General features: G+C 41.7%; 2 protein-coding genes across 2 annotated transcripts; one reads left to right on the forward strand and one right to left on the reverse strand.

The window, feature by feature from the left end:
• Positions 1–2,872: 2,872 nt before the first annotated feature.
• Positions 2,873–45,483, reverse strand: slco3a1a (solute carrier organic anion transporter family member 3A1a). The gene is made up of 10 exons (XM_080475537.1): positions 44,736–45,483; positions 36,003–36,459; positions 11,395–11,493; positions 11,054–11,314; positions 9,513–9,677; positions 9,219–9,417; positions 6,364–6,532; positions 4,733–4,905; positions 4,588–4,652; positions 2,873–3,692 (listed from the first exon to the last, which is right to left on the reverse strand). The coding sequence occupies exons 1-10, from the start codon at positions 44,892–44,894 to the stop codon at positions 3,340–3,342; spliced, it is 2,100 nt and encodes a 699-aa protein (XP_080331663.1). The 5' UTR covers positions 44,895–45,483; the 3' UTR covers positions 2,873–3,339.
• Positions 45,484–66,787: 21,304 nt separating this feature from the next.
• LOC308116362 (ras-related and estrogen-regulated growth inhibitor-like protein) lies at positions 66,788–68,831 on the forward strand. Its single transcript, XM_080474513.1, has 4 exons — positions 66,788–66,888; positions 66,971–67,024; positions 67,124–67,200; positions 67,635–68,831. Exons 1-4 carry the CDS (start codon positions 66,840–66,842, stop codon positions 68,058–68,060), a joined length of 606 nt encoding a protein of 201 aa, XP_080330639.1. The 5' UTR covers positions 66,788–66,839; the 3' UTR covers positions 68,061–68,831.
• Positions 68,832–72,089: the final 3,258 nt, after the last annotated feature.

Below are 72,089 nucleotides of genomic sequence, written 5' to 3' on the forward strand. Positions count from 1 at the left end.
GTGGCTCTCTGAAGAAAGATCCTGCTTGTATTTCTCAGATTTTAGCTGTTGCTTCACAGACAAATCTCACACTTCCAATCATAATAAATCAGAAATCCATGTTTGACTTTGGCTGTATTTCTTTTTTAAAGACTATGTTAAGAGTGAAGCAGCTTCTCTTCTTTCAAAGAGCTGCAGTGGATTCAATAAGGCTGCTGCTGGATCCTCACCTGGAGAGAAAACCACATCAGTCCAGCTCTCGCATCTTAACACCTCACCTCCTGTGTTATTCTGTCCATGAACTGACTTTAGAATTCTGCTGCTGGCGCTGGGGGCTGCATCCAGTTTTACTATGGTTTGTACCAGATACACATTTGAAAAAAAAAAATAAAATCTAAATGCAGCTCTAGCTTGCACTGGGTTTATATTCAAGGCCTGAAAGTACCTAATGTATCTCCGTCGTGTTTCTTATTTATATTCATGACTGTGCTTCATGGGTTTCACTCAAATCCAGATAAAAAATAAATAATCCACTCCAATAAAGTTTTTTTTTTTTATCCGGGCATCTTTTTTATATCTCATCTGTTCCTCTTTATTACTTTAACGCTCCGACTTTCATCACTGTTAAAAGCGTCAACATTACAATGACAATCTTGATTTTTATCCTTTATTCAAGTGTGTACATTTTGTGTACTTTTACTCAAAGTTACACCGTAAACGCGTCAGTTTATTGTCATATTTGAAATGAATTATCTTTATTCTGTTTCCTCTTTAAGAATTGTTTTTTTTGTAAAATAAATTTCCTTTGTGTTGTTGGTATAGACGTGTTTTCAACAACAACAATTGTAAGTGAGAAATGACGACAGTTGGGGGAAGGTTATGTTTTTGTCTGCATGTATATATTTATTAGTTTCTTTGTATGTATGTACGTATGTATGTAACCAACCGCAAAAACTATTCACCCTAATTGCAAGACATCTTCAGGGATGACTTGTCATCATCCAAGGACCAATCGATTAGATTTTGGGACGTTAACTATTTCCAAATGAATACCCTTGAAAAAACTGCATAAGAAATGTCCCATAGAAAGCGGATGGGAGAGGTACCTCATACGAGCTAATGGCTAACATGCTCGTGACGCTAACTGGGTTCCGTAAACACGTGATGGTGGCGAAGGTATGCGCTCTACGAGTGCCGATTCTAGTTGAAGTAACGTAGTAGTAGTTATACTCAAGTGCAGATTCTCAGTACTTCCCTTCTTCCGGTCATACAGTATCTATTAAGTGCACATATTGATTTTGTTCACCACACTTAGGACAAATATTTTACAAAAACTAAATAATTTAACATAAAATACATGCTGATATTTGCATTTTAGTTTGCAGATTTAAAAAGGTAAAACCAAATTATTAACAAAGGCGATCATATCAACACTTTCATATCAATGAGCAAATACCTTCATCTCCACATTATGTCTCTCTTACATGAATACATCGAAAATGTTGTTTTCACTCGATTTTAAACTCTGATGTTTTAGTATGCCTTGGTTGCTAGATGGACAGCCTCATGTCAGGGATAGACAACTTCGATTATTGTGAAGGACACAGAGATGTGTGGCCTCTCTCAGAGTTATGCGACTTATTTCTAAGTGTGAATTTTGTTTTTACAATGACAAAATAAAACACAGAGCTTAAGTGTCTCTCCAGAATAAAATTCGTCAAACAACCAGAGGGATCATGTTTTTTTGTTTTTTTCTTCCTGAAAAATAATTTATTTCCAGAGTAAAATAAATGATATGTTGCCATACAAAAAGTGTAAGAAAAGGGACAATGTCAAAACTAGAACTGCAGCGAGAGAGAGAGAGAGAGAGAGAGAGAGAGAGAGAGAGAGAGAGAGAGAGAGAGAGAGAGAGAGAGAGAGAGAGAGAGAGAGAGAGAGAGAGAGAGAGAGAGAGAGAGAGAGAGAGAGAGAGAGAGAGAGGAGAGAGAGAGAGAGGAGAGAGAGAGAGAGAGAGAGAGAGAAGAGAGAGAGAGAGAGAGAGAGAGAGAGAGAGAGAGAGAGAGAGAGAGAGAGAGAGAGAGAGAGAGAGAGAGAGAGAGAGAGACATCCAGGTATAATCCCTGCACACACACAGCTTCCTGAAGCTTTTCTGTAACCTTGTTAGTCAAATATTACAGGCCGAGGTCAAACGACACGGATCGTGTTTCGTGTCGGTTTTTTCTTCGAGACAAATGACGAGAACTGTCCCAAATCTTTAGTGACCTCAGACACACCAACGTCCCCGATAATGAGATTATAAAGAACTTTATAGTTTTCTCCTCAAAACAAGCTAATAGAACAATCTTGGCCTAAAAACAAATATATTACTCCTAATCTCCTGTTCTGCAACACGTAACAGTATTTTTCAATTTTCCCTTCGCGCCTCTCCACTAAGTGCAAAAGCCAAAGGAAAATATAATTATCATTCCTACTCAATTAATCCCTTATTAAGACGTATTAGGCTGAATAAAACTGCAGATGTTGACGAGACGAAGGTGGAAGTGAAAACCAACCTGCAGCCGGACACAAGGCTCCCGGTAACCACAGACGGAGCCGTTGTAAATTGCACGTTTTGCACCTAAGAGACGAGACTTGGCCGTCTCGTCTACTAATATCAAACAGAATCTACGATCCAGCGAGAGAACGAGAACCTCAACAGTTAAAAAAAAAAAAAAAACGTCTAATAGGCCACTAAAATAACCCGGTCGGGGTGTTTCTGTTCTCTTCAAACAAAAAAAAAAAAAAAAAAAGCATTGACCCTTGAACTACTAGTCTGTAAACACTTGGCAACTCTCGAATACAAAGAACTGGAGAATCAATCAAACCTGTTTTTTTTTGTGTGTGTGTTTTTTTTAAACCATACAAACCATTTTTTTTTAATTTTCTTGTGAGTGACAGACGAAACACGCAGTGCTGACTGAGAAGAATTGGTTCCCCCCCCCCCCCCACCCCTACCCACAGACCTAAAACAATATGGCAACTCTACAGTGTAGTAGCATGGCGTCCGCTCGTTAATGAAGAACTGGGACCGAGCTGGACCGGGGGACTGCCGTCGTCCTCTACCAGCTGGTCGACACGGGAAGTTCACTGGCAACACTGGACGACGCCTCGCCGACAACGTAAACGACTACAATGGACCCTTTCGAAAGTTTAGCGAGGACGCGGCGGAAAGCTCCTGAGGCCCGAAGGGCCGTTAAATAGATCGCCTTTATCAAACAAACAAAACAAAAAACTTCTTTTAAGAAAAGAATAAACCCATAAAATATTCCTCTGAGAGAATACAAACCGCCTCGTTGTCCTTGAAATTCTCTGCTCCGCAAACTATAAAACGGATTCCATATTTTCACAAAGCTCGTGGTCCTCGAGGTTGTATATAAACTTTGTCCTGTTCACCAGTTTGGGCCCGTCCGTGAGAGACGGGTAGAACTCGGTGGGCGTCATGTGACCCTCGTGAGTCTTGATGTACTTCTTGTAGTTCCTGCGCAAGCAGTACCACGTGGTGGCGTAGAGGAGGAAGGCCACGCCCTTGAGGATGATGGCGAGGCTCACGTACAGGTGCCTGTACGCCACGTTGTCGTACAGCAGGCAGGCGCCCTTGTCGCCGCAGTTCGAGCTCCAGAAAAGGCAAGTGGAGTCGATCCCGGCGCCGAAGATCAGAGGCGGCGGAATGAATCCTGCAAGATAAGACAGGCAGATTTTCAGAAACGCTCGATCTGCTCGCATCGGAAATCAAGACACTTTACTGGATCTTGGACATGAAGGCAGCGCCGCAGGTGTTTGTTTACAGTTCTTAGGGAGTGACTCAACCAGACATCTTCAGCTCTCGATGCTCAAATTCTGAGTTTTTCGCTGGGATCCGCCATCGTTTCAAACACGACCTGCCGTGTGAACGTGATCGGGCCGGAGCGCAGAAGATGACGCTATTCACGCGTGGCACGCCGGTCAGCACCAGGGTTGCCAGATGTGACTCACTGTTTTCAGCCCAAACAACGTAAAACTCACACACCTCAATAAAAACCAGCACAAATCTCAGCCTGTGTAGGAATGATCTTAAAACTGTGAAACTTTTATATGTGAAATAATGAACACGCCATAAACATACAAATGCAAGTTAAAAGGTAAGCGAGTTTGGCTCCCCAATTGGGGGATATCGCCATATCTGGCAACGCTGGTCTGTGTGTCGATCCAAACGATTGCTGGCTGGACAAACGTCCACTGAAACAGACACTTGTATGTTAAATAAACGACACAAACCGAACTAAATGAGTCCACACAAGAAAACAAATGCTAATTAATGACTCCTTCAATAATATCCGGGTACGCCTCCGTGCTGCCAGATAACTGGATTTAAGCTTTTACAATGTCATTAGATCCCCCCACCTCCTGAATGTGAAACTGTGTGTGAGTACAGCTCATCTCCTACATTGGTTCTCCATGTAAAGACAAACCAACGGTCTGAGGTGGACCAGAGCCGAGCTCTCAGAAAACCTTCCCTCTGTTCCTAACTGTCGTCAGTGAGACGGATTGATGGAGTCTAAAACCAGCAAATCATCTGAAGACAGTTCTTACCGAGGAGTCGGAGCAGGAGGAACAAAACTCCCAGTGCGTAGGATTTCAGCTCGGGGTTCACGGCCCTTCAACAAAAGAAAAGGCTGTTAGGACTTTCGGAGCGGAGTTTAAACTCCTCGCGGTGCCACAAATGAAGACCAGAAACCTGATGAGGATGATGACAGACGGCGTTTGGGCCATGGCTCCGACCAGGCTGCAGGCACAGATCACACACAGGAAGATGAGGAAGGATTCCTGGCAGCCGGGCATCGGACACTTCCCCGGGACCGCTGTGGCCACTTCTCCGTCCCCGGGGATGCAGGAGCAGCTCGTCAGGTTCTGCCGGCAGAAACAAGCAGTGTTGAAAACGTGATGCGTCGCGTTAGTGATCAAGTTAAGTGATCTGGACTTGAAATCTCCAATCAGAGCAGCAGCGAGGCGGCGTGACGGTGATATTTCCTGGTGCTGAGCCGACAGGGATCCTCTTCCACATGTGATTGGAATATAAAAGACAATAATCTGCAGTCAGCATCTGATCTGGAAACAACCACAGAAGCACTCGATTGCCCAGCATGTGCTCGCTGACGACAGAGCTGTGAAATAGTCTCTTCTTTTCCTTTTTTTTTTTTTTTAATCGTTCAGCATCAAACTGTAAAATACACTGTGCGCCGAATGACGAGTTCCATTTGTCAAACCACTTGATGTCTGTGGTTCAGTTACTACATCAGAGGTTTTCAAAGTGCAGGAGGAGGAGCCCCCCTTGTGACGACATGAAAAACACTTCGCTGCCCCTGAATTCTCCCAAATTGAATCAATCCGCGCCTTAAGGAGAGCTTATCGTATCGTACACAGGGACCTGCTCTGGAACCTTCATGTGTTTATAAATATGTGCAGAAGGTGCAACTGAGCACAGCAGTGAAGACCCTGTAATGAGTAACAGTCGGCCTTCTGCAAGTGTTGAGCGGAGCAAGCTTCTGCGCTTTTCAAACTGGACTTTAAGGCCCGGTTAAGAAGGAAATTCTTGGAGTTTACCTCCTTTAAAGAATTGATCCTTCAGCAAGCCGGCAATACTTGGCAGGACTGAGACGCCACGCTTCACTCTCAGACATCTTATGTTGCAAAAGTTTTCACTAATTAATTCACTTGTTTGACAGTTTTAATATCATACGACCGAGCCAGACTCTCCGTACTCACAGCAGGGAACCCCCCCCCACAGAAACCAACTGTGTCCCGAATGGATTTGTAGATAATTGTTGTTTTTGATAAATTTGCACGTCCCAGATTGACTGTGGATGTCAAAATAAACAAGATAATCTAATTCTGTACATAAATAACTAACGTTAATTAAAGTTGTGTGATGTTTGTGGCTCATGTTCGATGGTTGAGGGTTCAGCCCAGGTCGGGTGCTGGCTGCCCCTCAGGCTCCGCCCCTGTGCAGTTACTGGTAAAATAAAAATAGCAGCAGGGGTGAAGTCTGAACAATATCCTGGATTCTAATGTCTGAGACCAATACTTCATTCAAAGTAGAATTTTGGGCACTCTCACTGTGAGTTAGATTTTCTTCATGACCTCTAGTAGCTTTACCCCCACTTTAACTATTACTGTAACTAGACCAGACGCAGGTCCCTTTGTTGTGTCTCCTATCTTAAATCTTCTGATTTATTTTTCTCTGTTCTTGCGTGGCTCCTCGTGCAGTCCTGCACCACTGCGGTGGACAGACACCCCGTGTCTATTACACGGACTGGAACAGTATTACGGTTCCCGATCGCTATCTGAAAGCGTTTGTAATTTGAAGACCTGGGTGAGGGTGGATGTGGTCTGGGCGACTCCTGAGCGGGAGCAGCCGGCGAAGCACGCCGACAGGTAGGTGACGCCGTTGGAGCCGCACACGGGGCTGATGGAGGAGGTGAAGCAGTTGCAGTGACTGATGCACTGAGCCTCGGGTTTCATGCCTGGCTGCAGAGTCCTGTACACACACACAAACACACACAAATCTCAACATCTTTTGCACTCTAAGCACAAACCACCTCTGTCAGGAGGCACAGGCAAAGATCGAAGAAGACCTCTCAGCCTCTTCATCACTGGCTCTCTGGTTCACTTTTGAGCATCGCCATGGAAACTGCTAACCTGCGCTGGAGAAACTTGAGTCCAGGGTACCACATTGAAAGGAAGTCCAGTATTTCTACAGGGCCTCTCTGTACACAAAAAATACAGTCTTCACACTGGAGTAAGAAGAGATGAAAGAGACGATCCCGGGTAATGAACCTGAGTCTTGGTTGTTTTTTTTTTGTGCAGAGCGAAGTGCAATTGGCCACATAAAGAAACAACCTTGGTCGAATGTGGCAGGAAAGTGCATTATGAGTGGCGAGATTGAAGAATATTAAACGGGAACCTCCAAAATCTGCAGTGCAGATGCAAAGTGACGGGAGACATGTATGATGCCGTTTCCATACATATCTGGCCTCTTTACTATTCACTTGTCTGTAATGAAATATAAAGGAACACACAGTTTTGGAGGACCTTAAAAGGTTCTCTGAGCTGCATAAGATAAGTGCAGTTTTTAGTTGATATAATGTGTGTGTGTTCAGTCTCCCTCTTCAAGTAAAGTTAAAATAAAAAAAAAAATAAAAAAAAACACTGTTCAGGCTCAGCTGTAAAATATGGTTGGATACCACTGAGGGCGTGAAACTGACGTGGAAAAAAAGTGTTTGTTTAAATAGGACTTATTTGGTTTGATAACATTTAGAAGATATAAAATGATCCATTTAGTTAACATGAAACCAGTGTGTACACTCTGAACTGACATTGAGTGTTGACAGCCTTATTTAGCAAAGTGCAAACTGTTCAGCCAGAATATAAAACTGCAACAGAGTTCATGAACTACTATAACAGTCTATCCACCCACTTTATCTCTATCAGGGCTGCACAGAGCAGAACTCATCCAGACGCAAACAAGCATGGTTTTTTATTGTAGGATTAAGCTGGAGTTTGATCATTTCAAAATATATATATATATATATTTCAAGCACAGGGAAAACATGAAAACCTTCTTTAATATCACATAAATAATTATTAAACAAGATGTTTCCAATACTGTTTCAACTAACTTATTAAAGACATATTTATGAGCAGATCTGAAGAATTGAAACTGTTCAATAGTAAAATTGACATTTTTTCATTTTCTAAGATTTAAGTGTAACAAGTATTTTGGCCTTCAAGTAATGAGTCGCCCTGTAACCTATAAAAATCTGATGTTATTCTTTCTTTATTGTCTGTGCCAATGTTTTCATTCAGCTTCAGTAAACCACAGTTTGAAATACATAACACAAATAAAGTTGCCTTGACAACTACAGAGACCAATAAAGCTAATCTGAGCATGTGATTGGGATTTATTTTAATCCAGGAAAACATCTTTTATCTTCAATTAATCACAGCTGATCAGTTTATCAGCAGGACAGTCACAAGCTTGTATTTTTATTTATTTCTTTATTTTTCTTTCTTCTCCCAACTTGTTTTGTGATCCAGTGGAGTCATTCGTATTCAGTCTCTGCAGCCTTCAGGAGCACAAGGCCACTTTCTGAATATAAAAATCTTTTTATAGACTCGATGAGATGACACAAAGTTGTTTGAATAAAATGTGAGCCCACTGTGGCCCATTGAACAGCAGTGATAAGATTTTTTTATTTTTTTATTTACACGTTCAGACTCCCTGCAGATCACCTCCCATAAAGTCCTCTAACCTTGGCAGCGGCGTTTTATATCGCTGCTATAATGTTAACTGCTTGTAATCATTCATTAGATTAACCGAGCGTCTCATTCACCACCCCGGGCATAAAAACACACCGAGAAGATCATAACGTATGAACACAAATGATCCTTTTGTCCATTGTTCATCTGTGGCTGAAGCGCTGCTCATTTCATGTAACATCAAACCCCGCGCTGTGATTGGTTGGATGTTACACAATGAAAAGAAAATCTCGAAAAGAGCACGTTTATTAGACTAAATACCCAAGAATGACTGGCAATTAAGAAAAGCCGAGTTTTCTATAACGTCATGGGAGATTACATGAAGCCTGATGAGCCCACTGAGAACTTGAATCAGCAGAGTTGAATGACTGTAAACCTCACCAAATGGAAAACAAGCCACTGTGACCCGTGTGTTCATTCTCATTCAGTGTGTTAATAAATCCTAATTAGTTTTGGGATATTCTTGCGTTTCTTTTATTTCCTTGCAGTAAAGTCTATTTGGCGGGCGTCCTTTATTTTACAGGAGTCAACACAGCAAGACAATTGCAGTGCTGATGTTCCTTCCTGCCCCAGTCGGGGATCAGATTTAAGACTTTGTCTAATATTTCATTCAAACTAACTCTACTTGTCTCATAGTTCTCCAGGCTACCACATACTGCCTCTACTGAACAGTTCTGTGTTTTGTTTTGTGTGTACAGCAGACAATCTATGAAAGGGATTCTTATCTCACATTTTTGACACTTTCATAACAACAAAAGTCTCGTCGTCACGAGGTTAAATGGGTTTTGCAGCTCCAGTGGGATAAGATTTGGTGGAAAGTGGACAAAAACATTTATCATTACAGCGAGAGACTTCCAACCTAACCTGTAAAAAAAAAACCACAAGTACACTTTTTTTTTTCTTACTCGTTTGTGTATTGGACCGTAACTCCCGCGACAGGACCCGTGTCACAACCAAGGAAGAGGAAGGAGACGTAGCAGGCGGTGGAGATCAGGTTGACCAGCATTGCCATGCGGATGGCTCCCAGGGCGGAGAGGTTGAGCTTCTTCACCAGCAGGCCGCCCATGAAGATCCCCAGACAAGCACACGGAATGGCCGTCATACCTGAAACGTACATCGGAGGAACAAAGCAGGTCAGCTCTGCTGGATCGCGTGGAACCGCGCGACTGTGCGTGTGTTTTTCGGGGTCGAACGAGGACCTAGCAGCTGGTTTGCTGAGGTGGTGGTGAGATTGAACTGCTGCTCAAGGTATTTCCCCAGGAAGGCTGCGAATCCAGCGACGACAGCGATCTCCATGCAGGCTGCCAGGATGATGCAGGTGAAGACGGGGTTCGACAGGAGGTGCTTGGTCACCTTCGGGATCACTGAGGGGAAAAAAGAAAGAAGAACAGAGGATTCACACTGATTCTCAAGGCAGCGGGAGCCCGTTTTAATTGTCATCTAATGATAGCTCAATTTTACTGCTTCCCTTTTCCAGGGGGCGCCACATCATAACTTGCTCAATGGATTTGAATAGTTTTCACACTGTTGCCTTTCCTGCCACAAGCCGGGACGCAAACCCAGGACCCCCCCACACTTTCTGTCGGGATTTAAAGCAGTCGGTTCGGGATCTAAGGGTTACAGGTTTTAATCCCAGAGCTGACATTGAGCAAGAGCCTTGACCCCCAGCAGCTCCCTGGGCGCTGCCCTGTGGCAGCCCACTGCTGCCGACTGCGAAGAAATTTTCTCAAGAGCAATCAATAAGTTTACATGTCAAACAGAGAAGATATCTTATCCGAGGTCTGTTTAGGTTCAAGGTTCTGACTGTAGAGTATTCATTCTTATGGCAACTTCTTAATTTTATTCCCTACATTTGCATTCACCATTATCTGTACTTTCTCCTTTATTACATTCTTGAAACTCGCTCAAAGCGTTTTTTTAATCGGTACAGATGAAAAATGACCAAGTACCTTGAAAAGAAGGTGAAAGCAGCTTTTGTCTGCCCTTCTAAAAAATAAATAGGTATGAATACGGTTATTGTTCAATTTTTACTTAAGTAAGTTTCACAAACTCATTTTTTCCCCAACTACTACTTAAGTAAAGAAGTGGAATTTGTATCTGCTGACATATCTATATTTCTACTTTAGTAAAAAAAATCAGATTCTTTTTTCCACCTTCAGTTTTGGGAGTTAAATAATGGTTTTAATAGCGAGTTGAACTTTTTTGTTTTCTCACAAAAGCTTTGGATCATAACAAATTATTTAGCATTAAAGTATGCGTTACAATTCAGTAAATCCTAAGGGTTAGTACAGGAATGTTTTAGCATGAGTCAATTCATTTTCTTGGTTACTGTTTGTTAATTTTATTGCCTATTTCAACAACACATCATCAGTAGGATAACACACTGTCTCATGCTGGTCTAAACCCAGCTTACCTTCCCTTAATCAGGTATGGGGTAACAATCATGAAGAGCCGACATTGAAGTATCAAAAAGCATCGTCACTATGAACGCTTGGCCAGTTTATCTCTGTGGTCATTTTTCTAACATCTCCTGCCTTTATACTATATATATTTATAAATGCATGATTAGATAAATTTTTACAGGTTTCAAACTCCTCGTTTGTGCTCATTTTCTCTGATGAGTGCTACTCATCAAACACAGAACATAAATCAACACAATAATAAATGATTTCTGCTTAGAGTGCCTGTAAATATTGTGTTCAGGAAGCACTGCAGCGCTGCAATGGCCGTCGTGGCTCACCTCTGAGTTGCTGACAGCAGGTGGGGCTGTTGGCAGGCTCGTGGCTGGGAGCAGCACCGTTGCTGCTCTTCGGCATCTCATACTCTGGACTCAGAGAAGGAGGAAGCATAACCTGCTCGCTTTCTGCTTCTTCCTCCCACTCCCTCGGCAGCGACTGAGGGAAGCCGAACATCAGGAGCGCTGAGAAGAAAAGTAAGGCACCGCAGAGCAGGAAGCCTGCCCACCAGGCCCCGATCCACTGCGGGTCGTCTGGAGTGATACCTGGGAGGAGGTACAGCTCGATAAAGCACATGTTCCAAGAAGAAACTGAAATAATAACACAGGAAGGACTTTGGACTCACTGGCATCAATAAAGATGGCGTCCACATAGAATTTAGTGCAGACGGAGCCGAGGATGAAGCCACAGGCCGGTCCGAACACCAGAGTGGAGAAGAGGATTCCTGCAAGAACAAGTTTAATTATATTCATTTGACTCAATCTGAAATAAATAAAGACAAAAATTACGAGAAAAACATCCCCTTCATAAGACCACCAATATCAGGAGTTATCAAAGTGTCAGGAAACAAGGTCAACACTGACTGCAGCCTGTGTCAGTTTAAAGATGAAAAAAAAACACACAAAAAAAACACTTGCAAATAAATACCCTGATAAACATAATATATAACATAATTTGCCATTAAGGAACCACAAAAGACTTTTTCCAAACCATAGTTTATTGTAAAAAAAAACACATCAAAAATGTTTTCAGTCTGTCGGAGTCTGAGTTTGTAACTCGTCCTGAACTGTAAAGCATCAAAAAACTGAACGAAGCTCATCACAAGGTCTTGAAGTTCAAAGTGACATCTTCAAGTGCTTCGCATTTTCAAATCCATTTGGAATTTGAATGTGCGCTCTTTCCTCCATCTCGGCTCCACTTCTGAGTGGCCTTTTCCAGTCGGTGCCATGTGAAAGCAAGGCAGCAAATGAGAAAACATTTCTGCTGTCACCAAAGATCAAATCAGCCAGTTACAACTGCACGCGCACAGCAGACACTATGTTCTTGTGGTCGGGCACTTCTGAAATTCACTGGGGGAAATGTTTTAACACTAAACAAACTGCCACATTGTGAGGAAGACACCTGACAACAGGAAGCAGTTGTTTTGGTCCCGGTCGGCAGCCGGAGATAAAGTGTGGAGCCTGATCCAAATGTCCTCATTAGAGCGCTGTCAGCAGGGTGAGAGTCTGCCGCTGTGACTCAAGACTGCAGGGAGATAATGAAGACTCAAAGCCCAATTTGGGAGACAAATCCCCCCCCCCCCCCGACTCCGTGTCCTGTGATCTGTGGTATTATTAGACTTGTTGGACTGCATCCAGCGCAGAGACAAACCAGATCTAAGTTTACCAGCGAGGACTGCGCTGCTGGTTTTTAAATTACCGCCGAAATTAAATGAAAATATCTGCGCTAACTGGGCTTCCCAGCTCTTGTGCGTCAGAGACGGCCCCTTTACTGACTGCAGGCCACGCTCAGCATCACCGCTATCAGCATGGCATCTCCAGGAAGATGTTGTTGGGATGCCAGGAGCAGCCACTTAATGAACAAGCATGGAAACTGTGACTAAGCTCTGTGTGTCTGTCTCTGCCAGTGCTCGGAGTGAATTCCTGCCATGACCACCCACATAGGAAGGGACGTAGCCTCCATCGCAACAAAGTTTACTCTTCCACATGAAGAAAATGGCTCACAGATTTGATGGGTGGAGTTCAGTACATTGACTGTAATGTGACCAGGCCCATTTAGCTGAGGAAAGGAGGAAACAAAAGTTGGAAACTGCGTTTTTTCTCGTCAGTATGGCAACGGTTTCATTTCTGTACAACTGAAACATTTTTGCGGTTGACAGTCAGACCAGCACAGAAACACTGATGTGTCCACGAGGCGCCAGAGAGTGACAAGTTTTCTCCTCTTCCTTCTGATTGCTTCAAAGGGGTTTGTAGTAAGCCAACAAGGCAGACCGCAGGCTGGTTTCCTCTACAAGAGGTGGCAAAAAACACTCTTCACTACAAGTACAAAAACCTGCGTGAAAAAGATAGAAGTGGAAGTCAACCCCTTCACAAGAAACCAATTTTGAGAATGGAAAGAGTAAAATGCTCGGTCCAATGTATAGTAAACATTCGATAGATAAATAAATACTCCAGTAAAAAACTTCTACCTGAAAAATGAACTCAAACACACTACGGTACTTTTTGTCCTCCTTTACTGAATTAAATGCTGCAAAAATGTGAGGACAAACAGAGTTTCACCTCCTCGAGCACATTGAGTTTTCACAAAGCCACAAATGTATACAGACACAGGAAGGAGATGTTGTAGCACATCAGGGAGTGTTTACTGGAAACTAAAGACAGTGTGCAGTTTAACAGCGCTTCAATAATGAGCAGGAAAAGAAAAAGAGAAAAAAAGCAAAAAGAAGGGCTGCAGTTTCCACCAAATTTGCCTGCGGTGTTACAAACAAGGCCTGCGTTCCGTTTGTGGCGTTTCCTTAGAAACTGAGTGTTGTCTAGTTGTGGCAACATCACAATTGCTTTCACCACAGGAAAGCTCAAAGAGGAAATTCAGTTAGTGAAATCACCTTCCAGGGGACGATGCTGCTGCTGCTCGCCCGCGACAGCTGAGAGGATAAATGTTTGCACCGAGAGCTGCGCCTTGCCCCGGAGGTAGCTTGGAGAAACACTGTCTGCTTGATGATAACACTGAGCCACAGCGCGAGCGCCGCGTGGGGAGAAGATGGGTAATCTACGAGGGAGCACGCCTCCTTATCAATCTGCTGCTCCCGAACACGACACAGGGCAACACACGTTTGAAGTTTAGCGATAATCTTCACATGACAGATTAAGCCAAATATATTTGATATGTATTTTTCTTTTTATTTCTTATTATTATCAGGAGGGACAACGCGTAGTATGTTGAAGTTCTCACAGTGGGATTAAGCCAGTGTGAACATTGAACATATTTTGAGGTGAAGAAAGTTTTCAGTGCAGTTTTTGTCTAAAAAGTTTAAATTACAGGAAGTACTTCATTTTTCCTTTGGCGTGTCGAGCAGAGACATGGTTAGCCCTCTCCTGTGTGTGTGGTTGTTCTGTGATGACGTGAGCTTCGCCTCGACCGAAAGCCCAACACACGCACGCACGCAAGTAATATACAGGGGTAGAAGTGAGAGTACACAAATTATTGTACTTGTAAATGTATTATTCTATTGATAAAACAAAAAGCCATGATGTCATCTAAAAAGAAAAAAAAAACAACTTGCGTTTTGCCTGATAAATGTAATTAGAGGTAAATGAAATCAAAGTAAACAAAAAAAAACATTGAAATAGTAGTACTTTGGAGGGTGCAACTTTTCAGTACTGCTCTGCATACCCACAATGCTATCTGCCATCTATCGTTACACGGGAGACACGCGATGCCACTTGGTTGTGTTTCTAAGTTAAAATCAATACACGTGGCGTGAATATCTGTGAGACTTCAGTCAGTGCATCGCTCAACAAACGCCAGTAAAAAGAAGACCCAAAACACTTTTACAAAACCCCTTTCCCCTACCAGGGTCACGTTACTTTAGTCTTCATTGTTTTGGTCTGGGACTGCAAGGACCGCAATTTTGATTGAAAAAAGTAGCTCACTGGCTGGTTTCCAGATCTTAGGTGCAGCTGTCACGCATCCTGCAACTGCGATCTTCTTCCAGCCGGTACAATGTCGGACCACCGCTGGAACCGGATGATTAAAGATGTCACTTGTCATCATTGCCCACTAACTTCTCAAACTGCTTAAAAAATTACACGGTGTAAGAGGGACTGAAGTGAAGATGTGAAACGGCTCCGTTAGAGCAGATATTACCTGGACGTGGCCACAGAGTCCGTCACCCATGAACACAGATTGCTAAGCTGCTATAAACTCCACTTCCTCCGTGCCGCAGTTATTCTGTTGCAGCCGTAGAGAAGTAAGAGATAAAAAGACAACAGTGTCTGTTTTTTGCAACAGGGTTCGACAGGACGAAAAAAAGACCAACCTAAGCAAAGCACATTAAATCTCCATGAAGGACAATGCACGACCACAGCCGTGAGTAATCTCTGTAATACATTACTTTTCCAAATTGCCTCTAAATCCCTTTTCCCTTTGAGCAGTCCTGTTACAAGATAAGTACAAAACAAACTAATTTGTTCACGTTGTACTTCACTAAAGCCTTTTAGTACCCTGTGAATTATACTCTCAGGGGAGTATGTCAGATGTAATTCAATAACAAACTCAAGTCTGGTATTGTTTTTTTTGTTTTCTTTGTGTCTCGCTCCAATTTATTTCGCGACAAACAGAAAAGGCCGAGAAAGCCACTGCCTATGAGGTTTTATTCTTTCCCAGATATTAATGAACCCTCAGATGACACGTGCCAAGTTAAATCAGAATAAATGTTGAATATAAAAGCATCCATGCAGAGAACACAGGTTAATTCGGATGCATCTCCTTGACGCCATGTAGGTCCAGATAATGTGCACACGTTTATACAAACGCCTGCATGTGACAGACTTGCATAAAGAGCCGAAACTCTACAACTTTAAGCCACGGCGGGAATGCTGCTACCCGTGACAGGCTGGGCTCTTCATATAAGCAATCCTGAGATTAACGTCGCTCCAGGTGAAATTGAGAGAGAGAGACCGATTTAATGCTGTTTGACACGAAAACCTCAAAAGAATAAAAAAAAAAGTTGTAAAGTCTCTTCAGACCAGGGGCAAAAAAAAAAACGTGGCTTGTAGGAGGGAAGTTTCAATCCAGCCTGCGGGATGACCTTGAACAGTAAAGAAATGAAGACATAATCTGCAGCTATTGATTGACAATAACTGCTGATTGTAATTTGTCCAGTGGGAGTCGCACTGTTTCAGGACTGTCTGCACTGTTTAGTGAGAGAGCCCGGACAGAAACAATGCAGAGAGTGAAAGCCAGCAATCCTACTGCGAACGGAATCTCGTTGGGATCCAAGCGATTCCAGGAAGGAGACTTTGTGTCAACATCCATCCACGCTGCAGCAATCCGGCGTTGTAGGGAAGCGGCATGCTTTTTGCCATATTAGACTGAAGATGAGTGTTGTGTCGAGAGGTTTTCAGAGAATTTCAGGTTGCTCGCATGAGATTGGGTTTGAAACGTCGCAGTTGTCGGTTATTACGCAATCACTTTAGCACTGTGGCCCAACTGAGATCAAATTAGGCTGTATAGGGCATGTGGACTAAAATGAGCTTGACAACCTGCTTTATATCATCAAAAAGTTCAAATTATAAGACAGCGTAGTCTGGGGTTAAGCAGAAAAGATGACAGTAATCGAAATGTCAGCTGCATTACAGCTGCGCCGTCCTGAGTTCATTTCCTGCCCTCACTGTACAAAAGGAATTCCTTCTCCTCCTCCGTTTAATCCCGCTCAAGTTGGCTCTGTAATCCCCTGAGCTAAATAAGAGCAGAGGGACGCTGCAGTGTGGGAGGCCAAACAACAGCTTGTGCCACTTTCACGAGAGGGGGGGGGGGGGGGGGGGGGGGGGGGGGGGGGCAGACTGAAACCAAGAGTGAGCTCAATGATCACTAAATACAAAGTTGAGAAGCAGCGTTTGTGCTCGTCATCTCTGGAACTGCAACGTGAGGTCATGTCAGAGGATCAATGAAGAGCTGGGAGGGGAAAAACCACAAACAAAACAAGAAAGAAAAAGGAACAGCAGCATTAAGCAGGGGCGCAATTTCAAGGTTACATCTTAAGTTGCTACAGAGTTGAAAGGCTGGAAGATTTACAGAGCTTTCAAACAAAGCCCTCCTCTTCCTCCTCTGTCGTACATCAGGTCGTGAAACATTCCATGTGAGACTGTGGAGCCTCAGGAGGAGCTCTCCAACAAGGCCTGAGGTGTCGGCCCATTTCCTGCCTGTCCACTGAAGTAAACTGGCATCAGCTCACACTCCCAGACACAAACACAGACACAGACAATTACCTAATCTCAGAGAAGGTCCACACCACGCCTAACAACCGACTTCATCCGCTGCACAACAGCGTAATAACAGCACACACGTGTTGAAGAAAACTGACTGAAACCAAGCCACGAAGGAGAATCAACTTTTACACTTCATCCAGTGTTGAAGTTAAGTTCTATATCTTCAGAACAACACTGAGAATAGGAATCTATGCCTTTATGAAACACCACTCAGTGAGAAGTAATGTGTTTAGTGCTACAACTCGTTTAAATCCCGTATGGTGGTGGCTGAGGAACTGGCAGTAATGCCAGTATATGCCAATGAACCCAATGAACGCCAATATATTTTCATAATGCAGCCTTTAGACTGATACACAAGATACTGCGAGCTGAAGGTATTATTCGGCGATGCTACAGACTACAGTGGGCTTTATAAAGTACTAAAATAAAGTAGATGAGCAATTCTGATGTTTTTGTATTAAGATTTCTGACTATAAGCAAGACAGTAAGAAAATCGGACATCCTGGGAAAAGTGCAAACTAGTAAAGTTGTTTATGAGCTGCTTCAAAGAAACCTTCATTTTATATCTTCCTTGCAGGTTTATGGTAAAGGAAAATCTTTCAAACCACTGAAAGTCCAGGATTTACAAGTTCAACGTGCAATCAGAGCGATTGGTCGTTGGTGATTATTGGGTGTTGTTGAGGCAGAGATCACAGCTGACTTCAGTCCCAATATGCTCGTGGCACGAGTGCAAAATTCATGCCACTTTCGCCTACAAAGGGATCTTTGTCTAACTTGTAGAAATATAACGCTTTGGTCTGTGGTGCACATTGCCTCCTAAACTTTACAAGCCACCGTACTAATTGTCGGAAGGACCCACACACAGATTTGCCTGAGCAGTCTTATCAAGAAGATAATCATTTTGCAGATTCGACTGCATTATTCACATGTGAAAAGGCCATTCAGGCACTTCATTGTCGTAATCTTTCTGGCTCTCTTTTAGCAGCCTCTTAAATCTGCTCCTCACTCAGACTGCCTCTGACAGTTACATTGCACCGACAGGACCCTGATCCTGACCGAATTTGTGAAAAATTCCCATGAATTCAGGTAAAGTCTAAAGGCCTAAAGACTCAGCAAAAACATGCTGCTTGTCCTGTAAAGTTTTGTCTTGTAGTTCCTTTGTGGCACTTCTCTTTTGCCGCCACATCAGATCTCAATCTCACAGTCATTTTTCTTCAAGCGCTCGGCGGAGAACAGAATGAATTCTTATCTTGCGTATCTTACGTACGCAGCACTTCCATTTCGGTCTTTGAACGATACCAAGAACAATCTCTTCCTGCCCGCTGTTGCTCAGCAGCTGTGGCATTGGGTCAACACCTGACTAAATGCTGTGTGTGAAATGAAACACAACCGGAGCTCCTTAAACATTTACAGCCGCACAGAAGCCAGCGATGATCCAGTGACACCACCATTTGTTATGTAAACGTTGCCCCCTCTTTCCTGCTGACCGAACTGCTGCAAGCAGGTAAAAGTCCAGGCAAAGTCGCTTTTAAGGTGAAGTCTATTTTGCACGATGGCCACCAAATCTTCAGTCAACCATAAGTAAGTGCTAACAGCATTAGGCAGCAGCTTTCTCCACAGGAAGTGAGGCCTCAACCCACCTAAGTGGCTTTTAGTATCAACGTCAGCATCAGTCGTCAAAGAAAACTTTACTCACTCTGAAGACAGGAAGTCTGGAACTGAGTGCTTTGACTGTACCTGAAGATATGACAACTGCTTTGCTCAGTAAGGTAAATAAAAAGGGGTGCTTGTTAAATCTCAATTGTAAGGTCATGGTTTGGTACACTGTTAGTAAAGCAACCACATTTAAACAAATAAAAATATATTTTTTTATTTTATTCTAAAAATAATTACAAAACTGGAGCATTCTAATTAATTTCAAATGTGATTCGGCTTCAATCCTGACGAATGTTGTCATAAAAACACAAAACTGTTCTATATTAACACATTAAAATAGGTTAGAATTAAAGGTCATCCACCAAAAAACTAAGAAACAAAAAACATGTAAAGCGCCAGTTTTCCCATAATTTGATGTAAATAGTGAATATATTTTAGAATTATTACATATATACTCAAACATTTCTAGCATATATCTTTTCCAGTATTTTACCTTAGAAGTTATGCAAATATACAAATACAGCACATTTAAATATAATGTATAATATTCAAGATCACTTGTTTTTTTTTTCAATCAAAAACTGAAGGTTACGGTAGTTTTCTTGAAAACAGCTTTTGCAGCTTATTATTTCATATTCTATGAGTGTAGAAATAACTGACAAAGCAATCAACTATACTCTCATTTTCTGAGGCTGATGACAATATATTTAGCAAAACTGAAATGTAGAGTTGCTGCCTCAGTAAAGCAACAAAAAGTAATGTGGCGTAACAATGGAAGCTGTTACATGGTCATTTCTACGTTCACGAAGATGTTCTCTCAATCCAGAAGTTGAAAGTCACCAAACTTGGCTCATCTCACACCTTCTTAACTTTTTCTGTTTGCCTTAAGTCACAAAGTGAGGTGTTGTGTTGGTGAGCGGCAGCCTATAGTAACCCTGTTGACTCTACATTGTGATGACCTAGATAGCAGGCCAAAGCTTAAAGTGGGCTCTCAACTCTCATTCAAATACCATTACATCAGGATCATCCTACTTTGACTTCCGCTTACGTCAAACCCACGCCCAACCTGAAGCCCGCCCAGCACGCCATCTGATATCAAAGCAGCCACATCCTCCCCTGACTTTTTCCCCAGAACTGGAGCAGACGTGTGCTTAAACGGTTTCACTGAAGCCATATGGTGGCTATATGAAGGCGGTGGCCTGAGGATACGTTTAATACTATTAGCATTTTGACCCAGAGGATGAGCGGAGGGGTTACTGCAGAGCGGCGTCCAGGCCCTGCGCCCGGCAGACACGCCGGCTTTCCAGCAGGTCGTCTTCCCTCAACGCCTTGTCGCGTTAAGCCGAACTCTGGCTCAACTTAAGCACAAAGAGGTTGCCGGCGAAAACAGGAGGTCATTGTCCGGCCTCGCTGAAGCCTTCAGTACCTTCTCTCAGCAGCCTGCTCCTCCCAGAACAAGTCTAGACCACAGCTGAAGATCTTTCAGTGCAGATGGCTTTCCCTGAGCTGAAAGCTCACATGATTATCTTTAAGTAGACTCTTCTGCCCTGTGGCCATCACCAATTCATCTCAAAATACACTTTTCTTTCCCACTATATGATGAAATCTCCTCATTTTTCAGGGTTAGTCAAGTCAAGCTCTAGTAGAATAAAGAAAAAATTGGGGTTGCATGATTATGTTTAGAATTATAAACTCAGCTATTTCAATTTATATTGAAATCACGATTATTAATCAAGGTTACGTGTATATTTAACATATTTTGTTGTATCTACTATAATTCACAGCTTTCTGTTCTATTGGTGGCAAAATTCCTAATAGTACAAATCAAAATAAATATACAAAATAAGGTTTTCAAAGACTTGTCTTACTTTACAGCGATAAAAATATTAAAAAGGGTAAAAAAAAAAAAAAAGAATTACAAAAATTCTGAATTACAAATGAAGTCCCAGCTCCTCATCTGGTTGAGTTCAATACATTTTCTGATTTCAGGAGCAGGAGGATCTTTATGTTGCACTGTCGAAACCAAATATGTTAAAATAACATCAGCACCAAAACTGTGACTTCAATTGAAATTTAATCAACTGTTTTATCAGAAAACGGTGAGCATCATTTCTGCTGTTTAATGTATTTTTTTTTTTTATTGCACTCTTTGTTTTATGTTCAAAATACACTTCATTCATTCATTCATTCATTCACCTTGAGTTCAATCCATCTACCAATCCATAATGTATGTTGTCATATCATATTTTAAAAGTGCTGGTTAGAAAGAAATTAAGACAGTTTAATTGACATGTGGCAAATTATTTAAAAGAATTAGAACCTTTGGAAACAATTACGTTACAATAACATGGAGCAATCATATGACAGCTATTACACATCGTTTTGTTCTACCCAGATAGACTCGTTTGGTCTTGGTCTTAGAATAAAACTACCGTATTTTCACGACCAAAAGGCGCACCGTACTAAAAGGCGCAGTCTCAGTTATGTGTGCCATTACTGCATTTAACACACACATAAGGCGCACCTGCTCATAGGGCGCGGGTTCCATGCCCACACTTCCCCCTTTAACGTTCTCATGGTGTCCGCATTACAACAACACACGCACACAAGCATACAAGTGTGCGTATTTAAAAATAGAGCGGGAGCAAAACTGAGTTTGGTTGTGCTTTATTTAAGTATTGATTACAAAGTACTAACATTTTTTTTTACCTGTAATCGTCATCAATCAAACCCATCAAACTCCTCATCCTCTGTTTCTGAATTGAACAGCTGCGCTAAATCTCCATCAAACATACCAGGTTCATTTTCTTCACTGTCAGAGTCACTTTCCGTGCCGTGCGGCTCCTTGGAAATGATGCCGGCTTTTGCGAAAGCTCGAACAGTGCCAGCAGACACGCTAGCCCAAGCATCTACAATCCATTTGCAAATTGTGGCGTAACTTGCCCGGCGCTGCCTTCCACTCTTACTGAAACTGTGGTCTCCATCAGTCATCCATCGCTCCCACGCCGCTCGCAGCCTTACTTTGAACGGCCGGTTCACACCGATGTCCAGCGGAAATGTTCAATTTTCATTTCTTCTGCTAGCGTTACTGCTTTTAGTCGAATGGTGACCGTCAAAACGCTTCTCCCACTCGTTCTTTGTGCGATGATCCACTGCTCGAGTCTTTCCTCCAACTCGGGCCACCTCGCCTTATGTCCGCGGAAACTCAGCTGCGTCTTCTTCACCTGTCGGAGCTCGTTTTCCAGCTTCCTCCACTTGCGAACCATCGATTCATTAATCTTAAATTCTCTCGCGGCTGCTCGATTTCCATGTTCCTCCGCGTAGCTGATGGCCTTCAGTTTAAACTGTGCTTCATAAGCGTGTCTCTTCGCCATTTTCAGGGTTGTTAAAACAACGATGTTCTGCATAACGCACATACCCGTTCATTTATATACAATCCACGCCCACACTTCCCCCTTTAACGTTCTCATGGTGTTCACTACTACGTCCGCTTTACAACAACAACACACACATAGGGCGCACTGCACCATAGGGCGCGCCGCACATTTTGAAGAAAATGTAAGACTTTTATGTGCGCCTTATAGTCGTGAAAATATGGTAAAATAAAGAGATGATCTGTGCCCAACAGATATCTGTCCTACTTTATAATTCAGAGGCTGCTGTGAAAGCCGAGCTGCCACATCCCCTCGGATGACAATACAGAGAAAAATCACTTAAGTAAAACACTGCAGCGGGATGGGAAAAGAAGGAAAAAAAGGTTTTGTCGAGTGAGATGCAAGACAGAGTGGCAAGAGTGAAGGCCCTGTCATGGAAATAAATGCTTTTTTTAATCTAAAAAAAAAAAAAAAAAAAATCCACATCTGGCCCTCCTACATTATATAAGACAGGAGAGAGGCCATCATATTAAACTTTGGGAGAGGAACAGATTCTGTGTGTGTGTGTGTGTGTGTGTGTGTGTGTGTGTGTGTGTGTGTGTGTGTGTGTGTGTGTGTGTGTGTGTGTGTGTGTGTGTGTGTGTGTGTGTGTGTGTGTGTGTGTGTACTGGGGCCTGATAGCGTATGCTTAGAAAAGGTTGAGTCAATGATCTTGAGGGATGTTCAAACTGCAGGTGATTGTTTGAAATATGGTAAACGTTGTGTAACTCATCACATGAACGGCAAACAGGTTTGTGAACAACATCCAGTTTGGAGACGGACCGGCCCACCCAGTCTCAGCACAAACGTTTTCATCTTTTACACTTTATTTCAACAAAAATGCACATAAATATTCTTTTCCTCCACACTGCTGCCACATAAAAACCTTCAGACTGTATCCGCGTGGTTCTCAGAGGTTTTAGACCCAAACTTGAGATCAGATATGATTTCAAATGTTCACCGTTCCACTTGAAAAATGTCTTGCTCTCTTTTGATTCCAGTTTAAATATTGTAACCACCTATTTTATACAAAGCAGACACTTGCTGAGAAATTTATATCACATGGATCTTTAAATATGTTTACTATTATTCCAGTGAATATATGGAATACATTTTTAAATACACGAGTATGTAAGCTTACAAAGCTCAAAGTCAACACTTCTGGGAAGTCCCCGAAGTGCTTAGAAAACATGGAAATTGGAACATTCAAAACTGAGTGAAGTATCTACTGATGTGGTCATGTGGTCTCATACGAAGCTGACAAACTCATACAAACAGGCCGTGTGCAGAGACAGACAGCTTTTGCAACAGTCACTCAGGTCAAGAAGGAAACTTTTAAACTGAATGAACTCCACTGGAAATAAACTTCTGAAAGAGTGCCAACCCTAGTAAATTCCACACTGAACTAAACATCGCCTACCAAATAGCTCAGTGTAAAAAGGTCAATCTCAGTAAAGCAAGAATTGTGGCTTGATTGGGAGGAATACCAATTTAAAAAAAACCTCAAAAAAAACAAGTTCTTCCGTCTTTTCCTAAACAGTACCAAGCAGGAGTGTAGACCCGCTCAGCTCTGCACTGTTTACTGACCTGTTGCCAAGTGTAAATTTCATTATGTAACACACACACATTAATCACATATCACCACAGCGTCTGCAGTAAAACCATCTCTAATTATACTCTGGCAGTCACCTTACTCCAAATATTTAAAGTATCTTACACTTACTCTATGGTTTATAAGATAAGTTTCATAAATATTTTACAGTCAGATAAAGCAATATGCTATTATTCCTTCTGGTATTTCCTCCTTCAAACAAGCCAAGAGCTTTCTTAATGTGTATTTATGTTGTGCCCAGTATGCCCATAATCACTTACTTTTCCACCTTGTAGGTCAATAGCATTAAGCTACTTTAACTTGACATGCAGTAACTTAATCTTTGAGTCCAATTAACCTTGTGTCATCACACTATTCCAGGAAGCAGTAAAAGCCTTCATTAACCTAAATGGCAGCAGTATTAGATGGCTCTGACTTGACCGAGGTCCACTTACATTTGTTTCATTTAAGTCCACACTCCTAATTAATGATGCGTGTGCGCGAACCGGAAAAGCCCTGCGTAATACTAATTACCAGGGTTTTTACTTTGAAGCCGCTGTGAATCACTGTTGTTGAGCCGGCTCTGCGGAAAGGCCTGCAATTTCCAAATGTTACAGTAATGCAAAGTCTGCCTTCTGTTGCAGTAATAACAATGGCGGCCTGTCTGTGCCGTAAGATTACATAAACAGGCCGGGCATGTTTTCAAACAGGGTAGTGCGGTGGTGTGATGCTCAAAGGACTGGGCCCAGACTGCCAGCTCTGTGAGCAGCAGGTCAGCACAAGAGGACAGACACAAAGAGACAGAGGGAGAGGGTGGTGGAGAGACGATGCGTAGGAGGTAAGGTAACAGAGCAGAGCAGCCCAAACCACACAGCGGCCCGTTTGTAATCGGCCTCAGATGCTGGGGGAGAGAGAGAGGAAGCCACACAACGGTCCCAATTGTTGCGAGGCACTGTGGTAGGATGAAGGCAAAAGGGCAAAAGACCAGCGCGTATGTACTCTCTGCTGGAGAGCCACAGCTGCCCTATTGAAGCCGAGGAGCGCAGAGAGATGCGGGGCTCTTCCACAGCAGCTGGGAGCAGCTTCTTCAGCAGGTGCTTTGGCCTAATTATCAGGATGGAGATGCCAACAGCCTGTTTTTCCCTTTTTTTTCTACAGGAGCACGGGAGAAGCAGGCGCATCATACAGGGTGGATTGTACAATATCACGTCTGCCACTTGTTAAAAAGGAGCAGTAAATGTGCAACATCCAGAGGAAGAGAAGTTATGAAGATGGTGTTAAGAGGGAGGTGTTTGAGTTGAAACCAGACAGAGCGGAGCGGGCGACGGCTCAACACAGAATATCGAGGCAAATAGAAGCGTTGCACGATAAAATGTGGTTTAATAGATTTCCGATCAGGTAAAAATCTCACGATCAACGTGAAGCATCATTTGAGCAATTGAGCAAATGTCAATTTTGTTTTGAAAAAACATTTTTATGACTCAAAAAGTCTGATTCAGAGCTCAACTGCAGTGTCTGTGAATGTAAGTGAGCTCAATATGTCAGAATGATAACAGTGCATCACACACCTTTACAAATCAAGACTAAGAAACTCCTCATGTAAACATTTCAACTCAATACTTTGACCCTATATGTATTTTATATAAGTGGTGATAGTAGGAGTTATATCAGGGGGCTCAAACGTGTGGCCCGCAATCCAAAACTGGTCAGCTCAGCTGCCGAAGCTGGCCTGCAGAAAGACTGTCAAAGTGTAATCCTATCACAGGATTATCTCAATGTTTTGTTAAACGTTGAGGTTCCTGGAACTGAACAACAAATAAAAACAAGGCTTGTAACTCAGACCGGCGATGGTTCAGTAAAACTACCTTATGACTTGTGAAAAACAAGGATGCTAAATGCTGCAAAAATCCTGCTTTCTGAGAAACAGGATTTTACTGACATTATTCTGAAGTGACACTGGTAGGACTTACAACTGCATGTTCAACATTAATGTGAACATCATCAGGATGTATTTGTGTTTTTTGCAGTTAATAGAGAAAACTTTGGCTGCATGTATTTAAAGGTTATTTTACCACTTTGACCAAAAATTGAGATCAGACTGGACTTTATGCAGCCCCATGACACATCTGATCCGGATTAAGATTTCATTCAAGATATGAAATAATCTTTATTAATGAAACACTTCGGTTTTTCTGGGGTTTTTTGGTCAGAAATATTACAACTTGTAGTCGATACATTAAACTACGCTGACCGACTGTAATCACATTTCAGCGAATTAACAACACTGCCGGCTTTCATTTTTAATGAAGCTATTAACTTAGCTGTCATACAATTTTACAACTGAGTGTAACTGAGCATTAAGAGCAGGTGTGTTTAGCAGGGTTGTGGAGGAAACCGCGGTAGAATAACTAACATCAGTTTGCCACAACGAATGAATCAAATTTGACTGAATCAAACTGTTATTTATAATTACTACCTACCTATTGATCAGACTCCATTTAATTAGGCACTGTTATCCTTCACCCTCAGCCATCACTGATATGGGGATTAAGTGCTGAACATGCTTCGGAGTAATCCTAGGAGCCCACAGAGCTACCACTTACGCACCACTCAATCAATGAGGCTCGGGATTTGTGGCAAAGCCACGAGTGCACGGTGAATCTCTATTTCCTAAGCAAAGTCCTTGCCCAAGGTCAGGACTTTTCATACACTTTTCACAATGAGCTGCAAAGTGTGTGGTAACTCCAAGGCGGGGGGCTGACCATCAGAGGAGTCTCCCATTGATGTGATTTTTAAACTGTGTAATCTTTGATGATCAGGCCAGCACAGCACAGCCACAGCTGTATCCTTCACAGCAGAAGCAGAGGAGCGACTGAGCAGCTCAATCCCATAGTAAAAAAAAATAAATAAAAAAGGGGGCAGCTAAACAAGCAGCCGTTTCTGTAGCAACAGCTTTGCTGATAGTACTGTGTTTATGATGCGTCAACTCCCACCTCTTATCCCTATGCTCCTCCCTCAATGGATGACCAAAAAAAAAAATATCCTCTTTTTAATCAGCAGCGACAGAGCCTGACCCAGATTGCCTCAAGAAGACCGCCGGCCGGCAGGGCGAGGTTCACGAAGGCTACGAGAACTCAAAATACCACGGGCATGTTGAGGCCAAAACACCGGCTGTGATTAAAGAAGGATGCTACACCTTTCAGGCCATCTAGTCCCGTCTCCGCTGCTGCAGATGGCAAGCTGCCCCCCCCCGACCCCAAAAAAACCCCAAGCTGTTGGCAATAACCACAAGCTTCAGCAGACGGCTCTGGTGACACAGCCGGAGTTCTTCATATCTGTCATCCAGACATGACGCAAAATCACACAGTAGATTTGACCTATTTACTAGTAAAACTCTCACTTCCCCATTAAAACTGAGCATCACAAATCTACTGGACCAGAAAAGGGCTTTCAATAAACTTCGGTGGTCCTGTGAGATTCAGATTCTTCAGATAAGAAGCAGCCTGACTAGGAACGCCACTAACTTTCTCACAACCAACAGGCAGCTGTGTGGGAAACCATGTGTATAAGGATTACTTGAATCATTGGTTGAGAAGCATGGATTCACTGTTGTGTTACTCTTTTTTTTTTTTAAACAACTATCAGACAAGTATGGGGCAATTTCCCTCTCCTGATTAGCATCTATTCAGCAGCTTCACCTGCACCATAGATGTGACTACTCTTTACACCGGATGCCCGTTCTTCCATAACCAGGATTCAGACCTGTCTCCCCATAATCAAGCAAATTAACCTTTTTGTTGTCTTAAACTGATATAATACACTTTATTTCACTCTATTCTAAATGATCTCCTCACTTCCCACACATTTAGAGACAGTTGTTTTAACAGTGTTGATGTTACATCATGATAAACGTGGTTCAAACTAATCTTAGATATTCCATGAAATAGTTAATTATCTATTGGAATTCAAGTTGCATTTGACTTTATGCGAGAACTGACAAACGAGTGCATTAAATATCTTAATTTTCTTTTTTACGAGACAATTTCTTGAGCTTTATATGGCTGAGATTGTAATCCGCGAGTGTTTACAAAGGACGTAACTATTTTTATTGCAACAAAAGACATTAAATGTGCAGGAACAAATTGTTTCCAGTGAAAAGCCAAGCCTTTTTTCAACTGACAAAAGACTTCAAATGTTTAATACGGCTTTAAAATTTTCCACTTGAAGCAATAAAACTGAAATTTGAATCCATCAACACCTGATCACTAATTAATTCATTGCTTTCTGTGATGATGATATACACATACGATAAACCACTGTAAATGCATTTTCAATTTATCTGGAGGATTTTTTTGCCCTCTGTTTATTTAAAAGTCAAGTGAAAGGTCACATTAAAATGTCATGTCATCTCAGGTAATACCACGAGCCTTGAATCATCTGCACACCGCAGAGACTACAACCTTTATCATGTTTCAATGGAGAGAAAGTGACTTTCACTATATTCCAACAACTCTTTGATGAAACACATCAGTCGTGAGAGGACAGACTGCAGTAAAACTGGCACTGGAATGATTACAACACACTGCATTACTATCCCTGAAATTATGTACTAAATGTACTATGTACATGTGGATGCATTTATAGAGACATAAGTTCATATGTGTGTACGTCTGTATTTATATTTGTACGTGTATGGAGATATGTACAAGTCATGTGTGTATCACATATACGTGATATGTATAGAAGACATGTATTTGTAAATTATACATGGAACATACCTATATCTATATAAATAATTGCATATATAGTATAGAATGATGCATAGAAGTTTAATGATGATTACTATGCAAGATTATTTTTGGCCATATTTAATCGTTTTTGCTTTAACTTGGACATGTTTACAGTGAAGATTTAATTAATTAATAATTTGTAATTGTGCTAGTCGACAAGTAACTCTTGTTGATGGCTCCTTGTTTTAAAACTCAGTCCAATAGTATATAAATACAATATAATCAAGTTTTTATATGGAGGCCACATCTATGACATTATCAGAACTTGTTTGATGGAGTTCTAACTGGCCTGGGAGGCAAAGTTTAAACAGCTCTGGTCCTCATTGAAGTTCATGCACCAGCCTGAGGATAGTTTTTATCATCAGATAACTCTTTGCCAGGAGATCCTAGTCAGTTGTGCATGAAACACAGACGGCTCCTGAAGCCTGTTGTCATTTCCCAACTGAAGCCCCTGAAAAATCTTTAACTATTAAAAGTGGACAAATTTGCTCAGTATGTTTTGCCTCATCGCTGCTCTGCAGGCCTGAGCAATGACCTTATTAGAGTGGAGGAAGCAGAGCAGACTCCCATCATGTGACTCCTTCTGCTGCTGGGCAAAGTTGCTAATCAATCACACTGACTTGCAGCGTGAAGTGCGGAGCCTCCCTCTGCTCTGCACAGCGACAGATTTCCTCCTCTCCGGCTCTTTTACAAGACACGGATGCAGAGTATTTGGGTCTAATTGCTGATTAGCTAAGAGACAGCATGTTGTCGACCAGTTGGATACGAGATAATCTCGTGTCCGCTGCCCTCTCGACCCTCTAGGACCAGACTGAGAGTAACTAAGCAGGAGGTGGGCGCTACATCCGGGCCTGCAGCCCCACGCAGACATGATCTGTGTCGTTTGGCTCGCGGCACAGCATACGTTTGTGTCCCGTGACGCGCGCTGGAACGTCGCACACAGTTCCATACGGTGATGCGGACAAGCAGCCGTCGTTTGATGAGCATCTTCTGCGACGACATTCATCATCTTGAGATAAACCAAAATGCTGTTGCTAGGCAAACTCGGAGCGCAGCTTATTGCAGGGACGGAAAAACCCATTTAGAATCTAATCCTTCAAGATGACATTAACATGCGCTGAGTTTAAGTAGCTTATATAAACGCCCTGCTGCAGCAACTGTTTGGAGTCGGAGCATTTTAGCAGGAATGTTGACAAGTCTCTCGAGGATCCGTCTGAGACCCTTGTCACTGCAACTATTGCCATCAGGTTTTTCCTCACTAAGTCTAAAGTTAAATCTATTCCTGCAGAGCCGAAATGAATGTAAAATAATGAAATGTGTCTTCAACGAAAGCTACGCATGTAGGTTTCATGCTAGTGAAAGATCCTGCAAAAGCATGAAAAAAAAAAAAAAAAAAAGAAACTGTTATTGGGAGAAAAGTCCAGAGGCTTAAAAGACTATTTTTATGCTGAGCCACGTGGCCATCTTTTTTTTATGTTGTGGCTGAAGATGCTGTAAAAAAAAAAAAAAAAAAAAAAAAGTTTTACCCACAGCTTCTAGTGCTGCTGTTTGGCTGAAAGAGAGAGGAAGGAGAGTTCAAAGCACATGTCTGCTACAGGCACTCACACCAGCTTGTGTCCACCAATAAAAAGCAGAGGGATTTCACACAGTGCACTCTCGGGCTGCTGTCTGTCACTGCTGAACGACACTGAAAAGCCCAACTGAAATCTTAATGACTCACTTCTGTCTGCAGGCACAACTCATGCTGGGTTAAAGATGCACTTATTAAAATGAAGAGGGGATCGTCATCAGAGATGCTCCAGCAGTATTTAAGCAGTTGAAGTTGTACATGTGTTTTATTAAGTGATGAGCTGATAATATTGGTAAGAGAAAGAACAAAGTGAGCGACTTATTGCATCACAAGTGCATCAGAGCGAGCTTGCCAGCAAAAAGACATGTTTGTTTCTTGGTATGTCACAAGCGTATAAACAAATATGACACATGTCCTTGTTGACTAAGGAAGAAGCTCTTTAACCCATTTGAAGGACAGCAAATCTCTTCTGTTTAGTTGCCGCAAAAAAATGTCACAGTGCTAACTGGACATGGACAAAAACATTTACTAACTGGGGGAGATGTGGCCCGACGACAAATTATCAGCATCTCGGGAAATAACCTCAAGGTGAAGAGTGAGCGCTTTGGATTTAAATGTATAGATACAATGTACATGTATGGGGTGTGACTTGTGTGGACGAGGATGTGGATCGTCTATCCCTCTCACCGCGGATATATTTTTATCTTCAGTGGGGTTAAACTCTATCCCCCTTCATCATGCATAAAGCTCCTTCATCATGTATCTTCTCAAGGCGGAAGAAGCTTCTTGGGTCATACGTTTTGAACAACTTTTAGTTTCGCTGCTAATATTGAATTCTTGACTTCTTTTTAAACCTCGAGCCTGTTTTTAGATGTGCATCGATTTGTATGTTTACTGGCCTGTGTGATCACCACTCAGATGTCATTGAGCACCGAAGTACAGCAGAAACTTTCAGAAGGTTTTTATGTTCATTTGGAGGGAAAAACATCCACATTTCACCGACATTCAGGTAAATTTGATTGATTGACTTGACATGATGAGTCCCTCCTCATGTTGCTGTGTCCACACATCTTCCCACTAAGATATGTGAAAATTAAGTCATAACAAGAGATCGTGAAATTACCTAAATCCCAAACCATTGTTTTCATCATACAATAAAGTATTCTGTCCCTTCAGAGCATTGTCAATACAAGAATTTGTTACAAATTCAAATTTCTCAACAACTGTTTTGGAAAATATTGACACATCCAAAACCAATGAAATTCATCATGTCATACTCTAACTACATTTTGCTTTAGCTCCATCGAATAATCTGGCTTATCAACACTCACCTCGAAATACTGATCAGCAAACGTTAGCGTGCTTACATACAAAACTAAAATCAATAAACGTTTTGAACATTTTGCACGCAAAGACTAGACTTTGCCCTCAGTGGAAGTCAACGTGAGGAACGGTAGGTAACACTACAAAAATAGATTTAACACCTTTATTAAACCTATGCTCTTTGTATATCCATTATGCAAAAAGTTCACGTGTGGAAATCTGAGGGATTTCACAGATGAAGCGCTGACCTGATGTGATTAATTGATGTCATACTTTCACCCTTCCCATATATGCACTGTCTCGCTGGCACCACATACTTTACATTACAGTTTAATGAAGGAATCCTTGGCTGTTTAAAAGCTTCTCAAACCTAGAAAGGCAGCTGGGTGAAGTTCAGTGTGTGCCGTTCCACCTCGGCTCTAAGCCCTTCAATGTGTGTCCTGTACAGTGTATTTATGCAGTCGGGGGTCCAGTGGGAAGAGCCAGAATTAGCAGTGGATAGTGAAAGGTCATAGAGCAGTGGGAATGCAGATCCTGTTGACGCAATCTGTCCAGTCATATTTATTTCCTTTGGCCTGTGATGAGCGCCTACGTCTAGACTTGGGAAGCGAACCAATACAACTTCATCCCAAACAAGGTGATGTCTGACTGTGCATTTAAAGTTTGATGACGGCAAAGGCACTCGATCTGGAACACTGAACAACTTCCCTTTAAGAGGAACATGTAGCACTTGCCCAAACGAATCTAAACAGTGACAGTGAGCACATCTCGCCCCAAAAAGAGAGAAAGAGCTCTATGAGGAGCCACAGCAGATTGTGTTTTAGAGTTGTTCAAACAGCAGTGAGACATGTCTGCAGCAGTATACACAGTATAATCAAGCAGCTGGAGCCTTTGGAGGAGTTGTTTTTCACAGGCCTGCGTGGTATGCATGTGCGTCCCGGCCCACACAGACCCACCTCATGGCTGGCTGGTTGGCATTCCTGCTTCACTCTGTAATTATGGCTCTTCTCCAGGCCTCTCGGCTATGCACTCTGAGCACCACTGCACTGTTGCAGGGCGGGACCTGCCTCCTTCAAAGGCGCACACTTTTCACCTGTGCATTTTACTCAAGAGTCTAATTGTACGATCCCTCGTCGCTGGGTGAAAAGAATGCTCCGACAACAGCAGCAGGAGTCGGGTTGTGTTGAGGCACAGAACAGCCTCTGTTACATACAGTCATGCATCTTTAATCGGGGTTAACCACATATCTAACCCCGCACGAACGTTAAAACTGTAACATACTGAACAAAACGTAAACAGAACTTCTGCCTTGTAATGCTGACGTGTACGTGGCACACCGCATGTTGCAAGGGGTGTTATTTGGTAGTGTGAAAATGAGACCGCACTGTAAGCAGAAGGACGTTTCACTGTACGTGCTAATATGACAAGTCTGTGTGGAGCTGGGTTAAGTTTCAGCTCCCAGGCCGGAAAGGTGTTTCCTCTCAGATTTCTAACAGACCCTTCTATAAATCTTTCTCAAATACGTCAAGAACGATGGCGGGAATTCACTGTGGGCAGTACAGTGGTTGAAGTGGTTATCGACTGTGCCTCAAATTGAGAATATCGCTGGTTCAAGTCAAGTTAGAGGCCTTTCAGTGTGCAGTTTGTACAGTATGTTTTCCCTGTACATGTGTGGAGTTTCTCTCGTCCACTTTGTACATTTGATGCCCGTAGGTCGTGGACAGGCAGCCTCTCCAGGGTGTTTCTGGTTGATAAAGTCAGCTGAAAGCACCTCTAACTCACTGTGACCCTGATCTGGATTAAGCAATATTGAAGATCAATGGATGGATTGATTCTATAATATTTTGCAAAACTATTAACCACACATGGAAAATTGGCTCTCGCTTGAGACAGCAACACAAAGCGCATTTAAAGCAGATCATCCTGTGGTGGCGTTGTGGCCTCCTCATAACCATCCTCATAACCATCCTCATAACCATCCTCACAAGAAATGAAAAGTCCAACATGAGCAAGAAGCCAAAGCTGAATAAAACCTGTTGCGATATTGCAGGAAATCAGTAAATATCTGGCCACATCAACTCAGTGTTACAAAACAATACTTTGCTTCAGTGCTGCAACAATGTTTATGCTGACGTAAGATGATGAATAATCCAAATACAAGCAGTATATGAAAGGAAATCTCAGAGAAATTTAGACAATCTCTGCCATTCATGCAAGCTCGGGGCACATGACATGCTTGCAGCAGAAGGATTAGGACGATCAGCTGAGCACGACTCAATACCACATTGTTCCTCGCTGCTCACCGCTTGTTTTCCTCCAACTCTCCTCGCAGCTTATCGAGGACGACAGAACCAAATCTCCCCTGCCCCTTATGGCAGCCAAACTTCAATCATTCACAGCCCACTTCCCAACGCTAACCCCTAACAAGCCACGGCACAATGGGGCAAAATTGTCAAAGCCTTTTTCATGGCACTGTGTCAGGATCTTTATTGTTTCCAACAAAGCTCAAGGTGCTTATAGTAAAAAGAAAACAGCTCAAGTACGGGACAAATAAACACAATGACTGGCAATTAAGAAAAATCTGCTTTGGGCCTGAGATTACAGAGCCACACTGACGCCTTTGTTTACAGACCACATCTGTGCTTGGGTGACAAAAGCCAGCCACACACAGCACGCTGCTGCGTGGACGCGTCAGGAAGGGTGTGTGCCAGCCTGAACTCATCCTACATTCAGCCTGTCATTGTCTCTGCTCCACACTGATAACAAGCATCGCACACTGTACAGACACATCTCATCCACTCCATCAAAGCTTCTTGCGGCAGTCTGGAGGACAAGCTAAAGGCCCAGTCAAAACAAGGAAAGCTCCGATTGCACAGGTTTGATGCTGTGGTTCACAAGTTGAAAGTGTTACTTGGGAGTTTTTTTGAGATACTGGGAGACTTTGGAAACAGGCTTGGAGAGCATCAGTGATCAGTCATCTTAAAGATCAGTGATGGTATACTTATCCTGAACAGAGCCAGCTCATAGTTTCAATAGCTTAACTTTAGGCATGCATACGTCTACTTTCACACTTTTTATGATATCTAAAAAAATGTAATCTACCAGAAAACAGAGATAGCCCCTAAAAGTTTAAGCTATATTGGGAAAAAGGATAGAAGCACTCACTTATTTTACAGCTTTTGGCAATTTGACCACCATAAAATCTAAATAATTTCAATGAATTAAACTGTCACACTGTTGACGTGAGGTTCAATGATCATGCTGACTAAACAAAAAACATATCCCATGTAAAAAAAAAACAACAAAAAAAAATACACGTGCAGGTAAGTACACTTTCTTAAATTCAGATAGGTCCCAAAATAGAGCTTCTCTCTGTATACTGAAATAGAACTAGATATATCACAGCAAAACCCTTTTGTGTATCAGATTTTTGCACTGAATGCACTTTGAATGCACCTTGAAAACCCCAAAGAGCCACATCAGCAGCATCACGCCTTTGAAAGGGGACTGAGCAAAGCAGACACATTTCAGCCGCATCTTGGCCCCTTCGTCTCTTTAACTTCAGTAATGGAGATTAAAAAGCTCAGAGATGTGCTCACCTAGCACTCACGTCAACGAGCCTCGAGCGTCGAGCAAAGGGACATGATGCACTACAGAGGAGAGTGCACGCATGCTGTGTTGACTCAAACTATACAAACACCTGATGGTGATGAACAAACACCCCTGTAGTTGACTTCACATTGGACCAGTTTGAGCGGCTTCCAGAAATCAGTGTTTGAGAACACTTTGGCCTCATTTATACGACAACGTTTCATGTGACAACTAATCTGCAAAAAAAAAAAAGAGGGCTTTTACACTGGAGCAGTGGACACACTGACAACGATGTAGTTAGTATGCCAGGCCCACGGAGGGTGCTCTCGCTTCTTTTTGTAATTAAACCACACAGATGTGCGCAGAGAACAATGCGCTATAAACATGAACAAAATCGAGAGAACCCGAAATTCGTATGGACTGATGACGAATCAGATGCCATCAGGGGTGAGTCTCAACTATTAAACTATCGATATGGACTAGAAAAACTAGAAGATGGTCTACGAGTCATACCAATACAGGTCTGCCATGTTTGTTTACAGACGCATGAGGGGAGGAGGGGGGAGAGATAGAGAGATGCACATGCACAGTAACGACGCTTTGTCGCCTCCGGCAGCCTCTGCTGCACCAAATTGCGACCGCGAAAGAATCTTTCCACCTTGGGAGCCGGTATGAAAACTTGGCGGATACAGTGGATCCACACACCTGTGTCGTGTAAAAGGACCCACCCCCCCTAAAAAGTGAAGAAAGTTTTGCGGATAAACAGGGCGTTATTTCAACTGGAATAATCATAATTTTTCCACTCATTCTTCTCTTTTTTTTCTTTTAAAAGACAATTTGGTCAAACCAAAATTCGCCATTTCTGAATCTTTTATCCACAACTCCGCAAAAGCATGCAGGAAAAAATTACCATTGCAAATTTGTAATCAACATTATCATGGTTAGATTTTGCACTTAATCTGCAAACTTTCGTACATACTGTATCACACGGCAGTGGTAATCCAACAGATGACTTATAGCATTGGCTCACCTATATAGAGTGACGAGTCCTTCTTCTTCACGTGATCATCGATGTAGGAAACCCCCAGAGGTTGCACCGGTGTGGCTCCGATCCCAAGCAGGACCTGGGCGCCAATGAGCAGCAGGTACATCATGTTGGTGTTGGTTCTGTTGGCGCACACAGCGTCCTCGGCCTGCTGGACCAGCGCACTGCTGCTGTTTGAGCAAATGTCCCGACCCACGTCAGTGCTCGAATTACCCCTAATCTCGTAATGTTTGGTCAGAAACTCTGGCAAAGCGGACAGGAAAGCGCCGAGTGCCATGACGATGCCTCCACAGCCAATCAGATGGGGCCGATGTGCCTTGGCCCCGAAATAGCTGACGAACAAGATCAGCGCCAGGTTACCGATCTCAAAACTGCTGGCAATCACTCCAACGTCAGCGCTCTGCAGGTTGAAGCGCCGCTCCAGTGTGGTCAGCACGCTCACCTGTAAACAACGGGGCAAATCATATGAAAGATTCAGAGTGAAGTTATGCTGCTGTGAAGGCTTTCAAATTTGAACTTATCTTCATCTAACACCAAAACTACTAGCAGGGGCTTTATTTGAGAACAGACGCAACTCTGTTATAGTGATTTGGTTATAAAAATGCATATAATAATAGTTAATAATAAAATTTCACTGGTGTTTTGCAGAACATTTCTTTTTTGCACCCGGTGCAGCATCGTGGTGGACCACAAGCAGATGACTTCACCGAACAGACACTTTTCCACCACAAACCCCCAAATGGACAACCTCATTAAAGCAACACATGACCGTCACTCAAGCCCCAATGTACGAACTTTACAGACGATGTAGCTTACATGCTCTCTTGCAGTCACACTGGTTTGAGAATGAAAATCATCAATAACTCATTCCTTTAGTGCCTTATTTTTTCATAAATAAAAATAAATCATAAATAAAGGATATTTTTGTAATGGCTGGTTTGGATCTTAATTGCACAAAGTGTATACAGGTATGTGTGCCCTGTGATCTCCAGGTGACTTGTTCAAGGTGAGCTCCTCGTCAGCTGCGATCACTTGGTTAAGCTACAGGAAACTGATAGTGGTGGAACTGATTTGCATTTACTTACATTGAGAGAAGGTAACAACAAAAGAAGGGCAAGACATGAAAACAGTATGGACACTTATTAATACCATGTGTAACAGATGTCATCGCAAAATGCATCCAGACATAGATCGCACATTATTATTGGGCATAAACAGAGTCTGTATTCAATTCCATTAGATCTGCGTTGGAACGGATCGTGTGCACTTTCACCATCATCTGTTTAAACAACCTTCTTTCCACTGGAAGGTCCTAAATGATGAGCTGTTCAGATGTTCCACACTGTAGCTCCTCCCTAATAACAGGCCTCTGTTTCTGATTAGCCAGGCACAGCGACATTTATTTTGGCGGCTTGCAGTCAACACGACTCATCACGAGCGCCTCTCTTACACCAGCTGCCATCCACACCAGAGGCAGTGCCAACAAGTAACTTCCAGAGGAACCAAACATGGTGGGGAGGTCATCTGGCTGACACAGTTGATCAGATTCACTGGTTAGTGATCAAAACTGTAGATACACATTTGTTATCAGGGTATGCAAAGAAAGACAAAAAAGACTTGTGAGACAGTTGTATGCCATAAAACATTCAAATGGACAGCATTATATTAGCAATACTCTTATTAAATCCGAATGAATGTGATAAAGTGAAGTGAGGGCATGTTTGCTTGTGATATGTGGGAACAGTCTCTTCCTGCGATGTGAACCAGTGTCACAGTAAAGATGCTATTTATAAACTTGGCACAAAGTGTCCTTGAGAGGCCACCACATTTTTCCATTTCTCAACTGGCTTGTTTAAAAAGTTTTGATGGAGCTCTGAAAAAAGGGCAAAGATCCTAAAACCTAAACACACTCTTAAAAAAAAAATAAAAATCTTTTCTAGTAGATTTTACAACAACATCATCCAGTTTGTGGTTTTGCTTTTTTCCATTGAATACTTAATTATACACAGTTTTAAATACACAGTAGGTTTAGGTTTATAAGCTGTTTGAGTACAAGGAATTGTCATTGTGCTGCCAGAAGCTCACCCTCTTTGTTACATGGCTGCAACATGTAACAAAGGTGTCTGCCTGGAAAAACCCCATTAAAAACCAACTTAATGTGAATTTAGAGCAACATCTAAAATACACAGGTACCCTCGTACAAGTTCTTTTTTTTTTTTCATCTGTCTATGAAGACTTTCTCCAACTTAGAGGCCACAGAGGAGGGAGCTGATCCCAGCTCCAATCGGGAAGAAGAAGAGTACATTCACAGAGAAAAATAGTGTCCAGACAAAAAGAAAAACATACACGCTCGGGGAGAACGTGCAAACTGCACACAGAAAGACGGGAATTGGTTCAAGAAATGAAAACAAAAAAACATGTAAGAAATTCAGCACTGAGTGACTAATATTCATTAAATATTCATGATGTTCTTTTCACACATTTTGTTGCACTCGGCATCTGTCAGTTCACACATTACATCTAAGAAATACACTGCCTGTGACTGAGAGGCGACACATTCAAGGAAGGACTAATACAACTCTTGTCTAGACATAGTGTGACGCTCAACTCCCTGCAATTTCATCAAGAGACCACTCCCATCAGGATAGATATAGTTCAAGGTTGGTTACACATTAGCAACTTTTTACTAATTTGCAGTGACTCGCCGACTATGCCATTTGTATGCCAACTACAGCATGACAAAAATGCAGGATTCCTTTCGCAGGAGGGATCAAACATTCAGATAGAGTTTACGTTCTTCTGTCAAAATTACATTGTAGGGCTGATAAATAACTTCTGCTACACTTGAGGTATTTATGCTGATTATTGTTGCCCTGTTTGATCCCAAAGTTGATGCACACAGTTTGGAATGTCACCGTCAAAAAGAAAAAGAAAAGAAGAAAGTTTATTATATAATTATATGCTTTGTCACACGAGTTTAAAAGAAGTTGTTTTCTGTGACTTTTAGGAGTCTGAAGAGACAGCAGGTCATTCCTGCAGCTGCTCTGAGCACAACTGCAGTCATTCCTTCACTATGGATCAAAGTGCGGGGAGGATGATTGTTCATGCCAGAGTCCTTCAGTAAAGTTCAGTGGATGGAAAACTTCAGAATGAGTCAAAGCTTTTCTGCCCTTACGGTGTCTCTTTCTCACAAATACAAACACATTGAATTGGTTACATTCATGCTGGCCGACTCCGCCCGGCTGCCACATGATCATGAACATCATCTCATTATGCTTTTAGAGACAACACCAACCTGTTGACACCGCAGCTTTAGCTCCACACAGATATCATCGCTGCAATCGAGCAGCACAGGGAGGAGAGTACTCATTATCCAATCCAATCAGATCTCATCCTGTTATTGAGGGAGGTAAGTGAACGTGTGTGACTGACAGCTTGTGTAACAGAAACCCTCGGGATGATTTATGTTCCTGTGCGCAGGATCAACATGTTTGTGCTCTCCCTTTCTGGCTTTACCATAAAGCTTTCCAGGAGGATTTAAAAGAGCACAAATTACATAGGAAAAACTGAGGAGAAAGCATACTGGTCATCAGCCACAGCCGCATTTAACCCCAAATCACAACCCAGGCCTCTGGAAATGTCTAATCTGTTGCACGGCAACAAAACAAACCTTGTCATGCTGCCCGCCACAGCAGCGAGCCTTGTATGAGCACAAGGAATCCCCAATTTCACAGTCCATACAGGGGTCCATACACTCTACATATGGAGACAGATAACACTGCATGTGGCTGTATTATCAGCAGGCAGAAGGGAAAAAAGCTGCTCACTGCTGACATTCACTTAAGGACATTACGGTTTTAGTGCTAATGTGAAAGTGCTGAAATCGTGCTATTTGTGATGGCACAGCAGCTGTTTATAAGTAAAGCGTCAGTTATTTAGAATAATTTCCTCTCAGTTTTACGAGGTGTAACTCACTGAAGGTTGCGGAAGGTTACATAAATGTACTTTAACTGCACTGAATGAGCTTTCTTTAAGAAAGAGCGTGTGTAGAAGAAGACAATTCTCATCATGGGTACACAATTTATTTCATGTTGTTTTAGAACGTGACCTTCATGCTGGCAGCATACAAATCACCAGTTCAATTCCAGGCTGTCTGTGCAGTGTTTCCTCTAGGTAGTTTACCTCAGAACTTTGGAAACTTTAATAAAATCAATAAATAAATGGAGCAAAAAAATTGTTTTATCCTACCCCCCACAAACACCAGATATTTTTGAAAAAATAGACCTTAAATGGTGCATTCTAATGCATTGTGGAGTACTAAATACTACATTGTGACATGTGATAAATTGTGAGACCAGTTGATAATGAAGAAACCAAACATGAAACATGTTATGGGAGAAACATACTTATTTAATAATCGCACTACTGGTTTTGGCCCACAGGCCTTATGTTTGACTGAAGTGACCTTCACGGCAGCGACGTGCTGCAGGAGAGGCTGTCCACTCATTAAGGTGCGTTAACAGTCAAAGGGTCCTCTCGTCCGAGGTTCTACTGCACACATATTTTAGACGGCTTTGAGCAAGCTGTGCGCTATTTTTTTGGCTGTCTTTTTGGAAAATTGATCGTCCAAATGACGGCTGGACAGCTCACTGCCTAAAACTGTGCACTGAAATAGACCTGTCGCTACTTAAACTGGTTTTCGAAGCCAAAATGCTGCCTGTCTTCAGTCTCGGCCACCGAGCGCACCCCGCCCCCTATTGGAGGACGTGCTCACAAGTACAGGACTCTGCTGTGAAGCGGGAGACTGAAGTTAATCAGTGACTATACATTTTCTAGAGGTGCGAATGTGTGTTTGTCCATCTGTAATGAACCGTGACCTGTCCAATGTGTAACCTGCCTTCACAATCAGCTAATATCAGCTCCGTGCCACTGCGACCCTCGGTTGGATAAAGTGGTATAGAAAATATCGATTTTATGCACAGGAAAATGAAGGTAGACCATTTTCTCTTGAGCCAACACATTTTAGTCTTGCCACAGAAATATCAAATAAATGAAAGACAGTACATCCTTTTCAACCTGCATTTAGTTCATCATTTTGTTGACGACTGCTCTCTGAATGGTTTCTTTTTTAGGTAAACGTGCGGAAAATCTGGTTTTGCAAGAGGTTTTCTTTCTGTTACAAGTTAATTCTTTTCCTCCAGGGATGCCTGGGCATGCTCACACAGGATTGATGTCATTGGTACAATGTATAATATCACATTTACATCAGTGGGACTGAAACAAACGTTTTCAATTCGTGTATTTGTTCTCAGTAGCACTTATGCATAAATTACCCCAAAACCCCCAAAACTGACTGACGCCCATAGAGAATTACGCATGTGTTACAGGTCTGGTTCATGGAAAATGGCAAGGTTGCCGAACAGATCTGGCCTCTCTCTCCTGATTTTTTCCGTTTTGCAAAGCTGAGACAAGTGCAGCTCAGATTCGTGTGTTGGCCGCACTTTGCAGCTCAAGATCTGAAGGGTCAGACGTTTGCGTTAAGAAAAGACGCTACTATCACTAAAAGACTGTCACAACTCTCAGATGTTGCCTGTACATAAGATATATACAGCATCTACCAGGATGTAATACTTCTTGTATATCATTCACTATCACAGTTAGTCAGCTATTAAGAGGTTTGAGCACTTTGAGATGTTTGTTGATGTGATTTAGCGCTTTACAAATAAAATTGAATTGAATTGAATTGAATTTGGACAGAATGAAGGCAAACAAAACTCATGACAACGTGCTTAGATGTCTAAAAATCATACAATTGCTAAATCCCCTCTATTGTGATAAAAGAGTCTCCCTCTGGGATTAATAATGTGTTTTCTATTCTATTCTACTAGTTTGGCCAGTATCAGTGACTGAGCTGCTGGCCCATTAAGTAACAGTTCCACATATGAAGCTTTTCATGAGCAGCTGATTACCAATAAAAGAATTGGATTTTTTTTTTTTTTTTGTGGTATCGCTCTTTGGGGCAGAGATGGCCTTGCGGTTAGGAGAGTTTACCAGTTCAAAACCCACAGTTCACCACTGTGGGTCCTTGAGCAAGGCCCTTAACCCCACAAAACTGCTCAGGTTGAATCAGGAAGGGCCAAATCAAACGTGATCACAGACAGATTACCTGATCCACTCCAGGTGGAATCAGCCGAGACAGCAGTGAAAAGTCTCACTTTAAACTAAGAACTTTTCCATTTTCAAACTATTGAATGAACTATTGAATGCAAGTGTAACACACTTCGCCTCACTGTGTTTGACCTTGACGGGAATGGTGATCAGTCCAAGGATTACTCTGCCTTTGCTAAGGGTCAGCTAGTATTGGCTCTAACCTCTAACCACCCTAAATTGGCAGTATAGACGATGGATCGAGAGGTGCAACCTAATCATTAGAGTAAAGTGTACGTATTTTGATGCCGGTTGTAAAATTTCTGGCCCAACGGTGACAATAAAATATAGCTACGGCTCATCCTTCCACTATGGAATAGCCACCGGAGCTCAGATCCACTTCAATGGTAAACCGAGCTCAGCGAATGCCTGAAACTAGAAAAGAAGCCAGCAGGTCCACAGACAGACACCTGTGTCTCTGCTCTGCTGTATGTATTTGTGCAGGTTAAAAGTCGAGCTGCTAAATCAGGGCAAGCAGCACTTTGCTAAGTGTCTTGTACAGTAAGCGGCTCACAGAAAGCAACGAGGCCATGATAGTCCACTTTTGTCACTCCGCTGCCAGCAAACACTCTTAAGCGCCATCATCCAATCAGAGATGCCACAGTCGCTCAAGCAGGTCGACAGCAGTTCGTCAGATTGTCACTGCGCCAGGACCGAAAGTCCTGTAAATTCATTCTGTTGATCTGACAGACAAAGGCAGGACAAAAAGCTGCATGTGTTTGTTTAAGGCTTCCTCTCACTTCCAGGTCTGGGCTTCATTTATTGTTTGAACAGGTGTCCATAATGAATGCGACATATATCAGAACTGCCACTTTCAGTTGTACAACATAAAAAAAAAAGTTCCTCTTTCTTTTTTTATTCAAACTGACTTTGAGTCGTAACAGCGTGGTGTGCCGCTGCTCGGAGCTGCAGGATTCTTGATCCTCAGCAGGTCCAGTAACAGGGAAGATAAGATGTTCCACTCCAAATATGGCTGAGGCATTTTGCAAAGGATTTAGTCTATTAATTGGGAATGAGCGTAGGAATCAGCAAGAATCTGGGAGAATAAACACGGCTAATGTCGAAACTAAATGTTCACAGCGGTTGCCCGAGGCTGTGAAGCTCCTCTGGGATGCTTCGGAAGGAAAATTTCAGGGCACATCAGGGAGCTTTGTTGCAAAAAAAAAAAAAAAAAAAAAGTTGCTGTGTGCACTGGATTTGTTTCTAACATTCCTAACAGTGTTAGGAATGCCTATCACTATTCATCAAAATATCTCATTATAAACGTATTTGAGACGCTACAAATGTGTACAAAATAGAAATGAAAATGCATAAAACTAAAAGATCAGGAGACAAGGGGACTGGAGAAGGGCGGTGACCTCAAATGACATTTCATATTTTGTCGTTGTTCCAATAGGTTAACAGTGTAAATATGTCTGCTAAACAGCCCCACTTTAGGCACATTGTGAGTCATATACAAACATATGGAAACAGATTTTAATGTAGACGGGGGTTTTCAAAGTGTGGGCGGTTTAAACAAGACACCCAGCCCTCACACTGCACATACTTTGGCTCATGCCATGAAGTATTTAGTTTTTTAGTTCAGTGTCTGACTTCATTATCTTTTTTCATATCACAAGAAAATATTGTTACTGAAACATTTTTAGGGATCAGCAGTCAGTAACAAAAATTACTTGCCATGCTAGTTAGATATTACTATATAGTATGTAACTGCCAGAACTGTCCCATTTATGATTTTAGACTGAGTATTGGGTGGAGGGGGGGGGTTATCGCTTGACTGACATTTAAGCTTGAATTCGTCAGGTACAATCCTTCTAAATATGTAAAAATTACATTTCATTAGGACTTTGCATACAGTAAATGGTAACTGACATGGTGGGGTTCGAGAAGTCTCACGCAAAAAACAAGTTGTGGAACATATTTTAGAGAAGACCAGGGGTTTTCAAAGTGTACCAGGGTTGAACAACTCTCCAAATACACATGGTTTGGCCAACCAAATAGACATTTATGATTGACTGCTGGACTTCCTTACCTTTTTCACATTATAGGATGTTGTTATTGATGGGATCAATAGTCAATAAAAAGCATCACTCACACCAGTTGGAATAGTTTACCTTAAAGATCTGCTATGTTTTATATATAACCAGCAACTTACCAAAATGTTCCACTCACGATTTTTCCCGAAGGAGTAATGAGAGGGAGGCTTTGACCTTGAATGACATTTTGGTTGTGAAATAGTCTTTTATTACAATCTTAAAGATGTTAAGATCAAATATATTTCCTGCTAAAAGGAGAAAGAGGGAGTTTTGGTTGCATTCTGTGGAAACTACTGCATGGCCGGATTGAGTTGTGCCAAATGAGATGAATTACCAGATAAACACATGGAGATATTCTTATTGTAATGACTAACAGGGGAATGTGACTCCACAGAGGAGAAAGGTCCCGGTTTAGTTTAGTTTTTTTTTTTTTTAAAGAAAGAAAAAGAGCAGCAGAAACCCTGTGAGGACTTACCAGGTACGCTCCCACGGTGCCCTGTGCCAACATGAGGGCGCATTCCGATATCAAGAATATCTTGATATTTGAGAAGCAGGAAGACTTTTTGCGGGGACCGTCTCCTTGTAGCATGTCCCCGCTGCTCCGGTCCGAGCCCCGGTGCTTCTTCACCTGCATGGTGCCGCCTCTTCTTCCGCGGCACTGCGAGGCGAACCGTAGCTCACGGGAGGACGACCCGCGGGGAGAAAGACGAAAAACAAGAAGAAGAAAGAGGGAGACACTGTGGCAGGTACAGTGTTTCGCTTTCCAAAACGTCCCCCCCCCTCCTGAAGGCTACATCCGCGGCGCTGCCTCAACAAACCGTCCGTCCCTACATCCAAACTCCGCGGGGCTCCGTCGGCCGGCTGCTCCTCTACACATCGCCTCCCGGCCGGGGCGCCGGTACGGCTGGACGCACATTTCTGTCAAATCGCATGTTTTCCGCCGCAGAGAGCTGGGGGGAGTGCTGCGGCGGTTGAAGGTGCTACTTCAACGGTTTCCCCGCTCCTGTTTCCTCTTCTCCTCCAACTCTCACCGCTCCGGACCGTCACGGTCCTCCACAGCCCGGCGCGTGCTGCGTGTCCGCGCGCTCCCTCCTCCCTTCCCTGCTCGCTCCCTCCTCCTCTTCTGTGAGCACGTGCACGGCCCGAGAGGCGGCATTAAGCGAGGGGTAGTTTAGAGGCGCTGCAGCGTCACAACTTTAGTCAACTTAAAACAACTCCTGTGTGTGCGTGTGCGCGTGTCATAGCAATTTCAGACTAACTTTACAGGTTACATCAGTGGTTCCTGCTTAGCGAGAAGCTCATGTGTCCAAATTCTGTGTGGAGCTGGAATGTTCTCCTAATGTGTGTGTTTTCCTCCATCCATCCATCAATCTTCTGACTTATATCCCGATCAGGGCAGCAAGGTTAAAACTAATCCCAGCTAACTATGGGTGGTGGCAGGTTAGACCCTGGACAGGTCACCAGTCCATCAGAGAAGGTGCAAACACCTCATACACCATGGTCCAAAAATATGTGAAGTTAATTGGTGACCTGAAATTTCCCCAGGTGTGAATGTGGGTTTGTCTCTCTGTTGGCCCTGTAAGGGACTGGTGACCTGTCCTGAGTGGATGCTGCCCTTGTCCATATTTAGCTGGGATTGACTTTTGCACCCTTCTACCCTGACCAGGGTGGAGTGGACTAGAACATAGACGAGTTCATAGATCAGTGATTCTCAGATGGTGCGCACCTGAAAGGATGAAGCCATCGAAACTGAAACAGCATTTAGACCTACATTCTGAAACTGCAACTCAGTCGGGCTAAATTTTATTTCATATGAGTGCAAGAAAACACAGTGGAACATTTCAAAAAGGACAAAGTTACTGAAGCAAAGATATTATTTGGTTTTAATTGAAATGCAGTCGACTGAACGAAAAATGTTTGTAAAATGGATTATTTAACTCCCAGCTTAGTTTTTTTTATTGGTTTTGTTTTTGTGTATGTTGGTCTTGTGTAACACATTTGTTTTGTCTATTGCAGGCTGCAGACTTGATGTTATATAGGTCACAAATCCAGAACATTTGAGATACATTAGCCTAATGAACGGGCCCTCCCTACTTGCGGGACTCCGACTGAGAATGTCGCCTGAATAGTAGACAGATGTGGCAACGTTTTAAAAGTTAAATGAAGTCTTTATACCTGAAAAGTATGGTGAACTTGTAGTTGTTCAAAGTTGAAGGAGTTGAACATTAAAGGGAAGCTGAAGGGTTTTCGCATTCACTTCAATGTTAAAAATAATTTCAAAAAGTTTAAAAAGAGGTTTAAAAAGGTGAACGTTTTAAAAGTTGAATTGCTTCAATTGGTGAAGATTTTAAAGAGGTAGGCTATAGGCTGAAGGATGAAAAACAACTTCCATCCGTTTCCATGGGAAAAAAACATTTTAGAAAAGTAAAAATATTCTAAAAAGTTGAAAGAAGGAGGAGTCTGGTTTTTATCCAGTTCTGACCGTTCTAATATCAAAACGTGCAACAGAGTGAAAATAAGACGATTGACGTTACCGTGTAGTTAAAGTTCCACAGTAATGTTTTAAAACCTGCTGATCATTGGTTCTTTGTTGTCCAGAATAAATCCTCTGATATTCAGAGACATTTTTGTGTGTCCCAATGTGCTTCTTATCCCGACCGTTCTCTGAAGGATGTTATAACACAATGTTTGGGGCCATGGTATGTGAAAATATAATTCCTTAAACATCCTCTTACCAATAGGTGGCGCTATGGCTATTGGTGGTCATTTGCATATGGGTGTGTTCAGGGCAGCACTGTGATGACACACGGGAAGTTTCAGGCAGATCGCAGCTTGTAGAGCAGAGTTACGCATCACTTCCTGTTTCACGGTGAATCATCAGATTCTCATTGGAGCACAAAATGAGAATCTGACTCCGCAAAATGGCGGACTTCCTGTTGGGTTTAGAATATGGGTGTCTTTGACAGTTTTGCACAGCTTGACCTGCTGCATATGTCGACCAGATTTCTTGGACGTAGCTGAAAGGTATTAAGCGTGTCGCTCGTAGTCGATGTTACAAATGTGAAAACAATGTAGGGGACATTTTGACACTTGTGCAATGACCATAAAATTTAAAATGGTTGGCCACTTCTGAATGAAAAATGCAGCAGTTCGCACAGTAGGGGGCCTTTCTGTGTGGAGTTTGCATGTTCTCCCAACTGGTGACTTTGAATTGCCCCGAGGTGTGAATGTGTGTGCGTATGTGTGTGTGCGTGTGTTTGCCCTGTGACAGCCTTGGCGACCTGTCCAGGGTGTGTAAGCTGGATGGACAATGGCTTTTCTGTGTCAAAACTTTCAATACAACAACACAACAATAGTTTTCTTTTCAAATCTTACAAGTAAACAAATAAAGAATTGATGCAATGTTCTGAATAGCTCATATCTTTGGGAAAATCCAGTTCGAACAAGAGATCTCCTACTGTTTTTTTTCTATGTAATGTAAACAATAAAACAGTAGCCTCGGATACATAATTGTTTAGTTAACTAAAAATAGATGTATTTTTCTCTTGTTTTTTTTTGTTTTACAGTGATTTTTGCTGTCAATGTGAGTTCTGGCACCCATTTGTCCTGTGTTTTGGCATTTTGTGGGAAGATTAGATGCAATGCCACTCCGACGTCTGCTCCCTGTTTGTGAGCTTAATAGCAGCCCACAGGGCGCCCTCTTAGGGATTATGTCACCCACAACAAAGTACAGTAGTATTCTGTGCAAGACGTCAGCCATTTTTATTGCATGCTTAATAGGCGCTTGAAAGAAGAAAAGAAAGAAAGAAAACTAGACCTACAGTATTCATGAATTCATAAAACACAGAAACACAGACACGACGGAGAGCATGTGAAAAGTGGACATGCAATGATAAAGAGGATCATTAGTAAAAAGCTTAACCAACGTTTGGGATTGAAGGTTAAACATTTTACTCACATTAATATTTTAAATCCCAAAATCAACATTCTTCGGTTTTGTAATAGTGAGACATGGAGTAAAGATTTGACTTTAAGTGTGAGGAACCTGGGTTGAATCTCATTTGCTGCAGGAAATGCAGAATAGCTACAAGCAAAGGCAAGTTGCAATAGTTTGCTGTTATGGAACTGTAAAAGGGAGCAGCCTCCCAGACATGACTACTACTACTACTACCACTACCACTACTACTACCACTACTACTACTACTACTACTTCTACTATTACTATATCAGTCATGCAACATCATTTGACCTAATTCCTCATATGGCAGCAGCATGTCCATGTCAGTCAAGCCAGTCATGACCCATAAAATATTTCTTTAAAGCCCATCTTCTCTACCTGCTTTATCCGCAGTGTTACGAGTGTCGATCCCCACCCCAGCCATAACAGCGCAAAGCGCCAACGAGTACACCTTCAACGGGCCATCAGCCCATCAAAAGGCTAAAACACCGACATTTACCCAGACACCCACTCACAACTATGGCTACATTTACAGTTAGGCTGATTGATTCAGCCTAACAACCATCATGTTTGGATCAGAGTACCACGCAGGCACAGTGAGAACACGCAAACCTCATGCAGAAGGACTGGCAGGTTCAAAACGTTCAACGCTAACCACTGGTTCATTGCGCCATTTAACATGTGTTGAGTATTATTATTGTCATTCTCATGGCCAGAACACTGAAAACACTGAGTGAATTGAGCTACTTTACTAAAATCTTTTTGTGTGTGTGTGTGTGTGTGTGTGTGTGTGTGTGTGTGTGTGTGTGTGTGTGTGTGTGTGTGTGTGGTTCTTCCAAAGCAAGGACACTTGAAGGCAGTGAATGAGCATTCAAGCCAAGGCTGTTGAATTATTCACCTCATACTGTCGCCTACATATGGTTAAGAGCTCCGGATATTTCACCATTTCTCAGCTGTCGCACAGTATTACCCCCACTTCCACAAACCAGATGATGACTTAACATACCTATGTGTTGGAAGAGAAAAGACAAAACACGTAGAACAGCAGGTTTGCGAGAGTAACCAACTGTTTTGGAATTAGTTGAGCAGTCTGTGCTCCCGTCATACAACACGTCATCAAACAAGTGAGACGTAAGCCGTGGTTGAATCACCTGCGCTGGGCCTTTGGGGATGGGAGCGGACTTGCAGCAGCAACATGTCGTCAACCAACAATGGACTTAGTTGCAAATCCTGTTTGTGAGCCAGACTTTAAATAGCTGGCTAATATGTCACTAATGTGTTGTTTTCACGGTGTCAAAAGACAATTTCAATTGCAGTGACGCTGCAGACGTTTTCAACATCGATAAGCTCGGCAAGTCAAAGACTCAAATGGTGGAGTTACTGGGGAAAGAACGGTTTGTTTGTTCCAGTCAGTGCAAATAACCTCTATGGCTGCTGTTGCAGCTGTGCAGGTTACACGCTGTTTTGAAGCGATCATTTCTGCTCCTGAAACTTTCCTGTGGCCCAAACGGATCCTGAAGATTTACATTTCTCGTAACGTTGCTCATTTAGTCCTTCAATATTTCAGTGTTTACTGGTATTGACGAGTCGCCTCTCAGTTGGAAGTTAACACTAAAACGTGGTTTGTATGATCGAGGCATCAGAAACTAAAAACGGTCAGCTCGACAATCTGCGGTTTGCCTTTCCCCAGCAGGCCGAGCGTAGGAAGCCGCACGTAGAAGAGCTGGAGTGTCTGGTGAGGGGAGCGTCTGCGATTCATGATCACTCGGCTTTGGGCTCCTGCCAACACTCAGTCTGAGGATGAGGAGGCCGGCTCGAATCGCCGTCGACTTTTAAATCTCACTGTCATCATTTGTCTTTTTCATTGTGGTTCTGCTTCTCTCCTGTGCCGAGGAAGTGAGACAGAGTCAGTTTCAGGTCCTCTGGGTGTGCCGGCGGGCTCCACGTCGGTGTCGTGGTCTAGCACTCTGATGTCACAATGAGACTGTCTCGGGCATGAGTCTCGGTTGGGCTTGTGTGGCGTTCGCTGGATAGATGGCTGTACTGTAAAGGGGGGGGGGGGGGTCATTTCAGAGAATTGCAACACAATATTTTAAATATTATCAATTATTTAAAATAAAAACATACTAGAATAGTGTATTTATCATGGTTTCAAAACATTAAAATACAATATTTCTGTTATTTCTGATCATTTCCTCTGTTTCACCTCACTAGCAAATAATGAAAAATTACCCAAATAACTGGAAATATCAAAAATAAATAATCATATTATGATTTATTTATATATTTTTTTTATCAATGAAAGCATTCTAATCACATTTTGAACGTAGTTTTCTTTTCAACAGTCACAACAATCATTAATTGAATTTGGCCTAAAATGGAGAAAAGAGAACAGCAATCGTGAAAAACAAACCGCTTGCACGCCACTGAGGCCGCATCGCACTGCTTTTTATATGTTTGGTTAAAAAAGAAAAATCCATTTCACAGTTCATCAATCACCAGCTCATCTATCTGACCTTTTGCAGGTCTCCTGCTGCTACTGCATCCAAAGCTGTCTACACGCCCAGTCAGAAAACTCCCGCGGCCTTCACACAACACTTGTTTTTCATCCTGCCGCGTTTGAACGCATCATAATCTTCCTCATCATCATCATCATCATCATCATCATCATCATCATCATCATCATCATCATCATCATCATCATCATCATCAGATTATGTGGTGACATTACATCATAACCATTGCAATACCTCATCCCATTATCAGAGAAGAAAAGAAAACAGGGTAATCCAATAATGAATGTTGGAAACACAGGGCACTCATCACTATTCATCCCATATGTTTGTTGACGTATTGCGAGCTGTGTGAAGTGAGTAATTATTTCATAAGTTGGTAAAACTCGGCAAACGGCAAAATACAATTAAAACCTTATTTAGAGTACAATACACTGTACAGCAATAATGCTATGGTATCGTTATGATATATATATATATATATATATATATGATATGTATTGTGGATGAATTGAATCGTTAATTATATTAAGAAAATGAAATCAACAGGAGGACTAACAGACGTTAAAACGACCTTCTTTGTTAACTGTTATCGCTCAGTTTGAGTCATGCTACATTACATTAAATGACATATAATGGCATAAACGCAGCTGGATATTTATCTCACAATAAAGGGGGACATGGAATAGCAGCATGAAATCCACCCTGCAAGCTTTAGTTTCCTGTGAGGAGAAAGGTTTCTAAGTCCTGTCATTACTATAATGCAGTAGGCAAAAGCTTACAAAGCAGCAGAAACTGGTTTATTATATAAAAATAAAAAAAATCCACTCTATAATAATTGTTAGATACAGCTCAAATATGTTTTGTGTTTTTTTTGATGATCAAGCAAGCTCAGACAGAACTTATGACTGCAGGTGTTAACAGAACAGTTCTGCCCTATAAGACTGGTTAAACACCGGCTTATTGGAGAGAAAATGATCAGTTTGCTGCTAAACAAGTCACAAAGTTGTGCGTTGCTTTGTGCTTTTTAGCATACTTCAAGTCCATATCATGGAAATGTAGTAACTGTAATAACACATCAGGAATACAATTGTTCAATCAGGCCCTTTACAGTGTTATTATAGGGGTGTCATTTAAAGCTCGGTAACAGAGATGTTATAACTCTCGTCTATCTCGCGTTAGAATGGAGCTGGTGCACTTCTCAACGTTGTCTACTCACTCTCTCATCACTTTCCCTCAACGGTCACCATGTAGGAAGGCCTTGGGTTGGGACTTTTACTGCTTGTTGTGCCTCCACCGCCTCAGCTTGAGGTGAATAGAAGATGTTTTTGTTGCCCTGCTGCCGTGGTGATATTCTACTGTATATGTGTGCTACAGCCTCTGATGTTGAGAAGTTTTTAGTAAAACTTGTTTTGTGTAGAGAGGGACGTTTTCACCATAGAACAGGTTGATGTCTCTGACTTTCCCCCATTATTGTAATTTTTTTTAATAATGTAATTCGTATTGTTTCGGTCCCTCTAGACCTTTTAAATGGCTATTTCTGTCAAGATGTAATAAAACCCTTTATTTAAGCTGGAAAATTGATGAAAAGCGGAACATTTTATTAAAGTTCCGATTTGAGTGTCTTACTTTAATCATATCCAGCTCATTTGTGTCGTTCAGAAGAAAGATCGCAGTTGTCAATGCTTCTCTCAAACCAGAGAATACAACTCCAAAGTACGGGAGGTCCATCTTCTGTGAACATAACACCACTTTGTGTTGATGACAGCTGTTTGCCGCTGCCCAAGGTTGGGCATTGAGGCCATTCTCTGGTGCTTTGTTGTAGGAAATGGGCTGTCTAGGGAGGATTTCTGCTCCAGTTTTATGACATTGTTGCACAAAATGCAAAATAGTTTCCTCCGACTCATGGAAAGCAGAAGACGACTGCTTTGCGTAGTTTATTGTAATTATTTTTGTTGGCAGATGACAGGGTTTTAATCGTGATTTGGTCACATTTCAACTGGAGATACATGCGTAACAGCATCTGTTTGGGCATGGCAATCAGTTTAATGTAGAAAAAAAAAAAAAAGGAAGAAAGAACTTAGTTTAGACTTCCTGAAAACATCTTGGGTGCATGCGTGTCCATGTGAGCGCACCACTGTTTACAGAAAGTAAACCTGCAGGGACATGAGTCAGGTAGTAACAGGCAGAGGGTGGAGACGGCTCGGACCGGTGCCAGGAATGTTTGAATGGAGAAGCCTGCGGAGTATTGTTCTCCCCTCTGAAACAGCTGCTATTTATAGGATTTGGAAAAGGGTGGACTGTGGAAAAGTAGCCCAACCCATCTGCTGTGAGACAGTGGGAAAATAGAAGGAGTCTAAGGAATGACTGGTAGTACAATAACAATACTGTACTGTAACTTTCCTGTTTAACTTTGGGAGGAAAACATTCCTGCACTCCCCATTACTTCACCAGGGAAAAAACTCAAACTGCTAAGAATATAGAGGCATAAAAACTATAATTTTTTTTTCTTCCATATTTTTGCATTTCATCACCTATCTCAATCACTTAGAATGATACTCATCACCTCATGTTTGTTCCCGGGTCCCATGTATCATATTAACATTGACCGGTATTGCATAGTATGATGCTTTTTGTTGATCTTATACCATACTGTGTTTGTGCATCTGTGACATAGAGAAAAATGAGCATTGTAACATTTGAAGGATGAGGTCGATTCAGCATCTCACCGACGTGCACGCAAAAAAGTAAATACTATGATGTTTAGTACTTTAGAATTGTGGGGCAGGTCTCTCCTCGGGGGCACCAGAGTGCTTTTTGGAGGGTCGCGGCTTTTCCCCAGCATGATTCTTTTTCAGAATAATGATTGGAACTTATTTATTTTATGCAGGGTATGTCTTGATTTCCACATAAGCACATAAAGTAGATTAAAAATCGCTGTGAATCGTTTTCTTCCTCTTTATGGCTTTTTAATTTTATTTTACGAGTTTCACAGGAACTGACGTCAATTTTAAAGAAAAGGTTATCAGCTCACGTCCATGAAGTTACAACTTCCTGGCTGGTTAATGATTCATTGATCCCCACATCTCATGCAGCCTCACTTCAATAAATACAAAGTGTTCCTTTAAGGTCCTGGATGCATCCAGTACACATGAGAGATTAAGGTGTGCCGTATAACCTGCGATGGGACTCAGTGGGCTCTGATCTGAGCTTTTTTTTTCTTTCTTTTTTTCCTCTTTATCCTTTGTGAAGAGTATTTTTCTTACAGGCCCTGTGTGGAAAGAGCCATAAAGCATTACATTCACAACGCAACACTGTCTCTGATTTTTCATGGTCCACTGCCCTTTTTGGTCCCACGCAGGGTTTCACCTCCGGTAAAAGTCTCAGGACGGGCTCTCCGTGTCTGTCCATTACCTGCAGCTGTCAAAATCGCTTTCTGTCTTCGTGGTAACACCGAAACTTCAAACACAAATTCAGACATGAGCTGCACTCCTAACATCTGCAGAGCTCCAGCTATAGTTTATTCACCTCAAGCCTGATCTGAGAGGGTTGTGCATTAAATAGCACCGAAAGGGAAACTTATTATTGGACGTCTTCATAATGTGTGTCCTGCGGTCTTTAGCGTCTATCTAAAAATCTCCAGCTCCTCCCTCATTCCACTGTGGTTTTTATTTGAACAGCTCCTGGGGCACATGCGCAGCCGTCGTCTGGGACTTTTGCCCACGTTCTGAACTTATCAGTAAATTGATTTTAAATGAGAAGTGACTGGGTAAAGCGCAGTAGTCGCCGTGGCTCACCATTGACGCTGCATCGGCTTCATAAAGATGCTATCTTGAGTTTGATAAATGTTTTTCTGTCATGCAAATTGTATTATATTATATATTCATTGGTAATACACAGTAGTGAACTGTTTCTGTCAAAATGACTGATGCTCTCTTGGTCTGCACTCTGGAAAATGGCAGAGAAGGAAAAAAAAAAAAAAAAAGCACATTTAAGCATTGTCTTTCATTTCAGACAATAAATTGTGGCGAGCATTTAAATTTGATTTGACATTCAATTTCTTGGCAGCTGTAGGCTGAATTTCACTGTACGTTCAGGGAGTAACGGCTTCCCTTTTTTATTCCGGACTCAGAGCTGTCTCTTTCAGACCGATGCCCTGTCAGCCTGGCCTCAGGCACTGCATCATCCAGCCAATCAGTGCTGCTGAGCTGAGCTGGAATTTTACCTGCGGGGAGCTGCCTCTGCAGAGGACAGCGCTCACTAAAACACACACACTGTTGGGTGAGCAGTTCTTAGTGGAAACCCCCACCAACATATTTCCTGCAATGTCAAGGCTCCTTCAGATGGCGTGCCTGCTTTCATGAACTTGTTTTTTTTTTTTTTGTGGCGAGCACGGGCTTCAGCAAAAGTCATGTTTTTTCATGCACCAGGTAAACAAAGTATAACACATGTTTTTGTTTGTCCTCGCATTATGAGGAAGCTGGGTTATTTATTTCAGGATTGTTAAATATGTTCTTAGCAACAGACAGAGTATATGGTGTAAAGCAAATGTGCTTAAATGTGAAACTAAAGTCGACCCCTTGAGCTCCATTTCAAGGTCAAAGCCAAAGTCAGCTTTATTACTTGGTGGATGATGAATCCATCCCGGAGTCTGCTGGTCCTGGCCCGGAGATTCAGCAGCAGGCTGGGGAAGGTGTGTGATGGGTGGATGTGCTCACCTGGAATGGAGGGAGGTGTGCACGGGAGGGGTAAAGCCACACCAACGTTGTTGCATGTGATGAGAAGCTTGTTTGTTGTTGTTGTTGTTGTTTCTTCTGTGTTCCTGACAGGTGCAATAAAGCAGCCATATTGTATCTGAGAAGCTCACCATTAGAAGAACGATTGCACTTTCTTCATCTCCTTGAGGAAATTTATTCACCAAATTGACCCGTTGGTAGGCAGCCACATAGGGGGAGCTGAGGGTCTTGCTCAGGGACCCCCAGTGAATGTGGGAGGAAACCAGAATACCCAGAGGGAAACTGGTGCAGGCCCCAGGCTGTATTCAAACCCACAACCTTCTCACTGTGAGGCGAGAGCACTAACCACGGTGCCACAAGTAGATAAACACTTTTGAGTTCTGCACAACTGGAAATCTTTCCAACAAGTAGGGACTTTCTGAAAGGTCACAGAACCTGATTTGACGTCACTCAGTTCTACATTGTTTGCTTATCTACATAATGATGAAATGAACAACCCTCATACTTGTAATAAAATCTTATAATGGTCGCACGTCATCTAGCATAGCCTAGCTACAGAGGTAAATTACCAAACATGCTGAAGTTAAACTCGATTGATAATATTGACTTTATCTGGATTGTTTAATCCCTTTGTTTTCTTACATGAGTGACGATAATGTTTTTTTCATTGGGCGAACCTATCAGCTGGCAGAGTGAACTCTTGTTCCTGAGAAATGGGACTTTCTAGCCTGACAGCGTTCTGAGTTCCCAGCTTCACGAATGCATCATTAGTCCTCATTGTTAGCCCTAATGATAAATCAAAGTGTAAGACAAACAATTTGCAGATTAAATCTACTGCCTTGCAGGTGTATGTAAAGCGAGCGAAAGTGGAGTTACTCTCACTTTGTGCCCTCAGACGTCAGTGCAGATCTTCGGGGCGCATGAATATTGCATGGAAAGTGAGGACAGTCAAATGGCATTCAATGGGGAGTTAGTAAAATGTCACGAGGTGCTTTTTGTGATTGTGCCTCTTCTAAATATAGCCCGCTGCTGTCTGTTCTACATTTTAAACCATTTCATGCTGCTTCGCCGCTCTCTATTTTTACTCCGTTATCAATAGACAGGGCGTCGTGTGGTTTTAAAATAGAGTAATATCATCTGCTCCGCTGGGGAGAGGGTTTCAAACATGGCACATATAGAGCAAAATGTTCCACTTTCATAGTGAATCAAACCAATAGAAGCACATGCATACTTGTAACAAAGACTTGGAAGTGCTCAACTTTAATTCAGTTGATCTTTGTGAATGTGGCGTTAAGGCATGCAATGAATAACAGAGGAAATGTAATCCACCCAGCTGTTCTATTGTTAAAAGCATGGGTGTGTTTGGGTTGGTGAGGACATTTAAAATTGCAGCCAAACCTGCTTCACGTGAGTCCCACAGAAAGTTTGCCACATCGCACCACTTCATCGCCATGCAGAGCGGCTGAAACCAGCCAGGCGAGTTGGATGGCATACACACTCAGAGTCAGCAAAGACAAATGACTGTGAGCCAGCTGAGCATGGGAAAGAAAAAAAAAAATCCTGAAGTTTTAAGTTACAGCTGGGCTAAGATGGAAACAATGACAGGACAGAACAGATCGCCCGGGGGAACCTTTGAGAGGACGTTTCTGGCAGACTTGGACCAGTCACGTTGTTTTCACTCTCACACCGGCCACCATTTGTCTGTCAAAACAATATTTGCAAACACGAACGTGTTGTTTCCCAAAGCGAGACGCCACAGTCAAAACGTTGGGAAGTCACGGACATGTATGACCGGCACTGTGAAAACACCCCATGTGCTCTCGTATTATCGTAGGATAAGCCCATGTTCGCCACACAAATTGAGGGTCTTTGGGGTAAGGGCTTACGAAGCTTATCACAGGAATGTTTTGTGTACTGTGCAGCTTATGTTAAGAAGTTTCAGGAAAACAATTGAGGCAATCATAGACAGAAGTCCCATGTCTGAGTTACACAGCCTGGAGACTGTTACTGAGCACAGAAGACGTGTTTGTTAATGGCCTGCATGTTGTTCCAAATATCAGGTTTTCTGCCAGAGAGATAGATAGATAGATAGATAGATAGATAGATAGATAGATAGATAGATAGATAGATAGATAGATAGATAGATAGATAGATCTTATTTTGAAATTCTTGAAAATCATGTTTCATTTGAACATGGAGAAAGGATTTTATATCATATTTACATTGTGAATATCATCTCAATAGCTCTAAAAGAAATGTCCAATGGAAGATGTTTACCATGATATGCACTTTGCTTGTTCCCCCTGTGCGTGCATGGGCTTTAGTTTCTTTCCCCAAATCAGCATTTCAAACTCATTTGTGCGAATCTGTCTCTCTGTGTTTGAACTGTGATGGACTGGTGATGTGATTTGATGTAAGTCATGAAAAAGTATCTCGAAATATTAGAATATCTGATCAAACTCGATGTTTTTATTAGTTAACTGGAGGCCATTGTTATCCAGGTCAAAATATCAAAGAGCAGCAGCCACATCATGTGAGGTTATTAGATTAATTTGTTACTTCCTGAATTGTTGTGGACACCCCAAAAAAACCCCAGTCTGTTAAAAAAAACAACATGTAATTTGTTATATAGATAACAACAGAGCAAATAGTGGTGGTGTGCCGGTTGGCTGCTACAATCCTACATACTCAAATTATAACTGGCTTTAAACGCTACTTTATCAAAACTGAGCATAATTCAAAAACGCAGACCCCTGAGCCCAAGAATTGAAGCAGGAAAAACTACAGGCAGGAAGAACTATGCATTTTGCAATGGGATCTTTTTCAAAATGGGACTCAACACAAGCCTGTAATCTATTTAATTGAAGCCTTCTCGCTGTAGCTCCATTTCAACGGGCAACTGGAGAGGAACCGACTCATAAATCAGACGTCGCCGCTCTGCACTCAGAGGGGAAGTCGAAGCGGAGCTTTGTTTAGGGAGGGCGAGGTGATCCACATGGCGAGGCTTGACAACCAGAACCCTGCCGCACGGAGAGCGCCGCCGAGTAAACAGAGAAGCACGTTCTCCAGGCTTCGCCGCGCCACTCAGCAGATTTCATTGCTCATTTTTTGCACGAAAAAGATATTTTAGTCCCTGACATTTTGATTGTCAGCGTTTGGCATGTGGAGGACTGATAATTCACGTTGAAAAGCTGACTAATTGGGCACCACATCCAAAAGACTCTCTGTCGCTGGAGGCGATCCAGAGTTAAGATGATTTCATGGGACTGAAGAGATAATTCACTTGCAAATTTTTTGCTCAGCACAGCACAAGATTTGCGTGTGAGTTGCCTGGGCCTGCTCGTGCAGATCACTGCCATTCATGATTTCAGAGCAGATATGACCACTTTTATTCAGATAAAGTACAGTTTGAATACTCGATAATATCCCCCGGCACGACCCCCATATCTTGTTGAGTGTGAGAGATACTGCAGCTTGTCATAACTTTCTAACTCATGTGAATGCATGCAAAATGATGGACAGATCATGTTGGACAGTTCTGAGAGACAGTGGAGATGGTTCCAAAATGCTACTGGAATAAAAGCGATACACTGTGGCCAAAGCGACTGATCCAGGAAGCAGGAGAAACAGATGCAAACAAGCAGGGAAATGCAAATCTTCCTGTATACACAAACACAATGAACAGTAGAGCACGTGAGTCTAGTCTGATCCACAGCTAATTTATAACCCAGTGAGAAAATAGTACCTCCAAAACAATTGGTTGAAATCATTCAATTTACAAAATGACCCTTGATTTTTACTCTTCCCGACTAATCTAAAAACGCTGATTGGTTTTGCGACATTGAGTTTCTCTAACAATCCAAGATTCACAAAATCCTTCACAAAAGATTCCCTGACTCTACTTTACCATCGGGCAGAGCGGTGATTGTGTTGACATTGTGTTGTTCAATATGTAGTTATATAAAATAAAAAGTACTTTATGGCTGGAAATTGTTGTGTGGCATAAGCTGAGAGGCAACATGGGAGTGATGGAAAAGGCATTCTGTATAATTGTGATGAGCTTTTCAGGGGCCATTACAAACCACTTACCATATTTATACCATGAAATATTCAGACGGCACTTTTCTCAGTAAGCACACAACCGTACGTCAAGTCAAATGCGACCAAAATGGATGCAACATGTGAACATATGGTCGCTTGACGAAACTCAGACGCAGCGGGACGGCGGCATGGGAGAGATGTTTTTCCACGGAACATGCAGAGTTAGAGGATGCAACATTAAATCACATTTTAATGAGAATTTCTTTGTATCTACTTTAAAAAAAAAAAAAAAAAACCCCAGCTTAAGCTTGTTATATTTGCAACCACATGCAAAAACTTGATTCATAGTGAACGCATTGTGAAAGATCTTTTGAATAACCCGTGCTCATATTTCCTAGATTTTGGTTGCGAGAGGCCTCTTTGCTTGCCAGTCCTGGAGAGGATGGAGGAGGGATCGCTTCAGTGTGCGAATATAAAAGGTGTCCGGGTCTTTGACTCTCATCCTGTAATTCAGCCAGTGTGATTCTGAAAGCTTCCTTCCTGTCTGGGAAATGACATGCTAATGGCCACGCTCGTTCCCCCCTCTCTGGTCCTGTATCGCAGCTGTCTAATGAGAACATCAGCAAATAAGTGGCCAGTAATGATAGATGCCTTCAGTTTAATCAGCTGCAAGAAACTGGCATCAGTAGCCCTGCAGATATAATCCTTTTAGCTGCGGACTAAAATGATCCATGTGTCTTTGTCTACATGCAGGGATATCGCTGCTGCATCTTTAGGGTTTATGGATGTTTTCTATAAGATGTAATCATTTACATGGCCGAAACTACCTTTTTAGTCTTATTAGTTTTTGTCAAATTGTTCATATTCTGGCTCCTTATCAGTGCACTACATGTGACTGTTCTATGTTTGGTGGCAGTGGTGAGTACTTCAACATCCAGTTCAGTCTCAATCTGGCTTTCAGGGTCTTGGCTCTTTGTAGTTTAGTTAATAAGCTGCAGTGGTATAATTCAGTTTCATGGTCCAAGGGTCAAACTTCCAACCGTGGTGTGAAGCTTTGATATCAGTTTAGTCAAGCATAGACACTGCACATTTGGTTACACAGTGATTTTGAGCAAACTGTTCAGTCAATTTTTTGTGGACTGGTCCTGTTATTGAGTTACTCAAAACACCATCTTGTGGCAAAAACTGGAAATGCAAGCCTGGATGGACTCTGCTAAAAATAGTTACTTTGCTGTTTTGGGTAGGTATACTACCAGCACAAAAATACCGTATAACGTTAGTTTTGAGATGAGTCAGTGATTGTTGTTTATTATAACATTAAAATACTTTAACACATTCATATACACAGTGCTCCCCTTCCCAACATGTCTGGAAACACCCAGAACCTATACAAAAAACGATATCTCCAAACACCCGTGTAGAATCCCATTTGCAGTGCAAGAGATACCCTATAGTTTCTTCACCGTTCTTCATCCATGTACGTGGTTAATATTTTAAGTTTGAGCCTTTTTTTTCAAACAGTTGATGATTTGTAGGTGCTGCCCCCCCCCCCACTTCCACGCAGTAATTCAAAAAAGGCAGTATTAGTGAGCAGTATAAAATGTGTAGTGCTTTGTTGTTTAAGAAGTATTTTGCGTTGGTGAGGACTGAAACACTTTTGGGTCATTTATTTTGAATTTGTTTAATATGAGGTTTTCCAACAGATGTTTTCATCAATTATCACCCCGAGAAGCTTAATTTCTTTAACCCTTTCTACTTTTACACCCACTATCATTACATTTATATCAGCCTTCCCCTTATACTTTACCAAACACCATAAATGTAGTTTTATCCACGTTTAGCGATAGCTTATTCATAATTTGTTTAATTCTGATGTGATTTCATTACTGAGTTGTTCTCTAAGTTCTCCCCTGTGCAGAAAAGATTTGTGTCATCAGCGTACAAAACAAAATAAAGTATTTCAGCGATTCCACCGATGTCATTTCTATAAAGAATAAATGGTTTAGGTCCCAACACAGATCACTACCATTCACACTCACATTCACACACCAGTGGAAGCAGTCGCCACGCAAAGGCGCCTAATCCATCCATTGGGAGCAATTTGGGGTTTAGTGTCTTAGTCAAGCACACTTCGACATCAATAGATCCTCTGACTTTAAATTCACAGCCGAAATCTTATGTGAAAGGGAGCGGTTGTGGTGCATTACTGTCACAGAAGTCCCCCGGTTCCCCAGAGCTTACAAACATATCGCAGACTCTCCTCTTTTTATTCACTGTTACTGCTCTTATCAGGTAAGTGTTGAACTGGTAATAAAAACTCTAAAGACTCACTTTATGTTCCCTGGCCAGCACCTAATATAAAGTATTTAACTGCCAAAGAGACAGGTCTTTCTCTCAGGAGATTGTTGCGGACCAAAGGAGGGCTGAAAAAGTGGTTGACTACTGGATTTAACGAGAATCTAAAAAGGACTGTCAGCCACCACATAATATATAAAATTAACTCTGGATATTCAAGATGTTTTTTAGCGATAACACACTAATATTGAGAAATACTTTGAAAATTTTTCTTTAAATAAACAGAAAGTAAGCTTGAATATGAATATATTTTCTCTGTTGAGCTGAGCATCAACCCTGCTCATTTTAGGCTCATTTTGAGAAAGCGGCAAATTCAGCATTGAATTGCAAATCAAATGTGCATTTGAATAAGGAGCACCAGCCATGTCGTTTATTGCGAGCACAGTTTTCAGTTCATTCCCTTATCAGAGGCTCTGAAACAGGAAACGTGGACTTATCGCACACATAAAGTGAGTATAAGTTAAGTCCCTAAGAAGATTTATTTGCATAAGCACACGCAGGCGATGCAGCTTCCTGTGAAACAGCCTTTGATGAAAAGACCTTGCCTAGGATATACTATATTACTAATGCACAATAAAAATGGCAGAGGTTTAATTTATCTATTCTCTGATGCCAAAATAAGAGCTTCAGTATAAATGTCTAATACCGGGTGTTAACCTGTATACAGTAGGTACAGGTTCTACTGTATGCTGCTATGTCTTTAAACCTCATGTGTCACACGCTAGAGACAGGCGCTGAACTTTGAAGTCTGAACTTTGATGTCACCATTAATTGTCATTGGTTCTATTTGATGTCATTGTGTTAAGTGGCTGCCTGGTATTGTGTCATGAAAAGTAAATAAAGAAGTGTTGGGCGAGAGCAGGGCTCTGCAACCTGCAGCGATGTGGATCTTTATCGCAGCTGTAACGGCTCCCTGGAGCTGTCAAAAAATGCAATGTTTAAAAAAGTTACCTTCATTTTATTTGGACATTTGACTATTTTTTTGGAAGGACTCTTATCTTCTGGCTAAAAATAGCTGAAAAAAAAGGTAGAGCAGCCAAACTGGCTAAAATTGCATCAACAACAAAAAAAATAAGTTGAAAATCAGCGAGAACAGCTAAATTGGCAAAAAATTTAAAATTAAAATGCAAGAAAACCTCAAATCTGTACAAAAGGAGGGAAAAACAGACCATTTAAAAATTTCGGAAAGAATCAAAAATAGTTAAAACAGGTAATTATGACAAAACTACAAAGCTAAGACAGATGGAAAAAAAATACAAAAGTTCCCTCAAATGAAAAAAACCCCAACCCAAAACAACAAGGAGTCAAAACAATGAAAGCAGCTACAACAGCTAAAATTGTCAAAAAAAACCCAACTCAAACCACAACAAATAAATATGGCTGATGTTCTAAATTGTAGTCATGAAACATCATGACATGTTTTTTGTTTGTTTTTTTATTTAAAAAAGTGATTAAAAGATGATTTGGCCTAAAGTCACCAAAGTGGCTCTTGGGCATAAAACTAGAGTTGTATTGATTTCCCCTTCAAGATATTTCTGAGTGTTTTTCACTGTGAAAAAGAGAAAGAAAAGTAAAAAGTTACACAATGTGATAATCGTGTGTTTATTTTCTTTGACATCATTTAAGCTGCTTAAGATCACATGGAATAGTTTATTAATCACATGGATGATGCAGATGTTGACGTGAACAATCGGACTTCGGGGGACATAATATTAATGTTTGCAGTGGACATGGACAAATACACCATCACACAGGACGAAAATACTTCATTGAGTTCCCTGGTTTTGGTGTATATTGATTTGTTTTGAGATGGTCTCCGTCTCCATTTCATGCTGCAGGACGGAAAACATTTTCTCACCAGTTTAATACCAGTGCATGAATTTTCATGAATGTAGCACCCCCACCGCCCAGGAAACTTAGTGTACCTCGAATATTGGTGACGAATTTCACACCGACGTGCTGTAATGATAAAGGTCATTGTTGTTAACAGCCTGGGAAATATCAGGACTGGTTTATTCAAATCGTTCAAAAAAAACAACAACAATGTGACTTGGTGATAAGCGTTTGTTCTTTCAACCGTGAATACATTTCCACACATTAATTCATTACCTTTCTTTTCCTCCTCAGTGGTGTAATGCAGCTAAACATGCTTTTAATGACGGTGTATTCATTTTATGGAATAACCTTCACATTCATATAGCTCATGAAAGTAATTACATGCATGATGACTTTATTCACTGCCTGCTTTTAGTGTTCACATCTCCTATAAGATTAAACATTGGTATTTAAAGTTGATGTGAAGCACTTTTTGGTGCGTGTTCATCTTTTCTTTTCTTATCTAAATTCACTGAGTGCACAAATGACCAAACATAAACGATGACTCAATATCCATTGTTTGCATAGAGACACCTTAAACTAATGTTTGCCTTGCTACCTTCAGGTTGCAGTCCCAGTATAATATAACAGACATGAGATAACAGAGAGGAAATGATGTGAAGAGGGTCTGTGATCACATTTTATTGTAGAAATCTTCAGTGAGCTGCCCCCGTCACAACAAAACAATTTCTCACTGCAAAAAAAGGCTTCGACAAAGAGGGGTAAAAATAGTATTAGTAGTAAAGGTGAATCTCAAAATCACACCCAGTTAGGAATAAGTGTGATGTCAAAAAACAACAAACAAACAAACAAAATAAACCAAGTACATTTTCTCTTCATGCAATATGCTTATTCTCACACACACAAGAAACGAGGCTCTGGGAGAGATCAGATTAAAGCAGGAAATTGTAGCACAGAGGGGAGTCAGTAAAGCTGGATAAGATAAAGACAAATCTCTCTCTCACACACACACACACACACACACACACACACACACACACACACACACACACACACACACACACACACACACACACACACACACACACACACACACACACACACACACACACACACACACTGATTTGAAACCTCAAACTGCAGATTTTGTTGGTGAATGTTTGTCCAGAACTGTAAACTTAAACTCGTCACCACACAACACAAAGGAACGTGTGTATTACAGTGTGACTGTACTAACAGCCAATTATGTGACGGTCTTTTTCTGTTCCACCAACCAGTGTCCAGCCCATCTGCTCTGCCTTTTCTGGCTCCAGGAAGAAAAATAAACCTGTCTGCTGAGGAGAATCATTTATTGAAGTCTACCTCCCCCTTCTGGTTGCTAGTGGCAACACACCAAAGACATGCCGGCATCCATCTATCTATCTATCTATCTATCTATCTATCTATCTATCTATCTATCTATCTATCTATCTATCTATCTATCTATCTATCTATCTATCTATCTATCATATCACATAAAGTTTTTATTCCACTTCATGTGTTTAAAAAGTATTTTTTACCATCCAAGATTATATAACCCTCATGTCACATTATATTCTATAATCTACTGTATGAAAAAAAAACAACAATGTGAAAAATATGAGCAATGTGTGAACTCCTGATCTACACTATACAGCAGTTGTTTTGAAAAGTGGCACATAGAAAAATATTCAACTTAACTGTTTGAGTCATTAAAGCAGCCTCGTAGATTCTTACAGACTTGGACACGAAACATGTGACCTGTACTCTTTAATCAGACACAGATTTTGAGTCTTCAAACTCCACCTGTATTTTATTTAGACTTGACCAGGACTCTTTCAAATGTACCTGCTCTTTACAGGGAGACTCAGATTCTTTTCATAAGACTTGAATTGTTGAATCCTGATTCGGTACTTTTGGAAGTATATGATTTACTCTTCAAACTGTTGGTGGATTATTAAACCCAGAACTGAAATCTTTTAAAAAGAATGAGACTTATTCAACTGGACCATAACTCTTGAAACTGCCCTGCAAATACAAAAAATACCCGGGCTCTTCAAGGGTAATGGGCTTTTTTTTCTTTTTAATTGACTTTTCTAATAAGACTTGGCCTCTTTAAAGTACACTTTTCACTTTTTAACCTACATACATATTCTTAAAAATAACAAACTTTTTGTAGTGGATTGAGTCTTTAAACGACATCTTTTAGTTTAGATGTGGCTATTACTCTTTAAAGCTAAACTTTTAAAAGGTTCCTTTAACAAGATGCAGGATTAAACTTGGGACTGATTAAAATACCTGGATCCATCGAGCCACATATTCTAAAGACACATACAGGCTTTGCGTCTTTGACAAATCTCCACCCAATGAGGTCCTCAGGAAAAGGTTTCTAAAGTGTTTCCAGAGTCAGAAGCAAACAAAGTGAAGCAGCTTTTAGATCCTACACTTGTCACCTGGAACAAACTTACTGCTGACACTCACTTCTTTAAAGTCAGGACTCAAAACATTGTTATTTGCTCGCGCTTTCCAATAAACAATATTTACTTATTTTATTTCCTTTATCTAAATAAAGCCTTTCTTAATTATGCCTTTCTTAATTGCTTTTTTTAATGACATTTTTTTTAGTCTTAATCACTTAAAATGAAGGTTCTTAATCGCCTTGTTTCGATGTATTTCCTTTATTTGACTTTATGTCTCGAAACAACACAAGAACTGAACCCAGACTCTTTAAAAAAAAAAAAGAAAAAAAAATCCAAGATTATTTGAACCAGACCCCTTGAAATAAACGAAAGTCCTATTTATCGTAAATAAATAAATAAATAAATAAATAAATAAATAAATGAATAAATAAATAAATAAATAAATAAATAAATAAATAAATAAATAAATAAATAAATAAATAAATAAATAAATGAATAAAAAGGGGGGCGTTGTTAGCATGCAATAAGGAATCTTTCTTTACTTCCTCTAAAGCCACGTGAGGGAACCAGCACTGAATAATTGTTTCTGTTTGTTTCCTCCGCCCACCTGCCCCTCTGTGCTATAATAACTGCCCCCAGCCTGCAGCAGCAGCAGCAGCAGCAGCCCAGTCAGCAGCCTCACATGGAGCTCACACTCTGAACATGGAAGCCAACATTGTGGTTCTGGGCACAGAGAGTGTCGGAAAATCAGGTGAGCGCGTGTTTCTGCTCGGACAGATGGAAAGTCTCCCCTCTCTGCTGAACGTGGTCCATTAAAGCTTGTTGTTTTCCAGCTCTGACTGTGCGCCTATTAACGAGGAGATTCATTGGAGAGTATGGAGATATTGGTAAGTCTCCTGCTTGTTTATGCAAGACAGCTTTTATTTATTTTTTTATTTTTTTAAATGACCCCAACTTTTGCTGAATTTTTCCTTTTTTTCTTGCAGAATCCATCTACAGCCACAGTTTTCTATCAGACAGCAGAGAGATAACACTGAATATTTGGGATTCTCCTTATTCTGAGGTAAGAACACAGATATCGAAGATCACAGGATCTATTTGTGTCAAAGCAGAGAGTTAACCTTCTATGACTAGACTGACTGGATTTATATATTAATTTATTTATTTTATTCAGGTAGGATGTGAGGATTTTCAGAAAATCTGTAATGGTTGAGAACTTCTGCTACTTCATCCAATATGAGTTTAACTTTTAGTACTTGGTAGTTCTTCAGTATTAATTATGGGTCATGTTACTACTCTTGTGGGACGGTTGTTTTGCCTGGTATATGTACTCAAAGTTTATTTTCCTGCTTTCTTGAAGTTTATACTTTTTTTTTTAAAGGCTCCACGGCCAGTCTAGGAGTTATTGTTAAACGACGTATATATACCAAATCCTGTCAGTTCCTTCGTGACGCTCCCTCGCTGGCTGTGGTTTTACTAACCCGTGTCCCATTGCAGGATTGTTCTGTGGAGGCGCCACTCTTTGAGAAGAAGGTCCGGTGGGCGGACGGCTACGTTCTGGTCTACAGCATCTGCGACAGAGCCAGTTTCAACAGCGTCAGCAGGCTCATTCACGCCATCAAATCCACCAAAGACTGCCTGGGCGCAGACAAGACGCCCATAGTGATCGTGGGAAACAAACGGGACCTGCACCACAGGCGGACCGTGCTGAGTGAGGAGGGCCGGCTGCTGGCTCTCAACACGGACTGCCACTTCTACGAGGTTTCGGCTGCGGAGAACTACCACAGCGTGCTCATGGTGTTTCACGGCCTGGTGACCAGGATGAAGGACGCCAAGCTGACAGCGAAGAGGCCTCTGGGGTTCAAGGGCATCGTGAAAAGCATGTCCGCTGTGTTTGCCAGGAGACGGACGGACTCATTCTAGCGAGATGGAGGGTGACGGAAGAGGGGCGGACTTGTCAGTGAATTACAGAGGTCATGCGTAGTGTGTGTTTGAGTGGACGAATATTACAGCCTGCCAGTAACATATTACCAGATGTGTCACATCACTGCGTCGACAATAAAAAGGACCTTGGAGGACAAGGCACTACAGAGACGGGAGCTGCTTTTCAAGTGTGAAAGGCTCTTGAGAAGCAAAACGCCACGGGGATTCAGAGAACATGGCCATACAACAGTGTCAAAGAGGTTACTCGCGTTTCCTGCACTTCACGTTGCACAGAGCCGATGAAATGACATCAACGTGCCTTTGAAGAGACCCTCAACACTCAACTCATATTTTTTAGTGTGTCGCAAAGTTGCATCATGTCCATGTTTATGCTGTATAAACTGTACATGTTGTACCTGAAGTGAGTTTAGATGGGAAAGGATTCTATGCACAACATGAATGTGCCTTTTATTTATGAGGCTTTTGCCGAGAACGAACAAAAAGCTCTTCAAACCACATATAGAACTGTTCCATCCCTGGAAAAACGGGGACTGAAGAACGTTCCTGCTTGAACTTCAATGCAATTCTTGAAAACAGAAGTCGTATTTATATTTATTCAAGTGGAGAGTTTGTATATAAGAAAGGAAACAGCTTTTTATATTTATGATTTCTGATATCTGTGATGCTTTAACTGTGAGTTCTAATCACTTGTTTTCAATTTTTACGGTCTACATTGTAGACTCTACAATGTTTTAAATAAAGAATGTGTATAAAAAAAGTTGACTTGTTGGCTTTTTGTTTTTGTTAAATTAAAATACAAATTTGTCAACTGACTTGTTTACCAACCCCGCTGTCAGAAAATGAGTGACGTTTAAGGGTGACAGTTGAAATCAAGTGGAATCTAGATTCATTCATTCTCCTACATACTGGGCTGATCCCAGCGGTCTGTTTGGGTGCAACTGAAACTCTGATCGAAAAGCTCCTTGCTGCTCTGGGCTCGGCTGATAAAACCAGCATCAACATTGGTGGGGTTTTGGAAGTTGGACAAAAATGCCTTTTTTGTTTTACAAAATGTCCTGTCATCCACGATTTAACGTCAAAAAGTAAAACATTTTGCTGCATTGTATACATTTACACCTAATCCCACTGTATATTGCGGTGGTTTGGTAACACAGCGTTTCACAGCTTGGACCAGGCGCCTAAATGGATTCTCTGCAGATACACTTTCTTAACCTTTAATTGGGCGAGTAACACATTTGCTGTGTTTTCTCGTAAGCCAACAATGGTAAATTAAACGGGATATCAAAATACATTATTGAGATACTTTTTTTTTTCTTTTTTTTCTCTCGACTATATGGCACTGACATGAATCGCAGTGTTTGGCCTGTTTTATTTTAGCGACTTGACTGATGCAGTCTACTCAGTCACACTGAGTGCAATTTCTAGTGGAGCAGCTGTACTCGATATTGTCTGGTACAGCGGTGGTGTCCTGCAGATTAGAGAAGCAGGCTTGTGATCGAAGGCCCCTGACCCTCGACCGCTCCCGAGGCGCAGCGCAGTAGCTGCTCACTACTCCCTACCGATCGGTTTAGTGTAGAGAACAAATTGTCTCGTACATTCAGTGTAAGTGTGATAAATAAAGTATTCTTGTGTCATTCTTAGGACCCATTCAGAGAATATTTTAACAGGGAATTATGACACTTTATTATTATAATTTTTTTTACTCATTAGTATTGTCTCATACTGCAAGAGATATGATATTGTGTAACTGTGAGTCTATATATTGACTTTCAAATGTTAAAGTATAGAACAATCCTATAATGACTGAGTTCTAAAGGGTTAAAAAGCCGGAGAAGTGCTGAGCTTTAATGAAGATTCTTAATTGTGCAGGTGTGACTGAGTAGGGGTCTTCCTCTGTTCGCTATATGACACACTTCTGATGTCATCTTTTTTAGACTGTGGCTCCACATGACTTCAGCGTTCCATAGTGTCCTCCATTCATCTTCTACCCCCTAAAGCGGGAGTAGAACGGATATGATGGTGCATGGAAGGACTGTGGTGACTGTGAGTACCGGTGCAGTGCTACAGGACCCGGCAGTGGTTGAATTTATGCAGCTTTTTTTTTTTTTTTATTAATATTTGAATGTGAGTCGCCTCCTCATGTGAACAACTTTGTGGAAGAAATATAAACCATATGAGAAAAAGTGGCTTAGGGAGGGGACTGAAAATGTTTATATCCTAAAGAGTAAAAAGAAATGCAGACACAGATTGTGTCATTGTGAAAATTCTTTTATTCTACAGTCTTTTCTTAACAATCATTTCTGCAAAGATTTTTTACAACCATTCTCTTTGGTAGTGAAGCTCTATAATTCCCAATCTGCAACCAGGAGCCAATATCTCCCTGATTTAGCAGCAGAAACGTCTGCTCCTCGTCCCCTCTTTCCCCCCCCTTCAGTCTCTGCTGTTACTTGCAGGGGAAGATGTCCGTCTTCGTGGCTATTAGGACGGCGGCACAGGAGGGCAAATGGCAAGTAAGCTGGTGCCGCTCGCCCTCCTTTCCCATTCTTGTGCATGAAGAATCTTGCAGGAACAAGGCAGGGGTCAACAAAGCAGGACTGGGGCCCTCCAGATGCTCGTCACAGTCTGTGAACCCGGCGCGTCTTCACAGCAGGAGTTGGAGCAGACAGCCGGCTGACAAAGATGTTTCACCTGTGAGGGCTGCTTTCAGCCTCACTGGAGCCGAAATAATGTGCCGCCGCAGTGGAGTGGACGCTTAGAAGGAATGAACATTTCGAGAGAATTGTGCATGAATAGATGCTTTTAATGTCAGTACGTGATGACTTCATTACACTATTGCTTGAGCATAATTAATCTGTGAATCGCTGCACTTGAAAGGTTGTTGTTTTTTTCTTCTCACTCTCACTTGCCATAAATGATAGTCAAAAAAAACAAAAAAAACTGTACTTTTTAATCCAACTTCAAGTATCTTGGTGCAAATAAAAAGGGCTTTGAGGAGAAATATAGGAAAATTTACACTTATCAGTGCAGTTCAATAAGATCATAAAGTTGGAGATAATATCCTCAGCAAGTTTGCTTTTATAGAACAGCATAACAACATTGCAGTTTCAACGATGGGTTCAAACATGAAGAACAATCAGACAGATCAACAAATTCAACCACAACTTGTTGAGTGTGAGTTTAGGGTTAATAGAGAGTTTCACTCTCAATACGTAAATACATTAATTTGACACGGTCTGGTTCAGTCTGCTGAGGAGTAGCTTAAATCACCGTGCAGGAGATTTCATAGTGGTTATAAGAATTCATGTAGATCAGATGGTCATCTCTCTACAAACACATACTTCTCGAATATATGGTCTGTGTTGTTTAAAGGTTTTGCACAGCATTTTGTCAACTCTCTGCACATCCAGTTTACTTCAATGGATCCCATAGCTTGATCTGGAGTAAAACACTTAATACATGTGTTGTACCGAACATAAATTATTGTGAAAGGACCGAAAACTGTGATCCATTTGAAATCCATAATATAAAGCGTGGAGGGATGTTTTTGCACATCCATGATACTGATATCAAAATCAAATACTTCTGGAGCCTTTTCCCCCCTGCATGTTTGCTGCAGCATGTCAGAGGAGTGTCAACACAACCCTGTACTGTGTCGCCTTTAGGAATTTAGTTAAACTGTAACTAAACTAGTGAACCTTAAATGAACAATTAAAGTCAGACGACGACCCCTGGGGAGGTCTGTGAAGCATCAAAAAAGTATGTGGTGACTTGTGACTTTCTCCAATAAAATATGTTGAGCCACTGAAGCAAATCAGTGGCAAGCATGGTTTTAAATCACACAAGTGCTTATATGATATCTTCATTATTTATTCATACATGCTCCTTTCGGACTCTTCTTCAGCAGGCGGCTGCCGGGATGCTTCAAATGGACATTAAGTGATCAGCGCAGTAACTCAGCGTTATTCCCTTTAACCCTATTAGATACAAGCGGCGTTGGATGGGCTCAGA

This window comes from Lipophrys pholis, assembly GCF_963383615.2.
Source record: "Lipophrys pholis genome assembly, chromosome: 11".
NCBI classification, from domain to species: Eukaryota; Metazoa; Chordata; class Actinopteri; order Blenniiformes; family Blenniidae; genus Lipophrys; species Lipophrys pholis.

Coding starts and splice junctions, on each gene's coding strand:
- slco3a1a (XM_080475537.1), bottom strand. CDS start 44,894: ATGCAGGTGAAGAAGCACCGGGGCTCGGACCGGAGCAGCGGGGACATG. Junction 36,460..44,735: donor GCACCGTGGGAGCGTACCTG/GTAAGTCCTCAC, acceptor CGTTGTTTACAG/GTGAGCGTGCTGACCACACT. Junction 6,533..9,218: donor ACGGTCCAATACACAAACGA/GTAAGAAAAAAA, acceptor GTGTGTGTACAG/GACTCTGCAGCCAGGCATGA.
- LOC308116362 (XM_080474513.1), top strand. CDS start 66,840: ATGGAAGCCAACATTGTGGTTCTGGGCACAGAGAGTGTCGGAAAATCA. Junction 66,889..66,970: donor AGAGAGTGTCGGAAAATCAG/GTGAGCGCGTGT, acceptor GTTGTTTTCCAG/CTCTGACTGTGCGCCTATTA. Junction 67,201..67,634: donor GGGATTCTCCTTATTCTGAG/GTAAGAACACAG, acceptor GTCCCATTGCAG/GATTGTTCTGTGGAGGCGCC.